Here is a 72,089-nt window from a genome sequence, read left to right on the forward strand (position 1 = left end):
TTGCTTCTGGATTTGGTTGTGTTTGCTTTTTTTAGCATCAACATTTCATATCACACTCTATGATCCATCATCAGGATGAGAGAATGCAAGAATGGAATAGTTCTAGATTTGATTGTGTTTGTTTTGTTTAGCATCAACGTTTCAGATCACACTCCGTGACCCATCATTAGGATGAGAGAATGCAAGAATGGATTGCATTCTCTCATCCTGATGATGGGTCACAGAGTGTGATCCGAAACGTTGATGCTAAACAAAACAAACACAATCAAATCCATAAGCAAAAATTATAAGTTTCTAGACATCAAACCCTAACCCTTGAGACTAACTAACTTTAAAATTCCATATAGAATAGGCCTGATACACTTTTGACACTTATTTTGGAAATTTTGGTCAACCCTACTTCAGAAGGCCATAATTTTTGAACCGTTGCTCTAATTGGCTATTATAACCACTTTTCATAATCCTTGGCTTAAGATTTGCAAGGCTTTACACACAGAAGGTCCAATTGACCCCATTTCAAAGCTCATCTAGTGTCTCCAAGGGCTTCAACAGTGAGCTTGAAGTTTTTATACCAAAATTACACACCAAAAATACCTAATAAATCCACAAATACTTATCATATGGCACTAAGCCTTAATTGATAGGCTGATATATCCAAGATGAACATCCACCTCTGAAATTAGGACATTTCGAGCTTGTATGACTAATTTACTAAGTAGAAAATCTCTAGAAACAACAACTCTGCAGTAAGACAACCCTTATTCAATAAATAGAAAGGAAATATTTTTGGGTGATGCAAGATTGGTCTTACACCCACGATGGTCCTCTGTCACAACCTTGTGTAATGGACCCAAGAAGTTTAAAATAATAGGATCTAGTGCCATTCACTTCTAACCTTTTGAATTTATCTTTATCAACATAGAATCTATCCAATTTGCAAAAGATTGTTTTATCCCCTAGTTAAAGATTTGACTCAGTATACAATATAGCTTTGTTGTTAGTCTTATTGCTATCCAAATTGCCAAAGAGCTTGTGTTTATTGATCTTTTTATACCAAAAGTATCTGTCTGCACTATTCTAGTCAAAATGACACCCTTTAACTTCATTTTAAGGGGGTTCAATCATATTAATGTCATTTCCAAAAATCCATGAATTGTTTCTTAGTTGGAAAATCCATTTCCACAACTCAGTTCTTTCTATGTGGTCATTTTCTGCATATACATTATAGGTGCCAATCTTTTCATGACTATATCTAAAAATGATCCAAATTATTTAGATTAATCTGTGACAAGGAGGACATTCCCAATTGGGAATATGTTTGCTCCACTTAGGGCCAACTAAAATGACAACCCCACTTTTCCTTTATGGCGAGATGTGGTGAAGTATTTGAGATCTTTTGAGATGCATTTTAGGGATACATCTTGATAAAAATCAACAACTTTAATTTCTTGGAGAAGGATAACATCTTTTCCTCTATTCATCATAAGAAATCTTTTAATAATATATTTCCTATTAGGGGAATCAAGGGCCATGACATTCCATGACATACATTTCAAGTCCATAGGCAACCTTAAAAATCAATATCCACGAGTGTTATAAAAGCTCTTATAGTAGCTTGGGAGTTGTTTCCTTGGTATTTATTCCCTTTATTGTTATTAAAGGAGTCCTTCAATCCCCCTCTCTTCTTCTTAATCACAACCTCTTAGGGGTCCAAGTATTGAGTAGGGGTTTCTAAAGTGTTTCTTAACCTTTTGATCCTTTCCCTCCCCTTCTTTTTTAGAGCATTAAAAATAAAAATGCTAGGTTCATCTTGAGTGGCATTGATGAGAACAATAATGATCTCATTAATATCTTCTTTACCTAATTTTAGTGCATGAAACATCTCTTAAGGAGCATCACTTGGCTCTACCTCTTGAATCTTAATGGTACCAGGGTTAGAAGAGACATAAAGGGGAAATGCAAAAATGAAATGCTTGCAAAGGGGAGGTGGGGGAGGAAGATTCAAGATGATCACAAGGGAGAAATTAGAGAGCTTTTTCTCTTTAGCATACATATTTTGAAGGGCTTCCAAGCCATCACAAGAAACTACAATATTAGTATCGCTGTTTAAATTCTTAACCCTACCCAAAATCCTAGATTCGTTCTTAGTCACCTTGTGGACACTTCCAACCTTGCTACCATTCTTATCTAGGACTAAGGGTGAAATGACATGTTTTTCCAAAGATGCCTAGTCGATGGAGGTAGGATTGTGGGGTGAGGAACCTTCACCTTTGGAGGATCTGTTACTAATAAACATAGGATCAAGGACCCTTGTGATTTTTTCAATAGAAATTTTTTCAACATTCTTAGTCCCGTGTTTAGGATGAGGATCATAGGGCTTCAAACCAAATTTTCAAGAGTTGGCCTTAAGTAGGTTTTGACCCCTAGGGAGAGTCTAGCTGGTGTACAAAGCGACAGGTTCACCTTTTTCGAGAAAGCAACTTTGAGGTGGTCAAGTTTTTTAGAAATGACCATAAAGTTTGATGGAAGATGTCTTAGAGGGGGTATGAGAAGCAAATTTAAAGGGCTATGTATTTGGAGTATTCTTGGCAAGATTATTAAGGTAAGAATTACCATTGCAAGTCTCTAATGATTTAGGGTTAGCAATAAGCTTCTTTTGATTAGTGGACAAGAGCTTCACATGCGTCTTGTCCTACACAAGAAGCACACATTGATTCCTCCAAGGAATGTAACAAAACAAGAAACCAATTGATCATCCAAATCATTTCCCCCCCCTTGGCGATATCTAGACTAGGGTTGAGAGATATAAGGACCCTTGCATTAGTATGAAGGAGAAGATAATTAGTTTTTATCAACCCTTATAACATTTATAATGAGTTAAAGAGCACGAGGTACAATATTGAACAAAAATGGAGGAACGTTTTCATTAGAGAGCCACCAAGGGCAGGATAGGGCAAAAATCTCCTCTTGTATAGGTTATGGAGACCATGAGATGACCCAAAAGTTATAGGCACCTATCCTCCAAAACTGTCTTAATACTTTTCTTTTCACTATTATTGTTTATTGAAAACCCCAAAACAATCCTTGCTGTAACATACGAAAGCATGAAAAGTGAAAAACTAATATTTTTCCGCACACTTTATGAAGCCACTCATTTTAAAAAGTTTGAGAAGGCAGATTAGTTAGTTCCTGGGTTGCTAGAAATACAATAGAGCTCTTTAATTTAGATTTTTCTACATCAATAGCCATGACCATTTGTTGGTTAGGTTTAAGCGTTGGTAGGTAGTTCCTTACACCCATTGAAGTCCTTGGTAGAGGTGGATGTGGTTGATCACTACTTGTAGAAGCATGCTCCATCTAGGATTGAGAGGGTTTCTTGTAATGCTTCCTTGAAAGACGCATGTTCGACCACCAACGATTTTTGGAGACATTGAACACTTTGATTATGGTTGGCCATCGGGAAATAAAGACCCTATAGAAAAAAAGGTTGGATAAGGAAATAAATGCTATTAATAGAAAATGACCTTCTACACACAAGGAAGGCCTACTTGAAGATCATACTCAACATACAACCAATAGATTTCTTATTTATATGTGAAACTATTTTTAAAACTAGTTATCAAAAATTAAATGAAAACAACTTCAAATTAATCTGAAAAGTATTGTAATATGTCTACCAATATTTATATAGTTATGTAAATTTGTAAAATTTATATAGTTATGTAGATTTGTAAAAGTATATGTTAAATAATTTAAAAAAAAAAATATTCCTTCCATCCAATTTAATTCTTTTCGGTCGCATAGGCAAGATTCAGTCCCCCAAAACCTAAAATTTATTTTCAGAGGTTTAAGCCGATGAAAAAATGCAGTGGCAGTCACAGAGTTTCTGAAGGAAGGTGCCGCCATTGTTAAAGCTGAAAGGATCAAGATTTCCGACAATGTTTAATATGAAGAAAAACCAGCAGCGCCATAAGAGCAATGTATCCAGAGGAGGAGGAAGAGGAGGACGAGGAGGAGGAAGTAACAGAAAAAGAAAAACTCCTGCAATTGGCAATGACCCAGTTTTCAACGATTAAACCTTTAAACGACAAAGAGGGAAGGGGGAGGAGATTCACAGCAGCGAAGAAGACGATGACGATTTTGTTGACAGAAATGGGGAGGAAGAAGATGAAGACGTCGCCTTGGAAGATACAGAGACTGCTGATGATAAGCGACTTAAGTTGGCCAAAGCTTATCTGGACAAAATTAGGGAAATAACAAAAGATCAGGATGAGGAAAACGAAGAAGATGAAGATGAAGAAGGGCGGAGGGGTAAACGGGATTCGCTTGTTGCCGAGATTCTTCAGCAGGAGCAGCTCGAAGAGAGCGGCCGTGTGCAGCGTCTTCTTGCTTCGAGGTATTTCCCTTCTTCATTTAAATTTATTTATCGGATTGATAAAATTCTCTTTTTGGCTAAGGTAATAATTGGGAGGATGATTTTGAAGGTATCACGTGCGAGAAAACTTTTTCTTGATAAGAACATTGAGCAATGGAGTTCATGAAATCACTTGATTTTTGTTTTGGTTAAGAGACAGTCCTAAAGGTAGAAATTGAGCACGACAGCGTTTTAAAGAAGCAAGATAGACATTGCAAGGAGCAACAGAACTAGTGTCAGTTTACATGGGCAATATTGTGTAGTTTTCTCTTTAGGGACATTTCTTATTTTTGCCCTAGAACAATAGTTCCTATTTAGGTTGAAAACTGTATTGTATCTTAAATATTAAAAAATGATGAAATTTAATTATCATTCAACTCAATAATTCTGAAAAGAAAACTCATCTGAGTTTTCTGCTGTGTCATTGCTGATTGCAGTTCTCTTCCTTAATATTGACTTGTCTTTCACTCCTTAATAGGTCCTCATATATAATCCAAATTGCTGATCTGCTTATTCGATTTCCATTCCAAAAATGTCTTGAATGCTCCCATCTACAAATGCATTTTGCTCACCCTTGTAGCTTCCAGAGTTGGGGGACTCACACCTTTCCATAATGGGGCACTGCTTTTTAATTAGAGAAATGGCTGAAAAGCTTCTGATCTACAGCCATGGGCTGGTTGTCTGTGCAGTACATAGGCTTTTGGGCGGGGATTTTCTCTCATCTGAGCATTGTTGTTGTGTGAATATGGATATTACGACAATGTTTGTTGCAGTCTTGAACAATGTTGGTGAAGCGAAGGATATGGTTGCATTGTGTACGAAGCTTTTCAAGAAAATTTCCTTGATGAATTAGACCATATGCAGGAGAACATTGATGAAAAGAAGATGATCGCTTTGCTAAAAGTCTACTATGTGATATGTCAATGAGGGAAGGAAGTGAAGAGATATCCCCTTTGCTGGGTGGATGGTTCTAGAATTGTGTAGCGGTGGATGGTGGCAAGATGCAATACCTTTCTAAAGAAATTGATGGACCTACTAAAGGAGTGTGGCCTGGTTGGTTGCAGAAGTAATTCGTTTTGGAAGGTCTTGCTAGGGATGAGGAGAGTGTTCAGGTCAAAGATATCAGTGTTGCCTCCTCTAGTGTGGAGCTACTTGTGAAAGAGGATTTGGCCATTCATTCTAAGTGTGGCCCTGGATGCCTAGTCAAGGTTTGTGCTGCCAAGGAAATGCCTGGATGGGTTGTTGTTTAGTAGGATTTATAGAAGATGTTCGGTTGAGGGGTAGATGAATTACAGATAGAAGTAATAATCAGGACATTTTGAATACAGTCTCTTGCCCAATGATGTGATTTTTTAGATATTACTACAAGGGTGCTGCCCCTAGCCGCTATTTAATGATAAAAAATATTCCAGTCAACCCTATTAAAAATTAAATTGCTTTATAATTTCTTCTAACTCTACTTTCCCTTTTAAAATAAATTTCTTCTGTTTAATTCTTGTAGATATGGTTGGCGGTGGCCTATTATAATGAATTGCCATTATATTTTATTGTATATCCTAGGTTTATTTATTAAGAACATGATCTCTAGCATGGGCATGATATATTGCAAACGTAAAGTTGTATCATATGGTTGGTTGTAGTAGTTGCCTAAATTCCTTCAGAAATATGGAAACTTTTTGTTCCTTTGAATCTGTCAAGATGAGTAATACATACAAGCATGCAATTATATAGTCATAGGCATGAAGAGTTTTCATAGTTCAAATCAAAACTGTATTCATTAAAAGGCAACTTTCAAACCTAAAACAATCCTCAAATATAGTCGCATATGATTCTATAGAGGAAAACATGCAGAAATCATACAAGAACTGTGAAATGAGGTAAAAGGGGGTAGATAAATAGTTACAGAAGTCTGTGATAGAAGTCAGCTGTAGTGCTTGATGTATAGGAGCATTGCTTGTGGAGGTAGACTTGGCCATGCTGTAGATGTCAATGTTTCACATCCAAAACATGTTGAGGCTCTCGTTAATACTAGTGGTGAGCTTTTAGCATGTGGGGAATATCTCAGCTGTGCTGTATAACACTTTTTGGTGATTTATATACGTGGGGAAATGGTAGTCATATGGGTTCTAGAAGAGCTAAATGGACATTTGGAAGGAATATCCTCATCTTCAATTTCTTGGGGACCACGACACACTGTTATAGTAATCTCTATAGGCTAGTTCTTTACATTTGGTGATGTAACATGTGTTTTGGGTTGTGGAGAGGGCCTCAAGAAATGAGCCCCCTTGCTCCATCTGATCTTGAACTTTTGGTAGAGGAATTGCCCACTTTTGGCCACACTTAAAGAACAATCCATGGTTCTTACACGAGACCAAATCAAATAGCTGGAAATGATATTTTACAAGAGTTTCGAGAGATTGCCAATTATCACATTCATAGATGTATCTATGCAAAGGGATTGACTTTCAACATTTTCTTCTCACCATGTTGGCAAAAAATGCTCAGATAAATTAATGAAGATTGAAAAGGGTACAAGTGCCTAGGTTTTGAGGTATGTGACAACTAATTGCAAAAGACGAACCTCGTAAGGGATCCATTGAAGCCCATAAGTAATTTGTGGGATGAGGTAGAGGTATCCATATCATGGATGGAATAATGGAAACCTTTAGTTGTTGATCAATCAAAGTCATTGAAGTGACTTGTAAAAGGAAAATGCATCTAATAATAGTGGATTTTAAGGGGGAGATGAAGATGGTGCATGTGTTGATTACATCTTTATCTTGACCATTATCATAATAGACAACACCAATAATTGTAGAGTAGTTGGCTTTTGGTTGAGGAGCATTATTTGTTGGTTTTCGCGAAGGATCGCTGCAAATGTACTAAGCGCTGCCAGATTGGTATTTGTGTTCCAAATGCCAGCAACCTCTAATTTATAATGAGCAAAGGCTATGAAGAGACGGGGATGCACTGGGGACTTGGGCTATGAAACTATAATTATTATGCACTATTATCATAGTAACATGGAGACACGTCCCTCCCCTTTTGCCCCACATCTTGAAGAAGGGGATGCACCAGGTACTTGGGGACTTTGTCCCCCTATCCCAAGCGACACCGTCAATTTTTGCCACCTTCACTGAGGATGGGGGGATGTCCAATGTTTACTATGTGCTGATTTGACTATTTATGTTCAATGTTCGATGTTCCAACTCAATGCAATGTTCAAGTATTGACACTTTTACATCTTTATATCTTCTATTGCAATACATCTTTTCATAACTAGCATTTTAAGTATCGTATGTATAGTATATACAACGCTCCGTCCCCTGCCACCGTCTCCCCGTTGTCCCCAAATTGAGGCCCCTCTGTAAGCCCGTCCTAGGAACTTGCCCCCCAATTCTGCCGTCCCCCCGTCCCCGAAGGCGGTGTAACTATGACTATTATAGATTGCCCTTTTACAAGAAGCAACAAACTCTTATAGTTTATAATTAATATTACAAAGTAGTTTCAAAATATTAATTGTTATTGTCTATTAATAAATATTAATAGCATAGAAGCAAAAAATGACAAAAAATCACGATTATGTGTGATTAATCATTAGTTGGCATGTGCAGTGATTCATTCTCCCAAAAATAAAGGATTTTTGGTCAACGACTTTCAACTTTTTTTGCAATTTATTAGATGATTAATTGGCAAAAAGTGACAATTTGATAAGCAAAATAATTACGGGAAACTAGCAAAAACTCTAATAGCAATTGTGATGGGAAAAACTTGCAAAAATATGACGTGTTTCTCTACGAAATTGATGCGTGGCGTTCAAGATGCAATTGGGAAAGTGGGGTTGAAAGTTTTGCGTAGTCGCGAAGTATTGTAGATTCGGGAAGTGGCATGAGAGATAGGCAATTACAAAGAAATTTTTCCTCTCTGCATTGAATATATTGTATAACTTGATTGATAATATTTCTTTTCTAACATTGATTTTGTTTATGTGAATTTCAAATATTTAAATTGTTGCAATATGAAGCAAAAGAAGATCATAACAAAGCTTCCTTATTTGTTGCAATATATCTAAAAGAGCAGGGTAACATTGTTTTTCACTATCTATTTTAGAGAAAACAAAGAACCCGTCGAGAATTATATAAATCACTTTAGGCTTGTCAATTATGACATATAAGTTCTTATGATTTATGAAATTGCTCAATATTTATAACTTAAATTAAATTTATAATTCACGCAGCTCAGTCTTTATGTTCAACATATATAGAATTGTTTTGTTATATACACGTGTATGTATCACTTCACATATGTGTATGTCATGCCAACTTTGTATACAATTGTTTGTTGAGTGTATATAATTAAAGGAACTTGAGAGAGTTCTAAATAATGAATTTTCCTTCTTATCAATTGATGAGATTAAGGGGCTTCCTAATGAATGCTTCATAAGGCACAATACTTGTTAAAGGTTTTGCAAACAGGGTTTCAAGCAAAGTAGCCTTAACCTTGGACGAAACTCCATGGTTAAGCATGTCTAAGCTATAATACTAGGATGAATGACCTCTCGAGAAGTCCTAATGCTTCACCTCTACGAGCTTCACCTAGATGCAACGAGTGGTTAGTGCTCCATTCATTTTCATGAGGGATGGGCTCTTGTGAACCACTACTCACAAAACATGGGTCAACGAGTTTAACTCAAAAATTATTAGCAATATCAAAATTTAACTTATGGAAAATATCTCCAACTTATCATTTGATGAGCTTAAGGGGCTTTATAATGAATGTTTCATAGGGCAGAACACTTGCTGAAGGTTTTGTGAATGGGGTTGCAAACAAAGTGGGCCTAACCTTGGAGGCAACTTTGTGGTTAAGTGCACTTTGAGTTGGAATAGTACTAGGATGGGTGATGTTTTGGAAAGTCCCGATGCTTCACCTCTGCTCATCACCTAGATTCAATGAGTGTTAAGTGTTCCATTCATTCTCATGAGAGATGGATTCTTGAGAACCATTACTCAAGAAACTTGGATCAATGAGTTTGACTCAAAAATTACACTGATGAATTTTGATAGAGATGTCATAGTTTGACTTGTTGTGGAAAATATGGCCTACTTATTATTTGATTTGTATAAGGGGCTTTCCAATAAATGGTTCATAAGGCACAACACATATTGAAGGTTATGTAAATGGGGTTGCAAGCCAAGTGGGATTAACTTTGGAGGAAACTTCATTGTTAAACACACTTGAGCTAGACCGCTATTAGGATGGGTGACAACTTGGGAAGTCTTGGTGCTTCACTCTTTATCACTTAGATGCAATGAATGCTAATTGTTCCATTCAATCTCATAAGAGATGGGTTCTTGCGAACCACTAATGAAACTTAGGTCAATGAGTTTGACTAAAAAACTACATAGATGAATCCTGATAGTAAATATAACGATTAGATTTTCTGTGGAAAACATCTCCCACTTATCAATTGATGAGTTTAAGAGGCTTTCTAAAGAATGATTCTTAAGGTACAATCATGGTTAATTGCACTTATGCTTGGAGTAGTACTGGGATGAGTGACCTTTTGGGAAGTCCTAGTGGTTCACGTTTGTGAGCACCACTTGGATGTAATGAGTGCATAGTGTTCCATTCATTCTTATGTGAGATGGAATATTGTAAACTACTACTCATGAAACTTGGGTCAATGAGTTTGACTCAAAAACTACACAGACGAATCTTGATAGCAATATCACAAATGAATTCTACTTAAATGAATATGAAGATTTTCGTAGCTTCATTCTGATTTTGAAAAATAAGAAAGGCCACATCATATTTTGTTGTTCAAATCATAGCTTGATTGAATTCTAAACAAACAATATCACGGTTAAAACTTTGAGTACTCCAAGTTTAAAATATATCAGGAGGTTGTGCAAGTGCTTTGAATCATTATGTATGTCCCTTTTCATCCATTCTATGGAAATGTCCTTTAATTAAAAAAGAAGCGCAGTTCTTGACTGCTTTTCTTGAGTTTTTCACATTTTTTTGTCTATATCTGATTTTTGTCGATTTTTTCCAAAATTCCACTCCTCTGGTTTGCGGATTTAAAAATCCCACTCCTCTGGTTTGTGGATTTACTCCCCAAACGATTTATGATTTTATGGGGCTCTAAACCATGATATACTCTGCTTTGGTTATCAGTAAGTTTATACATTGCAAGTTGAAGTTATGATTTTATAGTACCTAAATTTTTGTTATAGTACTTCGCATTTTTGCAGTACTATACATTTTTTATTTTAGCTATGGCCTTAGTGGAACTTAAATTTAGGGACATTGCAGAAATTATCTTTTTGGGACAAGTTCTGCACGTTTTTCTTTTGGGTGTGGATCCAACTCTAAATGATGCTTAAGCTTTTGCACCAGAAATAAGTCACAGTTGACTGTATGCCGTCAAATTACAATGATCTTTTAGTTATTTTTATTGGTGTCTGGAGTTCTCAACTGTATATTGGTTTAGTTGTGTATTATTGTTGATGCGACAAATAAGAGCAACTTGATGGCCTGGAGATTCAAACCTCTTGTGTTTAAATTTTTTATTATAAGAACTTTTTTTCTTGAGGTGATTCTTTGTGTTTATTTAGACCAGGGCTTTTATTTTAAAGTTTTTGAGTTTCATTCACCAGAGAATGGTTCAAACACTTAAAATTAGTAGTTATGATAATCTGAAATATTAACAGAAGATTGTTAATCTAAAAATACTTGCTTGTTTACTTGATTGTCAATGAAATATTAACAAAATACAATTTAAAGATAATTTTTTCGTAGATGTTATGATAGCTTGCTGGTGCATTTATCTTTTCTCTACTTCCAGAAAAGGCATTGTATTCAACTGAACTGCCTAGTCGTTTGATTCTGTTACATGTGTGCATACTTCATTCAAGGAACAAGTCTATGCGCATGAATGTTTATAGCTGTTTTAGTTTCTTTTTTTGATGTTTATATCATGAATTTTGAATAGCTATCCAGCCTATTGGTAATATTTTTTTTTTGCTAAAGAAATGTTGATAGTGTGGTTGGTGCTGAGTTTTGTAAAAGAGTTCAATGCATAGCCTCGTATGATGGTTTGAAGTAGTAAGTAATTGAGTGGACAATTATTCCAAATTCCAAATTTCTCTAATAAGTGCCACAGGAAATTATTGATTAGCCCTTCAGAATTTTGAAAAGAATTCATTTAGTAAATGGAAATTCAAGACAATATGTTGTGGTATGTTAGTTTGGTTCCGTATAATAAATGAATGCTAAAGGTCAATTCTCAACAGGGTTGTGAAGCCTTCCAATCAGGTAGAGTGGCGAGTTGTTAAAAGACACAAGCAGTCTGTAACAGCTGTAGCTCTAAGAGAAGATGATTCAAAGGGTTTCTTATCATCAAAAGATGGTACTATTTTTCATTGGGATGTTGAAACAGGTGCAAGTGAGAAATATGACTGGCCCAGCAAGGAAGCCTCTACAAAAAGTTTAAATAGGAAGCAGCGCAGCAAACATATTCTATCAATGGCTATCAGTTCTGATGGCCGGTACATGGCTACTGGAGGATTAGATCATTTTGTTCATCTATGGGATACCCGCACACGGGAACATATTCAAGTACAAATTTCATAACCTCTAGTGCTTATCCATTATTAATCTGGGCAGAGCAATCATTCAATTTTTAATCTTCTCTATTTACTGCAGGCCTTTCCAGGTCACAGGGGAGCTGTGTCTTGTTTAGCTTTTCGGCAAGGTACACAGCAACTCATATCTGGATCATTTGATCGCACAATCAAATTGTGGAGTGCAGAAGACAGATTGTACATGGATACTCTCTACGGTCATCAAAGTGAAATCCTAATGGTAGATTGCTTGCGAAGAGAACGAGTTCTTTCTGTTGGACGTGATCACACATTGCGTTTATGGAAGGTATCTTTTAATGTATTGGTGGAAGGATTTAGGCACTTAGAGATATCCTTTTTCATAGATAATTTTTTATATAGCAGCTCAAGTTTACATTAAAAAATAACGTCACTTCTTTTGAGGTGTTTGATGATAGTATTCTGAAATTTTTGCTATCAGTATGTGTTGTGTGTCATGAAGCAAATACCAAGATCTGCTGTAATTTGCTTTGAAACTTCTTGTCTAGAAAATCTGAATGATCTTATGGTGTAGGTGCTTAGCTCATCATATCATTCTCCCAATCTAGTGTCTATATTATGGAGCATTCCCGTGGTTGTGAAAAGTTTGTTTTATCTTTCACAATATTTTACCCCTTTTTTCTAGCTTCCCTGTATAGTTTTAGTATTTTATTTGCTGACATTATATAAAATGATGGATCATTTATTGCTAATGATGTTCAAGGCAGATAAACTAGAAATTCCCATCACCATCCATTCAATGGCTTCAACTTTTATGATGAAATCTATTTATGGCCTTTTTTCTTTAGAGTGCTTGTGTGATGGTTATGGTTTACTGATTATTTAATAGATTCTCCCCAATGACTAACTTTGGTGTGCAGATTCCTGAGGAGACACAGTTAGTGTTTAGAGGACCTTCAGCATCTTTACAATGTTGTTTTTTTGTCAACAATGAAGAGTTTATATCAAGTTTTGATGATGGAAGCATAGAACTTTGGAGCATGATGCGGAAAAAACCGGTTTTTATTGCAAAAGGTGCACATGGGCATGCGGGTATTCAACATCTCTCAGAGAATCATGGTGCTGGGGAAAAGCCAGAAGAAATGACATCATCACAAGTTAATGATGGCAATGATATTGGTAAGCAATTTGTAAATGATAATTGGAAATTTGGGTTTAATGTCATGCCACTGTTTGATTAAAATGCCAACATTGAACAAAAATAATTGATCTATTGAGAAAGGTTAAAAAAGACAACATTGAACAAATCAATTAATTTGCATAGGAAGGTGCAATTGGCAATTATGCTAGGCAAAATAAGTGTCACAACTGCAGCTCTTCAAACTTGAAGTCTCTCTCTCTCTCTCTCTCTCTCTATACTATTCTGGAATCTCTATGGTAGATATTTTTTTAAAAATCAAGGATGAGTGGACTGTAGAGACAACCCCTGTAACTAGCCAAATTTGTTGTACTTTTGTTTTTGTCTGATAACTTGTCAAACTGTTCGACCACGTGTAGAACATAACAAGTCTGTGATTCATAGATCTATGTATTTCCAGTCCGTGTTGTTATTTTTTGCATGCGAGTGGATGTTTTAGTCATAATAATGCTAGTTTCATATGCAATAATTTGCTGAATGTACTAATTGTGTTTCCATTATTAAAGTCATCAACTCCAATGATACATGGCAGAACAACAATTCATCCATGAATTGTTGTTCTGCCATGTATCATTGGAGTTGATGACTTTAATAATGGAAACACAATTAGTACATTCAGCAAATTATTGCATATGAAACTAGCATTATTATGACTAAAACATCCACTCGCATGCAAAAAATAACAACACGGACTGGAAATACATAGATCTATGAATCACAGACTTGTTATGTTCTACACGTGGTCAAACAGTTTGACAAGTTATCAGACAAAAACAAAAGTACAAAAAATTTGGCTAGTTACAGGGGTTGTCTCTACAGTCCACTCATCCTTGATTTTTAATAAAATATCTACCATAGAGATTCCGGAATAGTATAGAGAGAGAGAGAGACTTCAAGTTTGAAAAGCTGCAGTTGTCACACTTATTTTGCCTAGCATAATTGCTAATTGCACCTTCCTATGCAAATTAATTGATTTTGTTCAATGTTGTCTTTTTTAACCTTTCTCAATAGATCAATTATTTTTGTTCAATGTTGGCATTTTAATCAAACAGTGGCATGACATTAAACCCAAATTTCCAATTATCATTTACAAATTGCTTACCAATATCATTGCCATCATTAACTTGTGATGATGTCATTTCTTCTAGCTTTTCCCCAGCGCCATGATTCTCTGAGAGATGTTGAATACCCGCATGCCCATATGCACCTTTTGCAATAAAAACCGGTTTTTTCCGCATCATGCTCCAAAGTTCTATGCTTCCATCATCAGAACCTGATATAAACTCTTCATTGTTGACAAAACAACAACATTCTAAAGATGCTGCAGGTCCTCTAAACACTAACTGTGTCTCCTCAGGAATCTGCACACCAAAGTTAGTCATTGGGGAGAATCTATTAAATAATCAGTAAACCATACCCATCACACAAGCACTCTAAAGAAAAAAGGCCATAAATAGATTTCATCATAAAAGTTGAAGCCACTGAATGGATGGTGATGGGAATTTCTAGTTTATCTCCCTTGAACATCATTAGTAATAAATGATCCATCATTTTATATAATGTCAGCAAATAAAATACTAAAACTATACAGGGAAGCTAGAAAAAAGGGGTAAAATATTGTGAAAGATAAAACAAACTTTTCACAACCACGGGAATGCTCCATAATATAGACACTAGATTGGGAGAATGATATGATGAGCTAAGCACCTACACCATAAGATCATTCAGATTTTCTAGACAAGAAGTTTCAAAGAAAATTACAGCAGATCTTGGTATTTGCTTCATGACACACAACACATACTGATAGCAAAAATTTCAGAATACTATCATCAAACACCTCAAAAGAAGTGACGTTATTTTTTAATGTAAACTTGAGCTGCTATATAAAAAATTATATATGAAACAGGATATCTCTAAGTGCCTAAATCCTTCCACCAATACATTAAAAGATACCTTCCATAAACGCAATGTGTGATCACGTCCAACAGAAAGAACTCGTTCTTTTCGCAAGCAATCTACCATTAGGATTTCACTTTGATGACCGTAGAGAGTATCCATGTACAATCTGTCCTCTGCACTCCACAATTTGATTGTGCAATCAAATGATCCAGATATGAGTTGCTGTTTACCTTGCCGAAAAGCTAAACAAGACACAGCTCCCCTGTGACCTGGAAAGGCCTGCAGTAAATAGAGAAGATTAAAAATTGAATGATTGCTCTGCCCAGATTAATAATGGATAAGCACTAGAGGTTATGAAATTTGTACTTGAATATGTTCCCGTGTGCGGGTATCCCATAGATGAACAAAACGATCTAATCCTCCAGTAGCCATGTACCAGTCATCAGAACTGATAGCCATTGATAGAATATGTTTGCTGCCCTGCTTCCTATTTAAACTTTTTGTAGAGGCTTCCTTGCTGGGCCAGTCATATTTCTCACTTGCACCTGTTTCAACATCCCAATGAAAAATAGTACCATCTTTTGATGCTGAGAAACCCTTTGAATCATCTTCTCTTAGAGCTACAGCAAAGATGATGATTTCTACTTTTATTGATCTTGTTGGTTCTCGTCTTCAGCAGAGATGCTATTTGATATTTGTCTTATGTTCTTTGTTCATACTTTGAGAGTATGTATTCGATCGAAGATCAAGTGATGTCCTTCCTTACCGTCACTGCCAAGTATTATGGATATCATATGCAAATTTTGTTCAAGATTAAAGAGAGGCTCTTTTCTGTTACACAAAATAATCTTTATAATTACCTTCATTCAGTTCTGCAGTATTTTTCACATACTTTGGTAACCGTCACCACCCATCATTCATATTTCGTGAGGAGTCTGTTGGGCTTCTTGTTTTCAGCTCACTTGACATAAGGCATCGCTGGAGTTTCTAATCAACACTCTTTTGTAACTGCTGATGATTCAATTTTAGTAACGGCATGTTTCTGTTCATTTATCAAGCAAAAGGCCTTTATTATGTTGTTCAATTGGATAGAAGTTGGGTTGAGAGAGAGTATTGGGTGTTTGATCGTTTTTCTGCATAGATATTGCCAAGTCTGAAATATGAGTACATCTTCTGTATCAAGTTCATCTTATGATATTGTATTTGTATGTATGTGATCTTTGAAAAAACAGATTTGAGTGAGTGAGTTATGCTCATTATTGTTTGTATCTATGAGATACTTGAAGAACTTTTATATTCTGTATCTGCATAGCTGAAGTGATTGAACTTCATATACTGCTGATTGATTGACTGTTTGGTATCCATAATCAGAAGTCAAAGTTCTGTGTATTTGTTTTAACTTTCTATAAAAGGGTCTATATTTTTTCAGGTTGGGTTTTTCACGCTTGAGTAGGAGGGTTTTCCTAGGACAACTTGGTGTCATTTGTTATTGTGTTTCTGCTTTTTTGCCTATATTCTGATTCAAAAACATTAGCATGGCATCAGAGCCAGGTTTAAGAATGATGCACAATCAGAATAGGAAAATTGAGAATTTAAGAGATGCAAGAAATAAGGGATGCTTATGAGAACATGTGACTGAAGAGCCTTGGAGGGTAGAATCTTTGAAGAAGCTTCCATCTTTTATTGATATCAATGGGGAGTATGGTGTAATGCTTGTCTATGCTTATATGGTTGGCATTCATGTCTACAAGAATAGCAGATGTGCTGGTGTTCGAATTCTTCACTTTTTTTGTGCACTATAATTCTGTGAGTAAATTTAGGCAATAAAGAGTTATGCATTTGAATATTGATTATGAATTTTATGTAGTTAATATTAATTCATCTTAGAACACTAGGAATAGTGTATGCTTTTAGCATTGATCTGTATATTTCTCTTTAGGATAGTTTGATTCTTTGAACTTCTACTAATCTCTCTAAATATGCTTCTAGGATTGTTTGAGATGTTAAAACTAGAGCTCAGAAATCCATAAAGATAACCAGCAATAAGAAAGAGAGAAAACTGAAAAAAGAACACCAGAATTATCTTGGGAAAACCTAGCCACATAACACAAATATATCTTTATTGATAATGAAATGTTCAAGTGTACAATATCCTTTGCTTGAGACGAATATATAACAATAGGAGAGACTCTTCACATTATAATCAAAGGTCTCTTGAGATTCTCACAACTCCTATAATTAATTATATCTCTTTGAATATTCATGCCTCAATGCATGTGAATGACACGTCATTTACATTTAATATTACAAATTAAACTTAAGTGCCCTTTCCAGCTGAAGATGACAATAACGGTAATAACGTCTAGATTTCGAGAGATAAAGATCTCTATTGCAGCAACAAAATTCAACATGAGAAGGAACAAGATGAGAGATTATATTCAAGCTCTTGTAGGTTGTAGAAACGAACATGGGGAATGCTTGCAGCCATGGAACTGAATTGGTGACACATCCTTTTAGAGAAGAACCTATTGAGTTTGTCATTGTGATTTGTTTCTTTGAAGAGTAAGAAATGAGATTTAAAGGGAGCTTGTGCAATAGAGGGAGAGTGCCAAGTCCTTTGCAGAGATCAGCAAGCTCATGTAGTAGTGCGAGTACAAAAGATCCTTGGCTGGTCAAACGCTGGAATCAACGCTTTTATTATGATAATTAAAGCAGCGAGAATGCTGCCCTTGTTCAGATGGAGTCTTTGTTGAGAGAGAGTCTCAACTTTAGTGATTCTTATGCATGTTGTTAATGAGTTTTTAATGAGTTTTTCTCCACGAGGGGAAAGTTTGAGGTGCACTCTTTTGTTAATGAGTTCTTCTACGTGAGGGAGAAGTTCGAGGTGCAATCCCTCATTAATGAGCTCTTGTGAGGGAGAAGTTTGAGGTGCAATCCTTTGTTAATGAGTTCTTTTTCGTGAAGGAGAAGTTCGAGGTGCAATTCTGAGTTCTTTTTCGTGAAGGAGAAGTTCGAGGTGCAATTCTTAGTTAATGCATGCTTCTTTATGAGAGAAGTTTGAGGTGAAAATCCTTGTTCCATCCTCTGGGAGTAGCCATGGTAGAAGCCATGTGCATATCTTTCACCCTTTGGGAGTAGCCATGGTGAATGTCATGCTGAGATGACAATATTATGTTGAGGAAATCTGTGATGAGAATTTTTAATTGACACTTATTGGTAGCAGCTTCTTATACTAGTCTTGTTAAGAGATGGCAAGACACCTGAATCATCACTCACTTGCTAAGAAGAAGTGAGTGTTTTGTAGCTGTGTAAGAGATCATTCTCACATGTGTGATCAGCTAAGATTTCTTAGAGTATTTTCACTTGCTGTACTGAAGTCGTCTTCTCTTGGTTTGATCACATGTGTTGATGATTTCTACAACTTCTTGTTCTTTGTTGGTTCTTGTCTTCAACATAGATGATATCTGATATTTGTGCTGTGTTCTTTGTTCATACTTTGAGAGTATGTATTCAACAGAAGATGAAGTGATGTCCTTCCTTACTATCACTGCCCAGTATTAAGGATATCATTTGCAAAGTTTGTTTGACATTAAAGAGTCTTTTCTCTTACACAAAATAATATTTATATTACCTTCATTCAGTTCTGCAACCTGTACCACTTCCTCCTCCACTCTTGAACATACACCTCCCGACTCTTCTTTGATGAGCTTTTCTTTGCGGTGCTGGAGCTCTCTTGGTTGGCTATGGAAGTTCGTATGTTGTCTTTCCTCTTTCTTCCTATGTGTAGTCTTACTTTGATTTTTTTGCATACTCCTATTCTCCATACGCTACCTTGTTCCCTCCTTATACCAACTCCACTTTGTACATCTCTCTGTATCCTTTTATTCCCTTGTTTCTCACGTGCGCTTCCTGTCTCACTTACTCCTCTTCATGCTTGTCTTCCGTGTACACTTCCTATTCCTCTTTTGTGTATGTCTGTTGTTTCTTCACTACGTACGCCATTCTTTTCATTCCTTATTGCTCCCATGCTGCCACCTCCTCTTATCCTTCCTACGTGGGTGATTGGCTTCCCTTCTCAGATGCAATCTGCTTCCTTTCTGTGTACGTGAGCCTCTTGATGTATTCTTCGTACGCAAGCATCCTTCCCTACGTGTGCTTCCCCATGCTATGACAATTCCCTCCAATCTACTAACCCTTCTGCATATGACAATTCTTACTTGAAAGTCACCCCTCCATCTTTTATGTAAAGGGGAAATATTAGGTTTCCTTTTCCTCTCTGAATTGATTATTTGCACTTTAGTCCTCTCTTATGTTTTTATTATGTCTCCTTTTATTACCTCCCCCTAGCTTTCTTTTATGTCTATGGAGTAAGTAGGCAATTCCCCTTTCCGTTCTTTATAAAGTTTCAATTTACATCTTGCTTATTCTTCTTCAGATTCTATTGCTTGTACCTGCAACATATTACAATCTGGCTGAAATACCTCATGTTCCCCCATGGTCAGCATAGTGTTGTTGTCCTTCCTTGCTTTTTCTTCCTTCATTGGTCCTCCTTAGTACTGGTTTTGTGGGTTATTGCCACCTTCAATTGTGGTAGGGTTTTTAACATATCTCTAATCTTTACTGGTACAGTGGCCTCAAGGACTTGCTTCATGATTATGTTTTCCAAAAATGATTCAGTGAAAGCAGATTTGGAAGTATTTCCTTTTTCCTCCTCCATGAAGTCTCAGATCTCCTTCCTCACCTCTTCTAATCTCTTCTTATCTGTACTCATGTAAGGATATGAAAATTTTCTCGCCCACATCCAGGTGATAGCCAATACTTCCCCATTTGGCCTTGCCACCTCAAGCATGTTCACACTTTTCTATTTGGTGCAGTTGGCATCCTTGTGGTTGCTTGGTCTGCACCACTTACAAAGCATCCCTCCACTCTATCCACCACCACTTTGACAGTCATGTACACAGTGTCCCCATTCATTACACCTCCTACATTGTATCATAGGCCGCCCCCTAGAGCCGTACCGGACTCTGCTCCTTGGTGTGTTATTAGTATTGTTGTTGTTGCTAGACCTGCTGTTGTATCCTCTAGATGATGCTTCCATATTTTTGTTGTGTGGAGGAGTAGAAGGAAGGTGTGGATGGTTCTCCTTGAGTAAAAAATATCGGAGCATTGCGTGCCTCTAAATTGCAAGGACAATCCTTGGAGTGGCCCAATACCTGACATATGTCATAGAATGCCTTTTAGGGACAAGTGTTCTTTATGTGTCCTTCCTTCTCACAATGTGTGCACCATAATTCTTCTCCTTCTCCTTTCTCCTCCTTGCTTCCAGTTAGTTCCTTCATCATCCTCATCGTGTCTTTTCGTAATGCTTGTATGGTTTTAGACTCGTTCCCACTTTCTTTGGAACTCTCGCTTCCACTCCCATGCCTCCTTCCTTTAGCCGTTTTACTTTCGCTTTCTATATCCATTGCCCGAGTACATGTGTAAGCAAATGATGATGGTGGGACAATTTTCATTTTACCCCTTAGAAAGGGAGTTAACCCTTCAATAAACCACCTTTTCTTTAGCTCATTTGCAGGTTTGTAATCTAGTTTCCCTATCAACTCCTTCAGCCTCCTGCTATTTGCTCTTACCAATATATTTTTCCCTTGTCTCGTGTTGTATATCTCTATTACAATCTTATCATCATCCCTTAGGAGTTTGAATTCTTCCTCGAAAGCTATGCGAAGATCCTTCCATGTGGCCTTCTTCCCAACCTCCAAGTCTGCATACCAATCAATAGCCATACCTCTTAGGGTGGCAAGAAATGCCTTTAACCATTTATCGATGTCATTCTCCCCATTCGCTTGCCATATGGTAATACAAATTCTACAATGCCATGTCGGATCCTCGGTTCCTTCTGCCGTAAATTTAGGGAGTTTTTGCTTTCTTGTAGCCATTCTATCTCTTCCGCTATTTGTTTTCTGGGTTATTGGTGTTTGTCAAGATCCTCCTAGTGCGTTGGCGTACTCGTACTTCAAACTCTGCATATGACAGATTCTTCGTACGTCAGCGTACATGACAGATTTCTCATAGAAGACAGATTTTTTGTACAGGAGAGATTTTGTATACATGATAGATTTCTAGTACTCTTACTAGTTCTCGTACTCATACCTCTTGTTCTTGTACTCTGATACATCATTGCTTATGAAGTTCCCACTCGTACCAAGTCTCCAAGTCTCTAGCCTTTGGGTTGTTTTCCCACATAGTTGTACAAGGCTGGCGGTACTCAAAAGCTCATTCTATACCATGTTTTGAGCAACTGCTTCCTGCTGATTCCCTCTTGCATGTATTGACAACCAAGACTTCCCTCGTTTCTACCAACCCTCGTCACCTAGTCCTTCTATTCCTTCCTTGTGGCTATTTACGACTTGTACTTGTGCTAGTAATGGCCTGCCAATTATTCCATCTGCCTATAGTAGGACCTCCAGGTTCAAACTTAGGCAACGATGCCAAAATGTAGAGGGGTTTTAGTACAGGATAGATCAAACATGTATTGGATGTTACCAATACCAATCTGTAGGCAATTATTACCAATGGCAACTGTACCTGATATTCACGAGGGAAATAGTATTCGTTATTTATTACCAAGAACCAACAGTGCATCATTCATGTTCCAATGTTCTTAAATAGTGCTCGGTTGGTTAAGGAGACCAACAGATGCAACCCCTTGCTTCCTAACTACCCCAAACCCACTACTGGTTATCTTTAATCTCATTATTGCTTTATTATGCCCTACATACTTTGGTAACTGTCACCACCCATCATTCATATTCCATGCAGAGTTTGTTGGGCTTCTTGTTTTCAGCTCACCTGGAATAAGGAATCGCTGGAGTTTCCAATCAACACTCTTTTTTAATTGCTGATGATTCAACATTTGTAATGGCAATGTTTTTGTTCTTTTATCAAGACAAAGGCCTTTATTATACTGTTCAGTTGGAGAGAAATTGGGTTGAGAGGGAGTATTGGGTGTTTGATCATTTTGCTGCATAGATATTTACCGTTCTGAAATATGAGTAAATCTTCTGTATCAAGTGCATCTTATGATATTGTATTTGTATGTATGTGATCTGTGATAAACCAGATTTGAGTGAGTTAGTTAATCTCATTATTGTCTGTATCTATGAGATACTTGAAGAAATTTTATATTCTGTATCTGCATAGTTGAAGTGATTGAACTTCGTATACTACTGACTGATCGATTGTTTGGTATTGATAATCAGAAGTTTAAGAGTCCTGTGTATTTGTTTTAGCTTTCTATTAAAGGGTCTATATTTTGTGGGGCTGGATTTTCCACCCCTGAGTAGGAGGGTTTTCTCAGGATAACTTATTGTGTCATTTGTTATCGCATTCCTGTATTCTGGTTCGAAAACATTAACAACCAGAAGTTGTAAATAACATGTGAAAGTACTAATGACTCCTTTAAACCATCTAAGCTCATTGGCAAATTATTCCTCTGATCAGGCTGACACTAACCTGCAAAGCCAACACCAATTGCATTGTAAAAAAAACCCAAAATGGAGACATTACACAACCTGCAAGCTTGGACCTTGTTACTGCTTTTTGGATGTCTATGTTTTTAACACGCTTTTGTTTTGGTTCATTTGTTTCTCTTTCTTTTCTTCTCTAGTTTATGTGTTTAAAACATTGTGTTGAATTTTTTGCTTGGATGCAGGAAATGGTAACGTAACACATAAAATGGGAAGTAGCTCTTCTATAGAGTCCTAGGTTGGAGCTCTTGCAGTGTGTAGAGGGAGTGATCTTGCTGCATCAGGGGCTGGTGATGGAATTGTGCGATTGTGGGCTATTGAGAACAGCAGTAAAAGCCTTAAAGTTGTGCATGATATACCTTTGGTAAGAAATGAGATCACCTTTTTCTGTTCTGAAGTCAATGTCAGATGAGAAAAGGCCTAATTAAAATTTAAATAGCACCAGTGAGCATATTTTTAGTGGGAAGTTCATATTGCTGAAGTTAATTGAAGATAAATGCTAAGGTTATCTAATTAGACTCATTAAAAGATGATTGTCTTGCACTATTGCATATTGCAAATATATGTTACATTAAGGGCTTGCTTTTCTGCCTTTTTAACTTCTGATGTAAAACTTTCCTTGTATTTGAGTGCATATTGTTAAGATTATAGCTATAGTTGGATTGATTTAATCATAAGATACAATGTCGATATAATAAAGATTATATATGTATAGTGCATAGAGGATTATCAAACAACAAAAATGAAAGGTATCTGCAGGCAAAACAAACTTCATCTCAGCTATGGGAATGAAAGAAGATAAGGTATCACAAATAACCTACTACCACGTATACTCGAGTCAATGGAATATAAGGATTGACTCATCAAACAAGACTTACATTGATACCTATTATTGAGCATCCACACTATGGAAGAGAATCAGGTCTACTATCATTTGAAGACTTGTTCTACAGACCATATTTTAAATACACAGTGCAGAAACTAGAATTGAACAAATTCTCTTCACACAAAAACCTACCATTGCTGAACTATAAAGGAAGATGAATATTAATAGAAGTTATCTCAGAGATTCATTCGAATGCTCCAGCAATATTCTCTATTGGCAGTGTTGGTACTATAAGCATCAATGATTAGACTCAATTCAGACATCAATATATATTATCCAGTTTTCTATAGCTTAGGATGACACCTCAATCAATGAATAAAAATGATTGATAGAAATAATCAAGAAGGAAGGAATCACATAAGTCAGGTCCAGTCGGAATCAGCGACCAGTATAGAACCTCACAATTATATATCATAAAAAATCTCAGTTTCTCTTTCAGCTATCATACAGAAATTCAACTCTAGGGTAAATTCATTAGTCCCAGATGACTATGATGGAAAAAGAGGGATTGCAATTTATAAATCGAATAATATTTAATATGATTGGAATATAATCAGACAATGAATATCCAACCAGGGAATACACATGGAAGAATGCATAGTCAATGGTACAAATGAAGATTCAGACTTTGTGTCTATTCAGCATATGTCAGAAACTACTGATGATCATTATATACAAATAACATGCTAACAAAGCATAAGTATCGACCCAAGGAATAATATTAAATCAACTATTTTGGGTATTTGCTGAAAGGTGAAGACACAGAAGAATTTTGTGATGCTTATTATTGATATAATCACCGAATTGGAGAAAAGGGAATCGATTCATCACTTAGAACATACGGTCAGTATTTTTGCCACATATAAACAAACAATGATGGGGGTCTCATAGGAAGTCGGTCCATTTCTTACTTAGTTGAGGAGTTTAATGAAAAATCCAAACTGATCCAAATTAACACAAGGCACTATTAAAGACTGCAATTGTATCATCCCAATCTATGATAAGTCAATAACCAAGATCGAACTAGACAGCAATCATATTTGAGGACATTGATTATTGTGAAGAAAATGGTTTGGAAATGTCATCATAACAAAAATATGGTCTCCAGTTGTATAAGAAATTGATAGCATAATTTTAGTGATAAGGAAGTATGAAATGGGAATGTTGATTCAATGAGTAAGAGTGTAAGAGTGTAACGTCTATTGTCAAAATAAGATAATTATATTATCACCCTAAACAAATTGAGAGAAAACTTACCAAAAGGAAGGGGTCATCACAGCGGTAGCTGAGATAGGAAATACGTGATCCAGTTGAACAATGTTTTGTTAATAGGGATGGTAACAATCATGTTCATCTTCAGAAGAGACAAATATCATTAAACACTTCTAGAATATATCTAACATAAAGTCAAATTTGGAAAAATCTGCATATTTGGAACAATGTTCACTATCGCACCATATGATAGAGGGGCTACATCAATATTATGGGGGGGATATGACCATTCACCATAATACTTGTATCATGCATGGAGGCTTATGATGGATTTGGGGATGTTTTCAATAGCAGTTACACATTTTCTAGACCTATCAATCTGAAATGACTTGAACACCTCATAGTGTTACTAGAACTTTTCATGTGATACAGAGTCTCAATCCATTAATGTACCTTGCAATTTTTTCAACATCATCATCCACATGTCCAGATCTGATGTCCAATCTATAGAATTCCTCGGTATATTCTTTCACAGTCATGTCCCTTTGTTTCAAATTTTGCATCTTTCTCAATAAGCTAACTTGGTAATCAGCAGAAAGGGATTTGTTCTTTACCTTGTTCACCATCTTTGGCCAAGTTCTTATCTTCTCCTTTCCTCTCCTTTGTCTATTAGTTTGCAAGTGCTCCCACCATAATGATGCATGACCTTTCAGCCTAGTGACTGCAATCTTCACCTTTCTGTTATCAGGAGTGTTTTCATACCAAAAGAACTTCTCCATATCAGAGATCCAATCTAGCACAGTATTTGTATCCAATTTCCCATCATAAGGGACAACTTCTACAGCAGGCTTTGAATTTGCCCTAGACAATAATCGCAACAATCTTTCCTCATCTCGATCTTCTTCAGGTTCTGGATTATGGTCTGGTGTTGCTGCTTCATCATCACTTACATCTTCAAGATGCGCTCCTCTCTTCCGAGCTGTCTCCACATCATCTAATCTGGGTGCAATTTGTTTTAACTGATCCAATATAGCGTTATCAACATTATTTCCTCTACCACGAACCATCTTTACAAATTAGGTTCCTGCAAGATCGTAACCCTCTGCAAGTTATAGGTCAAATCCACAGATCTGCCACCCTACAACCAGATCCAAATCAGGGTTCTACACGATCCAATCTCCACAAGGATGAACTTTGGGCTCTGATACCAACTGATGCAGGAAAGGGATGAATAACTAGGGCTAAAGGCACACCTAGCTATCAAAACCACCCTACAAGAGTTAACACAACGGAAGCAAACACGAGGAACAGCACCAAGGAGAGGGAGAACAAGGATATATTTATTGATTCATCAAATATTCAGCATACATGCCCAGCTGTAAGGCCTTTTGGGTTACGACCAATTACAAATGTACAACTTCCAGATCTTCAAATCAGCTTTTTAAATCCACATATCTCTTTTCTATTGAACTCTCCCCAAAAGTCTACCTTAACCCTAAACCTAAACACCCTACTTATACTTGCCAAAATGGCTTACGGATAATTCTAGAACATGGAGAAACCACAAGTCGGCCCTCATCAAATATAATTTGACTATACCAAAATTAAATGTGAGCGAAGTCGGCCCAATTGGAACTAGGCAGAATGAACTAATGTACAGGATTATAAAGAAACCCAGGATGCTCCTACATCACAAGTTCTCTACAATTGTATTTTTCCACCTCTCCCACTCTATTTCACTTGTTTAGGTTTGTAACTTTATCCTATTTTTCTTATGCTTTCTTATTTTCATCTTGATGATGGATAATTGAGTGTGATTTGGAACATTGATGCAAAATTATTCGACACAATTTAATCCAGAAACTCTTATAGGTAATGTTAAACTATTTTGATAATTTTGTGGATATATTACTTCAAAATAATTAAATTTATATAAGGCGATTGTAATGTTGATTTTGTTTTTTCAAATTTGTACCCTTGCATAATCTTAGTTTTATTATTACAAACCCAAAGTAGAACCTTGTGACTTAGCGTCAGCTCGTTGTTATTCCATATTGGAATTGAAATTTGGATCTTTGAGCCACATATTTTCTAATTCAAACGGGCATTGATCTAGGTTTTGATCTTCTTTGTGTAGTAGCTAAATTGAGAAGTGGTCAGATCCAAGAATAACAAGCATACTTTATGCACAAGTGGGAAAGATTTCCAGTTGCTACTGATCTAGTATCTTTAGTTATATTAAAAAAACTCAAATGACGATTTATCCAAGTTAAGGGTGCGTCTTTTAGTTTAGTGTTTGGTAAACTTGCTCCATTTACAAAAAATATAAAGTCCAGTTATGATTGCTTCACCTTCTTAACAACCGCTAAATTATCTCATTAATAATATATTTTTGTTGAATTCTAATGTCCCCTTTTTGAAATAGGACCTAATAATAAGTAATAATAAAATAAAATTATAAGAGAACAAAAAATAATTTATATATAAAAATTTAATAATATTAAAATATAACAATACAAAATTAAGTCAATAAAGGTTCAAAAGGCATTAAATGAAAAGTTGTGACTCCTTCAAACATGACATATATAAATAGAGAAGAGAACTTCATTAGAAAGGGGAGAGAAAGGAGTAAAAAGGGAAAGGTATGAAGAAAGGAAGAATTAATAGAAGAAAAAAAAGGAAATTAAAAGATAAGGATGTGACTCCTTCAAAGGGCAAAAGTTTTGAAGGGTTGGGACTCTTTGAAAAGGTACTAATTACGAAGGCTTGTGACTCTTTCAAAGAGGCCAATTATGAAGGGTTGTGACTCTTTTAAAGGGCATAAATGATGAAGGGTTGTTATATTAATTGATAGGCTAATGTTCTCTGCAACTTGTGGTGATCTATGATAGGGACATTACAAGATGGATCTAGTCTTGATTGAATATTCTTGCCTCTTGTGGGTTAAAAACTTAAATGATAAATTAATTACCCTAAGGGATGGATTTGGTTCTGGTTGGGCGTCCTTGCCTCCTGTGGGCCAAATGATGAATTGATTACCCCAAGGGATGGTTTTGGTCCCGATTTTATGTTATTGCCTCATGTGGCCTAAGTGGTGAATTGATTACCCTAAGAGATGGTTCTGGTCTTGGTTGGACTTTCCTACCTATTTTGTGGACCAAGTTAACTTTGGCTACATTATATTCATGTGTTCCCTCCATTTTTTTTATGTGTATGTTTTGTGTTTTAATGTTATGCTTTGTGTTTCGATATATTCACTTGTTTTCTTTGTGAATGCTCCATGTTTTCACGCATTCATGTGTATGCATCATGTTTTCAAGTGTACGATCCATGCTTTGCTTTATGTTTTTAGTTGATCTAGAAGAAGAGAATAACTAAGAGTGAACAAAAAGATATGAATTTGTGGTATGCTATCATGCGAACATTGGCATTTGCAAATTCAATTGACACCATTATGAGATGGGCTTGATCTTTTTTCTAGAAGAAGAGAGAAAAAATTCTCTCAAGCTTTGTCAAGTTTCTACTATTGATCATAATTCACTTTCAAAATAAGGGAGAGAACACATATGATAATAATTGTGCAGTGGAAGGTGGATATGGATGAGATTCCATGATCATTTAATCATTGCTTGAGGATGAGCAAATTTGGGAAGGGCATGTAATGTCCCCTTTTTGAAATAGGATTTAACATAATTAAATCAAAATATAAAAGGATAAAAATAAAATATAAAGTAATAAAATAAATATTAATATATAATATAATTAATTTTAGTTAAGTTGGTGAAGGGTCAAAAGGCATGAAATGAAAAGGTGCAACTCGATCAAACATGTGATATATAGTGGGAGGAGAACTTCATTTGAAAGGGGGAGAGAGTATAAAATGGAAGGTGTGAAGCAAGGAAGATTAATTGAAGAGGATAAATAGAAATGAGAAGAAAATAAGGAAGTGATTCCTTCAAGTGTCAAAAGTCTTGAAGGGTTGTGACTCTTTGAAAACGTGGTGATTTTGGAGGTTTGTTACTCTTTGAAAGAGGGCCAATTTTCAAGGGTTGTGACTCTTTCCAAAGGCATAATTATTAAGGGTTGTCTCATCCAAAGAGGGGTAAACCTTTGCAAAGGGAGCCACGATGAAGAGGTGTGGTTCAAGCTCACATTGCAAGATATGAAGGGGCAAGTGTTTCATTTGAGGACATTTAGGGAGAGCAATTTGGGGAATATTATATTATTCTCAAAGGCAGCATTGATAAGTGTTGACTCAATTCTAATGAAATGTGGTGACCCTTTTACCAATAAAGTATACAAGAGTTATCATTCCAAGCCAAAATGGAGGAATAACAGTAAAAGAGTGTTATGCAGATTTTGAGAGTAGACTGAGTAGAAGAATAACATTTGATAAAGGAGATTGATTTAAGAGATCAAGCTGATATGAAAAATTGGACTTTCGATATTCATACAACTTATTTCATCTTATTTAAGTAAGAATTGCGACTCTAACTGCTAAGAATTACAACTCTAACTGCATTTTTGCTCTTGCTTCATTTTGGATTTGTGAATTCAGAGCAAACTATAAGTTATTCTGAAAAAGGACATCACGTGAATAGTATCAATAAATATGATAATTATTTTCTCGAATCCTTTTTTAATTGTGGAAAAATATTCGATTTGATATAATATTAGTTCTGAAAGGGGACATTACATGAATGGTATCAATAAAGATGATAATTTGTTCCCGAACTCTTTTTATTAGTGCATATAGTTGGGCCATATACATTTGATCAAGAAAAATATTCAATTTGAGCAAAGATATAGGTAATACTACTAATTTTACTCATCACTAGTGTCGTTCTTTCCAAGTGATTTCATGTTTGATAATTGAGGATCTCTTGTTGCACTTGTTCCTATTCTTCTCCTTGTATTGCATCCGCTTATCTTTCATTTGGAATTGGGTGGGCTGTTTGCTGATCGATTCCTTGTCCTTTTCTCATTTCTCCCTAGGGGTGAATATTCCCCTACTTTTTTTGCACCTCCAAAAAGATTCAAGGTGATATCAAAGGTAGATTGTCCTTATATATCCAAATATCCCCCTAACAAAGTATGATTTGTATGCAATATTATTTGCAAATCTCCATTTCTACCTAATTATTGCCAGGTTTTGGGGTTTGATTTTGTTTCTTATTTCTCGAGAGACTCGGTTCTTCCAAGGCTAGCAGTTGTTTTGAATTCTTTAGCAATTCTCTTTGATTTGACCACATTTTGAGCAGTTAGGGTAGAACTCTGACAACCCTTGACTTCATCCTTTTGTATTCAGCTCCTTTCTTAGGTCCGGATTCCAATTGAATATGGCATTGTGTGGTAGGCTTAGGAAGGCACAAATGTGCACATATAACCAAAATCATTTTATGATTTTATTTTATCAGCCATTATGAAAGTGTATAGGTAATTGTCTAGTCCTACCAGGAGCAAAGAGCTCCAGTTTTAGAGTTCGGTTATACATTCTAATCCACAATTGTGTATTCAAAACATTGTGGTTAGAAGGGTCAAAGTTTGGCTCCTAATCCTTGATGTAGAATCCAGCTCGATCCATTAGCCAAGGTGTCCCTTATTGATTTTTTTTGAATCTTTGATTCACACTCAACTTGGAAGAAGCCTTTTGCAGATTTTGGACTTTCACCTCTTGCCCTTCCTCTTCTTGCCTCCTGAGACTTTCCTTCAATTGATATATTATTCTGCATTATTGCTCCATTTTTTTGTGCTCCCAATCTTTTTGTCATTTCTCTGCATTTTTCCGCTCCATCGTCTTTTTATCTCTCTCTCTCTCTCTCTCTCTCTCTCTCTCTCTCTCTCTCTCTCTCTCTCTCTCTCTCTCTCTCTCTCTCTCTCTCTCTCTCTCTCTCTCTCAGATTGATATTTAATTATATTCTTATTTTAAATTTTTGGGTCTTCAGGCTGGTACACAATCACGATTCCATTAGTATTATGTTTTATGCTATATTTCTTGTTTTGTGCATTTCATATGCTCTGAGGCTATACTTTATTTTGTTTCAAATATTAAGCCTATGTTCATGTTATGTCAGTTATCTGAATAGATGCCTTGTTGTGCTATGTGGAAAACAGACCGGATTTGTTAATTCACTTACGTTTGCACAGTCTGGACGATTTCTTATTGCTGGAGTTGGGCAGGTACGCTTTTTATTTTTATACGCAATCTGAGTTCAGTATGATTCAAAACCATTGTATTTTTTATTTTCAGCTTATATTGAAGGTTTTTATTTGTTGTTTCTATGGTGGGCAACAACAGCTCAAGGTTGAATTCTTGTCTGTTTTTGTTCTAACTTCTAATATTCAACAATCTAGAAGAATGCCAAAATTTCTAACATACATGCATTGACATTGCATTTTTTTGGTAGGAGCATTCTTCTTTAATGATAAACGTGGTCTTGCATTTATGTGGTTGCACCTAATACTTCCTATTCTCCTACTGCTGAAACATTGATTTATAAGGGGTAGTCTATTTGTTTAATTGCTAGATTAAATGTGCATCATGCCTCTATCTCCCTAGCTCAAGGTTTCTTTTCTGATAAAGATTCACGTACCCATATACCTTTTATCTTGATTTACCATTTCATTAAGCTCAAGTATTGGATGACCGTGAATGATAAATAACCTTTTTTGTGAACACAAATTCATAATTGTTTGCACAACTTGTTATTTGGTATTTTTATGAACCTTTCTCAATTGATTAAAATTTTGAATGCAATGTTGGACCATTTTTATACCTTTCTTGAGCAACAACAACACTAGATATCTTATGGACATGCAGATATCCAAGGTAAATGCAAGTCGACCTACACGTTTAGGTGAACATGTGATGTCTGTCCCTTTTGGGATTTACTTGGATTAAGCCCAAAAATAAAAAATCAACTTCAAGATGAGAATGCATAATGCTCAGTGACATAAACTTGTAATAAAGTTGACCACTCTAAAGATCCTAATTGGAATTATTTTTGGTTTAGGATCTGCACTTGTCAATAGTCACTAGAAACTTATATTACTACAATAAATATTAATAATCCATAATAGCTTTTTAATTACATAAATCCATATTAATATCTAATTCCACATCAATTTCATTTTGAGCAATTATATTCCAATATTTAATCATATTAGGAATGTATTAGGAATAGCTTGCATACTGCAATCCCAAGGATAATTGTTTTTGTATTCTGAGAGCATGCGCGCAGCTCACATCCATCCATCCCAGGTGGCCTACTTGATAAGACTCTCAAGCCCAAGGGCACTCAATGCCCTTGGTCCATATGTATGACAAGCGTAAGGTCTCCTCCATCCCTCAGTCCACCCTGGAGGTTGCTGTCCTTGTTCTGACTTAGGGGCATGCAACTCGCCTCAACCCATGAGAATGGCTCCAACCATCTTAGAGTGGCATACTTGATGGGGCCTCAAACTTAGGGGCACTTAATGCCTCTGGCCTACAAGCATAACAGTCATCTTGGTGGGCATGCTTGGGTCTCATGAACTTCAAAATATGTTCCTAAAGGAAATTTCTTTATCATTGCCAGCAAAATATCTCTTGATGAATTAATAGATTTATTCTCAAACAGATGTAACAAGTACACACACACACACTCACACACCCCTATGCACGCACACACACACACAAGTTGCTGCTCTCTATTTGTATTTCCAAATTGATGTCTATGATGATTGATTGAATGAATTCCTTTGATTTGTTGATTTGAGGTATTGGTGGATGATGATCTAAGATTGTTGATTTAGTAAAGTGATGGTTGATTGCTGGATTGTTTTTATCTTATTCACAAGATGAAGTGATGATTGATGATGATTTGATTGACCTAACTGATTGTTTGTTTGCTTGATTTCTTTAGGGATTGTTGATTGATGGATGAATGGAGGATTTGTTTTGTTGGATTTTGGAGTGATGATTGAACATTGAATGCTCGAAATGATTTCTCATTTATACTTCATTGGTGAAAGAGTCACCTCCTTTCATAAGAATTGGGTCACAACCCTTCTTTGTGCCTTTTGATAATAGTACCAAAAGTATCTAATAGAAAACTGACCTAGCTATTTATCCAAGGTTAGAAGATTGTATTTGGGGCTTGGTAAGTGCACTCAACCCTACACCTGTTAACGATGCAATTCAAAAAGAACTTAATGTAGTCATCATGCTTACGAAGGACAAGAACTGTACAAAGACTCAAAATCTCCTAAGCCTTTTAGTTTTTATAAAGACAAATGAAAAAACCATTGATGCCTTACAAAGAAAGGAAAGAGTCTATGAAAAACAAATTGTGTTTTAAGTGCAAGGAAGAAAGGGAATAGGATATATTTGTAAAAGACAATGCGAAGACCAAAATTTGTATTTTAGCTACCAATAACAATTGATACTAGGCACGTGTGGAAAGGAAAGTCGAGCATGCTGTATGGAAGCATTATCTAGCAAAGTAGTATAGAAAGGAGGGAAAGAAAACCCTAGCAAATGAAGATGGGGTGAAGAAGGGAAGATCATGGGAACTTAGCCACCATCTCACAAGCCTCCAGATCTTGGGTAGTGGGGCATTCTACAACTTGATCAACAAAGACTTAGTTGCAAAATTGAAATTGGAGATTAAGGACTTCAATGGTTTTACAATGGGTCAATTTACCAAGATAATTCCCTGAGTAGAAATTACTCCAGGGAAACACCCTAGCGAAGAGGATTTCCATGTAACATTAGATGCCAGTGAGAGATTGGGTACTCGGATACGCTCCTTGGGATGCTTCATTTTTGACCTTCCAAATTTGGAGATATTTTTCCAACATAATGGAGTAGTAGTCACTTTGAGAGGGTTACTTGATAGATCACCAAAAGTAGTCTCATCTCAAATGAAGAACAGTGGTTTTTTAACCACTAGGGTTGTACCAAAAGGTCGACCTGCGAATACCCGATACAACCACTAGACTTATAGAAGACACATGAGTCAGTTAAACCATGTTGCGAATCCAGTGAGGGATGTTGGCCTATTGCTAACTTAGCCGATAGGCTATTTGTGGGAACTTTGTTCCCAGAAATTAAATTTTTGACGAAAAAGTTGTCAGTTTGGCCGAAAAATTGTAAATCTTTCCCATTAATTATTATCGACCAATTTTTATCTCACTCCACTTTTAACTCTTGTTTTGATATTTATTAGTTGTTATATCCACTTTTAAATATTGTTTTTCTTTTTCTATATATTTAAAAAAAAAAACTATTACTTGTGATCTCATATTAGTTCATGTTGTGATCTCTATTTATTTAATTTTTGATTCTCAAAATTGATTTTGGTTTTAGCTTTTAAATTATTTTATTTTGTTCTAATGATCGAACATTGAATGCTTGAAACAATTTCTCATTTATACTTCATTGGTGAAAGAGTCACCTCCTTTCATAAGAATTGGGTCACAACCCTTCTTTGTGCCTTTTGATAATAGTACCAAAAGTATCTCATAGAAGACTGACCTAGCTATTTGTCCAAAGTTAAAAGATTGTATTCGGAGCTTGGTAAGTGCAGTTAAGCCTACACCTGTTAACTATGCTATTCAAAAAGAACTTAATGTAGTCATCATGCTTACAAAGGACAAGAACCATACAAAGACTCAAAATCTCCTAAACCTTTTAGTTTTTATAAAGACAAATGGAAAAAACATTGATGCCTTACAAAGAAAGGAAAGAGTCTATGAAAAACAAATTGTGTTTTAAGTGCAAGGAAGAAAGGGAAGTAGGATACATTTGTAAAAGACAATGAGAAGATCAAAATTTGTGTTTAGCTACCAATAAGAATCGATACTAGGCACATGTGTGGAAAGGAAAGTCAAGCATGCTATATGGAAGCATTATCTGGCAAAGTAACATAGAAAGGAGGGAAAGAAGACCCTAGCAAATGAAGATGGGGTGAAGAAGGGAAGATCATGGGAACTTAGCCACCATCTCACAAGCCTCCAGATCTTGGATAGTGGGGCATTCTACAACCTGATCAATAAAGATTTAGTTGCAAAATTGAAATTGGAGATAAGGACTTCAATGATTTTACAATGGGTCAACTTACCAAGATAATTCCCTGACTAGAAATTACCCTAGGAAAACACCCCATCAAAGAGGATTTCCGTGTAACATTAGATGCCAATGACAGATTGGGTACTCGGATACACTCCTTGGGATGTTTCATTTTTGACCTTCCAAATTTGGAGATTTGTTTCCAACATAATGGAGTAGTAGTTACCAAAAGTAGTCTCATCTCAAAGGAAGAAGAGTGGTTTGTTAACCACTAGGGTTGTACCAAAAGATCGACCTATGTATACCTGATACAACCACTAGACTTATAAAAGACACATAAGTCAGTCAAACCATGTCGCGAATCCAGTGAGGGATGTTGGCCTATTGCTAATTTAGCTGATAGGCTATTTGTGGGAACTTTGTTCCCAGAAATTAAATTTTTGACTAAAAAGTTATCAGTTTAGCCGAAAAATTGTAGATATTTCCCGTTAATTATTTACCGATCAGTTTTTATCTCACTCCACTTTTTACTCTTGTTTAGATATCTATTAGTTGTTGTATCCACTTTTAAATATCATTTTTCTTTTTCTATATATTTAAAAAAAAAAATTACTTGTGATCTCACATTAGCTCATGTTGTGATCTCTATGTATTTAACTTTTGATTTTCAAAATTGATTTCGGTTTTAGCTTTTAAATTATTATTATTATTTTTTTATATTAGTTTATTTTTTTCTTTAAATATTATTTTTAAGTTTCTATAATTTATTTAGTCAATAAAATATTTGTTAGAGATGTTGCTATTTTTTCATATTATTTTTTTGTATTCCTTTTATTAATTTTTCATAATAGATTTTTTGAAGGGGTTTTTTTAAATGATTTTTTTTCATATTTGATAAATTGAATTTAAATAAATAATATTTATTAATCTATTTAAAAGATTTTTAATAAATATTATGTTATTTAAATTGAAAATTATTAATAATCTAATTTGTTCACAGAAGATTATATTTTAAATCTCCATTTTTAACTATTGTTTTTCTTTTCCTATTTATTTTAAAAATAATTACTTGTGATCTCCACATTAGCTCATGTTGTGATCTCTATTTATTTAGCTTTTGATTTTTAAAATTGATTTTGATTTTAGTTTTTAAATTATATTTATATTAGTGTAGTTTTTTTAGTTTCTATATTTTATTTAGTCAATAGAATATTTGTTAGAGATGTTAGTTTTTCATATTATTATTTTTTTATTTCTCTTATTAATTTTTCATAATAGATTTTTTTATTTTTTTTAATTTTAATTTTTTTTCATATTTGATTACAAAAAATTTATCGGTTAATTATTATTATTTGTGGTTAAAGATTTTTTATTATTAGTTAAGCTTGAGTAGATTTGAACCCAAAACCTCCCAATTAAGAGGCTCACAATTGACCGTTATGTTGTAGGCTCTTGCCTTCATATTTGATAAATTGAATTTAAATAAATAATAATTATTTATCTATTTAAAAGATTTTAGTAAAATGTTATGTTATTTAAATTAAAAATTATTAATAATCTAATTTGTTCACGTAAGATTGTGTTTTAAAAAATAATTTTATTATTGAGCACCTATCAAATTATCGTTGCAAGCACATGTATGCAATTGCTAGTAATCCCCCTCCCAACATTGCTCATTGCGACCTGCAAGGATTCAAACTTGTGACCAAGTTCTGATATCACTTGTTAACTGCTAGGGGTGCCGTTGCACCAAGTGATCAACTTGTCAATGCCTGATACAAACTACTAGACTTATTGAAGACACATGAGGTTGTTAAACCATGTCGCAAATCCAGTGAGGGACTATTAACATGGTTTGTGCAATGTATGACTATTAACAAGACTTTTTCCCAAGGGAAGATAGTTCACATTGATATCCAACCCATGTAAAAAGAACATAGGAAGGTATTTGGTGATATTCCTCTAGGACTACCCCCAAAGAGAAGATTTGAACCTTTTGCATCCATCCTGGTGCTAGTTGAGAAAGTCAATGGCACTATGAAGATGTGCATAAATAAAAGGGTGTTAAAACAAAAAGACAAGAAAAACTCCCCTACTTTATCCCAAGAATTAACAGATTAATTAATGAATTAAAAAAATCAAAATATTTTTCCAAGATCGATTTAAGGTCTAGGTACCATCAAATAAAAATGAGAAAAGAAGATATTCCCGAGACGACTTTTAGGTTGGACACTTGAATTTTTGGTCCTACCCTTTGGCTTGACCAATGCCCCTGCAACATTTGAATTGTGCACGAATAATATATTGAGGAAACAACTAAGGAGGTTTCTATTGATCTCCGATAATATCCTTCATTACAATAGGACATGCAAAGAACATATGATTTATACTATGTTCCCCTAAGTTTCCTGTACGGGGACGGTGTTCGATGGCAGGATGGGTTTTCAGGACGGCAAATTTTTATGGTGATTTTGGGGATGGGGGGGATGGCAAACGGGGACAGCTATATATATATATATATATATATATATAGAAAAAATTTAAAATATATGTTGAAATTTGCAAATATACACATCATTCATATGAGCATGTCATTTAAACATTATAGAACCATAACATACAACATTTGAATGCCATCTAGGAAATAATATCCGATTTTAGTACCCAATTGTCAAAATGCATAACAATATCAGTGAACACTGAACAATAAACATTAACAATTGTCAATATCAAAATGTCATAATGATAAACATGATAAATCTGAAAATCAAAATCAAAATATGCCCAAAGCTATAGGCCCAAAGGGTAGAGGGCTAACATAAAGTAATAAGTATCAATGTATCATAATCATGTTTTTTTTAAACTTAAAAAACAAAACATAGAAAAATGAAGCAACTTGGTGCTCCTATTTTGCCTCTATTGCCTTTTAGGGCATTTGGACGGGTGGGGCCAACCTAGCCGACCAAGTTGGAGGCTTTAAAATATTTTTTTATGTTAAAACTTTTTAAATTTTATGTAAACAAAAAAGGGGGATGGCCAGCCATACCCAGTACGGAAAGGGAATGTTTGGAAAGGGAACGTTTGGACGTTCCCTTTTCGTACTGGGTACAGCTGGCCGTCCCCCATTTTTTCCCTCTAGCGTCCCCAAGTTTTCGAGATGTCCCCTGCATTTTTTCACTTTTTGGGGACGGCTAGGGGACGTCCCCTACTTGTCCCCCTCGTCCCTAGGACGTTCCTGTCCTCGAAATGTCGGGTTTTAGGCCGGGTATGCATCCCCGGGGAACATAGGAATTATATTAAGCGAGTTCTAAGCATTTTGTGACAAGAACCACTATACACCAAGACTTGCAGATTTGAATATGGGCTAGAGGAGATTTTGTACCGTAGTCATCAAATCAATGCACGTGGAGTGAGTGTCGATGAGGATAAAATTAAAGCCATCAATAAATGGTCAACTAAGAACCCTAACACATTTATGGGGATTTATGGGAATATGCAATTATTATTGATGGTTTGTAAATGGATTTTTTGAACTGGCCACTCCACTCACAGGCTTAACTAAAAAGGGCGCTTTTGTATGGAATAAGTGACTCAATAGGCTTCTAAGAAATTAAAAGAGGTATAGGAGCTTATGCCCTGTCTTAGCCATCCTTAATTTTACGTTCTTTCATAGCCATCCTTGATTTTACGTTCTTTCAAATTGGTACTCCATCTATGACAAGAAGAAAGTCATCCAGTCATGTTCCTACAACCTTCATCCAATCCAAATGAAAAATGGGAATTATCTTTATGGAATTCATAATCTGGTTACTCAAGGTTGAAGGAAAGGATTGTATGTATGTAGTGGTGGATTGTCAAGCTCTGCAAATAGTTGAAACTTCTAACCGCACGAGCTTGCAAGTTATCAGTGGTAAAGATAGTTCCTGAGCCTATCTTGGTAAGTTCTCTTCCATTTAATAGGGACTAAACTTACACCCAATACAAGCTACCATCCCCAAATAGATGTACAAACAAAGATTGTAAACAAGTGATACAAGGATACTTGAGGAACTATGTCTCTAGACAAGAAAATGAATGGACAAGATGGTTGCACCTTGGTGATCATTGTTATAATACCTCCAACCACATGTCATTGTTCATCCAAGAAAGTTGAGTACCAAGGGCCAAGGACTTTGCACAGCAGAATATGGATATTGCGAAGACTCTCAAGGGCATCTAGCATCGTGCCTGGAACTAACAAAAGATCTATACCAATTGGAATTGCATTGAGAGAACGCTTGAAGTTGGAGGTTTGGCTTTCTTATGGTTACAACCTAAGTTATCGATTCAGATGAGGATATAGGATGTAGGATTTTTTTGGGTACGGATGTGTTTAAATTCTTTGCATATTAATAAATATGCAAAGAATTTAAGAAATTTATAAATACAAGAACTTAGAGTTAGAAACATAGAAATATACAAACATACATCATTTGATAGTATCGTATGATGCTTTACCATTGATCAAGATTCAAGATTATTTATATGTCAATTAAATAGTTCAAACTTCAAATTTAACTTCATAGCCACAATTATTCATTTTCTAGACTCCATGTCCAAACTACAAAATCAAAAACATAGTTCACGATTCAATGTTCACTAATCAGAATCATAAGGATTCTCAAAAAATTCTGGATCCTCCTCATCTCCAACATTTGCAAGCTCCGTATCATTTGAACCAAGAATGGTTCCACTTGCACTAGATGCACCCTGTGTCATAGACCTATCATCACCATCATCCACCATCTTAGTAAGATCATGAAGTGTTGCATCCAAGTTTGCACACTGAGGGAGTACATCCCAAATTTTGGCTGGCCCATCCAAGTATTCATCATCCTTATGTGACAAAAGATGCAAGCTGGTATGAATGTAGACCAAGTCCTCAGCTTTCTTTGACCCCAATTGGTTGCGCTTCACTGAATGGATATAAGAGTATGTAGCCCAATTCCTTTCAGCAGCATAAGAATTCACAACTCACATTGTGTTCACAAAATTAATTTTTAAACATACAAACGAAAAGCAAATGACAATATGATAGATGTTAAACACTAGATTGTAGAATACAAGTTGTATTCTAAAAACAAAAATCAAAACTTACTTGTGAGATGATTTTGATTGCAAGATGTTGTAGATGTTGGTATGGCTGATCATACATGTACCACCATGTGATTGCTCCCATTTCATTTTGGTCCTTAATTGGAAATGGAGTAAGTGTTGCTCCGAAAGCAAATGGTTAAACTCTAGCCTCACCTTTTCATGCATCTCATCATCTTGGAAGATTCTTGCAAAAGCTTTGGAGCACCCATTAGCAAACTCTTCATCACCATATGGTGCAATTCTATCTGGCATTGAAAGTATAGCCTCACTATAATACCTGAGAGATAAAGCATATGCAAGGGGGTGCAATGGGGTAGTCATCTTCTCCCAATGATGAAGAATTACTGCTTCTGCTTTAATGCATAAGGCTTGACATTCTGTAGGGTCACTCTCATGTGCTTGTATAGAATGTTTTACCATCTCAATCATGGTGTCCATGCCATTGTACACATCTGCCAAGCAAGGTGTATCTGTATCGGCAAAGTGAAGCATAGTCATGATGGGCTCGGTGATATCTAGTACGTATTGCACACGAGTCCACCAACAATCATCCAAGATCATACCCCTAATCTTTAGGGCTCTTTCTGTATTTGAAGCCTTCCACATACCCCATTGAGGACAAATGACCATTTGGCTCAAAGGGTCTTGCACCTTAAGAAGTCGTCTCATAACAATAGTATGAGATGCAAAACGGGTCTTAACAACCTAAGCAAGTGAACAATATGTCAATTGACAATAAAAGTGTAAATATTAACTAAATTGCAAATCCATGAAATTTAATAATTACAAAAAATTAATTTACCTTCAGCAACTCCAATTTTGAGTACGTTCTAAAAATGGATTGTGATTTTTTTCCAAACATTTGTGTGTCCTCTCCCTTTTTGTATATTTGCTTCACCTAATCTATTTGAGTGCCAATCTCTTGCATGATCAAGTTGAGGGAGTGTATAGTGCATGGTGTCCAAAAAATATGGTTATACCGACCCTCAACCAAAGCACCAACTCCCCTACAATTTTTGGCACTGTTTGTAACAACTTGGACCATATTCTCACTACCCACCATATCTATGGCCTTAATGAAAATATTAGAGATGAATTTTGAATCCTTCACCTCCATCTAACAATCAATTGCCTTTAGAAACATTTCTCGTTTGGGGGACACTGCAATCACATTAATTAATGACCTGTTTCTTGTATCTTCCCAACCATCAAACATAATTGTCACACCCAAAGTTTTCCAAGCACTTCTAATGGGTTGAAGTTCTTTCTCTATAGAAACTCTCTCCTTTTGCAAGAGTATGGTACACACCTTTTCATACCCAGGACTTGTGTAATCATTTGGTGCTTCTTTGATGACTCTTTCCATTTCCTTCCAATGTGGTGATCTTACCAGGTTGAACGGAAGGCCATTAGCATAGAGGCAACGTGCAATGGCTTCATTAGCGTGGTCTCTTTCCTTCATTTTAAATGTAGAGTGCGATGGGCCTCTTTTTTGGGCTGATGCACTATTTTCTACTTCTTCCTCCTCTCCCAGTACAAGTACTTGCATGAATGAATGTTTGGAGGATACAATTGGTTCCGGTTCAATGGGTGATTGCATTTTGTTCATTTTTGAGGAAGGAGGTTGATAATAACTTTTTTTTGATCTTTTAACCAAACGATCGACAACTTCTTGTTCTTTTATGAACGAAGCTATCTGTGCATCAAACAACCCCTTCCCCTCTGCACCTTTGCATATTCCAAAAGCTCTACCTACTGGGCCCATAAAATGAAGTTTTACTCGGGAATAAGAGCTATTAAAAGGCTTTCTTTTGTTACTTTGATAATAACTACAACTCCAACTATAGGAGCCACCACTTGAAACCTGTGATATTCTTGTTGCATGTCTTCATAGAGGAGACCCTAAATTAATTTTGAAATTATCCCCTCCTTCCCTTGCCATTGAACTCTGACCTTGCCCTCCCTCCCACTGAACTTTGACTACTAGTGGCCCTAACTACCGGTGGCAACCATTCTTGCACAATACAATGTAGTTTCTTTCTATAATAAGAAATTAAATAAATTTAAATAAATAAATAAACTATGAATATCAATTATCAAGCATACAAGTAAAAAACAATGATACAAAACCATTCGAATAGATACCTAAACTTGTTTCTAAATTTCTTTAGAAAAAATAAATTGAAACAAACATGGAAGATTTCTTCACAAACTTCCAAAGATTCATCAAAATCTCAAAAAATTTCATTGAGACACTCAAGAATAGGATAAAATGCTTACCTCTTTGTGTTTTAATGAACTTGTGGAAGTCAACTCTCGCCCTACGATCATTCCTCTTTGAAAATATAATTAAGTTGCCTTCAAAAGGCCAAAATGGAAGCCAAATGAGAAGAGCAAACCCAGCTGCAACAAAATGATAGTTGAATGGTTGAAAGGCCTCTATTAGGGCCGTTTTAGGGTTTGGCATATAAAATGTTATTAAAGTGCTAAAACGTACATGTTTTAATTTTCTTGTAAAAGTGAAAAGTCATTGTTTTTTTGTTTTTCTGGGCTGACTCACGTGGATGTGACTGGAATTTCCCGGATGCCACCCACAGGCATCCAAATGTGGACGGAAGCCTACAATGCCTACATTGGTATCCTAGGTTACAACCACAAATAATTTTCAATCAAGGCTAGTGGAGTGGAAGCTCGATTTTTCGGATAATACAAGATTATTAGAGAGATGTGATAGCTTTGGAATTGGAATTGTTTGGAAATATTAGAATCCACAATATATTTCATGTTTCCATCGAAGGCAAATTTATTTTTGAAACTTGAAATCTTCCTTGCTATGCGGGAGAAAAGATTATAGAATAAGACTTCCGAGCTATGGGGAAGAAAAGATAAAAGAATAAGACTCCCAAATTATTGGTTCAGTGGAGAAAGGCCTGCCTATAGAAGATGCTACATGGGAAAGAGAAGATCATCAATTGTCTGAATTTGAGATTGCTCGAGGATAAGCAATATTGGGAAGGGCAGACTGTCATGGCCCCGCAATAACCTAAAGTAAAAACAAATATTTAAATTGATAATGAAGATATATGTATTCCACCCAAAAAATTGTTACTCTCCTCCAGTGAAGGTGGTGATGGTAGTTCATCGTCTACAGCAGACCATGGATATTGATGATACATTTTTGTCAAGCAGCAGTACGCAATCGATTATGTATTAAGAATATTACTAGTTGTGTTGTGAATAGATGTTAGAGATAGTCATAGTTAAGAGCAACCACCTAATTAAGACAAGCGATCAAGGCCAACAATTAGTTGGAAACAGTCACAGTACATTCAGGAGAAGGTATACCATATGTTGGTTGACAGATTTATCCTTCAAAATGAATGATACAGAAAGACTCAGAATGCCCTAACAGAAGAACAAACTCAACCAACAGTTGGAAAGACTATCATGGAATTGCTAGCTTTCCTCTGAATTGAGAGCTACAGCTCCCTCCTAAAAGATATTCAACGAATTAGTTACTGATTATTTCTTTAACTAGAAGACACGAAGGCAACTGAGATTCATTCACCAATACGAAATGAATGTGATTACATGAAAGATTCAGAGAAAAATAAACAAATGATCAACAGATCACATATTCAATCTTCCCTATTACAGAGAAATCAAAAGGGAATTTAATATCTCTATCTGCAAAACATGTATACATAAACCAACAGATTCACATTGCAAACATCTACTTGACAAGATGATACAGGATAATATTAAAAAACATGAAAGAAACAACCAACTGATTTATTTCAATCAGAGAAGTAAATATCTGGACCAAAACATCTAGGATACAAACTTCTCTTTAATTTTCAATACACAACAAAAATGATCCCTGGATCACTTTAAACCCTGCCATTAAAATCTAGCTGCAGAAAACACAAATATAATTCCCCTTTCTCTCTGTTACAATCAGAACTTCGAAAACCATCTTCTCTTCCCTGTAGCCTACAGACTTTCGAGAAAGAAGCAACCTTTTCTGGCCCATCTTTTTCAATAAACAGATTCCCCTTGAAAACATTATTCAGTTTTGCAACTGAATCTTGAAAAGGTCCCTCTTCATTGGTTTCTCACTTTTCCCTATTTTAAAATATCTGACCCTTATGTTTACCTTTGCTGTAAGGAAATATCATTTTATTTTTACCAATTTCTTTACTATTGACAAAAAATCTGCACCCTTGCTTGAGGTATGACCCTCAAGCGACCTTGTGTAACATGGAAACAACCTTCAAATGTGCGACTTGCGCTCTGAGGCTGAATCTTCGGAGAAGGCTGGCTTCCTTACTATTATGCACCTAAACTAAAACTGGGAAGGAAAAGGGAGAAGGAGAACTGAAAGAGAATGTAGAAAGGGAAAGGGGGTGATGCACCGAGATAGAAGTGTGGTCACAGCTCTGCCTATGATTGCACTACACAACAATGAAAATCTAGAATACTCTAGTCTTGACTCTATTCTATGTCAAAGGAACCACATGCAGGTTTGGAACTGATTGAAGTGCTGAAAGGAAAGATATTTCACTATGCAACAATTACTAATAGACTTAACACAACATATGAATCAAGAAAACAGAAAGGAACTATTCACTACAAGGAAAATACATGCACTAGAGAGCAAAATGGTAAGAATAGGTAAGAAAATGACAAGTTTTATTAATGGAAGGCAAAGTTGCAGTTACAATAACAGTGCACAAGGCTGCTGTCATGAACCAGAGAAGAACAGAGAAGAACCCAGAAAATGTATTTACAACTTGTCTTTATAGAGCAGGCATAACTCGGATCTAAACTATGGAGTTCAAACCCCAACCTAAGTGGAGTTGAATTGTAGAGAGCAATAAATGAATATCAGAGTAAAATCTGATCTTAAAATCAGCTTGCTGTAGTGAAGTGACAAGAAGGGCAAAACAAATGCACCCAGCCATAAGAAATCAAATCCCATGAGATTTGATCATTACATTCAATAAAGAGGCATGGAGATGCAAAGGTGTTGTGCAAACAAGGCCTAAGAATGTAGTTCAGCATTAAAGAACAATCCTTGTAATGTGTCATGGCCGCAACAAATGAATTCACACCACTGTTAGAAAACGCGTGATGGGATAACATGCAATGTTAACCTGCAGCAAAATTGTAGAGTTAACCCGCGTGGAATAAATCTGATTTGCCCCAAAAAAGATGAATCCTCGATGTAGATCTTCATTCTGAAATAGACGGCCCAAATGCTGCAAGAAATCTCCTCAACAAGTGAATAAAACCCAACTATAGATCAAGATCTTCATAACAAATGGATGGCTGAGATGCATACATAAATTTTAAAAGATGCATCCAGATCTAAGGCAGCTATGCAAAAATACAAAAACCATTGGATCAAAAGCAACCCAACATAAGAAGAATTTGCCATGTGGCATGAATCAGTTGGTCAACACATTCCCAATTGCACGGTGAAGGAGGCAGCATGCGATTTCATGAAAGCAAAAGGGTAAGCCTTCCGAAATAGCAAATTTCGTTATTTCGGAAAGAGGAGCAAAGTCATTCTCTAAAATGGCGAAAATGGTTAACCCTGACAGAAAACGTGTGTTAACCTGCAACTTGACAAATGAGACGACCTAGTTCACTAGGTCAAAGAACACACTGAACTAGCTCGATTGATGAAGGAACCGAGTCAATTTGGTTCATGAAGAGACCGAGTTAACACAAAATGTTAACCCCAACCTAATTATGTGTTAACCCACAAAAAGAAAATAGCCCATTGAAGATATCCCTGATCGGTTATTGATGGTGGGTTGAATGGGAGGCAAAAATGGCTAACACTTACGTTAACTCTCCCGTGAACATAATTTTCACCTTTAATGAAAAGATTTAATCTCTTAATAGATATTAAAAATTGCTAATCTGGGTGAATATAGTTTCACTTGAGATCGCAAATATATATCCAGGTTTCCTGTCCAGTGAATTTCACCTTTCAGAACTTTGTGTAAATATTTTCAATTGAGTAGCAATACTCACTTGGCATATTGTTGGGCCTAGAGAGAACTATAATTTTTTAATTCTCAATACCATACTTCATGCAAAATGTTGCCTTTAATCCCCTTTACTTCTGGAAATGGATATAATTTTTAATTTTTTGATGTACCTTTGCCATTCAAGGGTAAATTTAGGAAAGTTGAACCCACTTTGTGTAAAGTTTCTGCTAATTCTTTGTTCTTTCGATCAAACTTTTAGTTCAGTCTTGAATTGTTGAGAATGGTCTTCTAAATATTATGAATATTCAAATTGTTGAGGAATTTAACACTTATCTTAAACGTAGATCCAATACTCTACAATCGATCTTGATTGAATTAGAATATCTCTGATTTAGAATTCGTTGGATGTAAAATGCTTAGAGGAGCAGACTGCTGTAATTGTGTGTCCTATAAATTGCATTTACAACCTACTATATATCCTTTCTAAAGGGTATGTCCCTTAGAGGGACATAACCCTTCCTAAATGAGCACTAATCAAACTCCTTCCTAGTCTGCGATTCATGAAGATATAATTAATAGCACTTAACAAACTAATTGTTAGTTTGGTTAAACATTATAATCTTGTTTCCTAAGAAGTCGCTGGCCCTTAGAGTCATATATAAAATGCTAATTTAGAGATATATTATACTTAGAAGAACATTTATGGTCTGTACTATCAAACCTGTAGGTTAACATTATTAACACTCCCTCTTAAACTGATAATCCTATAGAGAGATATTATATCTAGCAACACCAATACAGAAGAATTAATACTCTCTATCTGTTTGATTCTTCTTAGTATATGGTATCATAGAACACATGATACAAAGTCATATTACTAAACCTGTGGTATGACAAATCACTACTACTAGTGATATTATACAGGATAAATCTGAAGAGTAATCTCTTCGTTTATCCAAATTGTGATTTCATAGAAACTAGTATCACAACAATATCCAGAGTTTAAGATCTATCAAAAAATAGGATAACCTCAGAGAAGAAGAAAATTCTCCCTTTATCCAATTTGTGACTCATAAACATAGCAATGTCTACATCACAATATGATCTTGAACTCATCTAGATCTTACAGTAGAACTCTTATGTTTAACACATTATCTAAGAGATAGTCATCTCTCATAATGTTTTGTACAAGTGTCCATTATTTTTCAGAGATCGTCACCTCTTAAAATAATGAATACAAATGGTGGAGCCATAACAGTCGATAGCTTGACAAAAATAAAATTATTTTATTAATAATCAAAAGAGTACAAATGGATTACAACTCAACCATACCAAGTCTCCTCTCGAAATGTTCTATCTTTACTCTAGATAGAGGTTTGGTGAGTATGTTTGCTGTCTGATTTGCAGTACAAATGTATTCCAATTTTACAGAATTCCTGTCTATCATATCTCTTACATAATGGTAAGAAATTTCAATATGTTAAACCTGTCATGGAAAACTGGATTCACTAAGAGTTTGATGGAACTCTGATTATCACAATGAATAATCGTAGGATTCATGGCTTGCCCAAGTAAATTAATAATCCTACAAGTAACTTCCTCAGCCAGACTGCTTCATGAGAGGCCATTGCTGTTGCAAGGTATTCTACTTCTATGGAGCTCTGAGCAACTAAAGACTGCTTTCCGCATATCCAAGATATTAGAGTTGATCCTAAATTGAAACAGCATCTTGAAGTGCTTTTCCCGTCTTTAACACTTCCACTCCAATCTGAATCGGTGAATCCATGCAAATCTAAAGCAACTTTCTCATATTTGAGTCCAAAATTAAGGGTGCCTTGTAAGTATCTCATAGTGTGTTTAATCGCAACTAGGTGAATCTCCTTTGGTTCACACATAAACTGATTTAAGGCATTAACTGCATAGCAAATATCTGGTCTTGTATTTACGAAGTACATAAGTGATCCAATCATCTGTATGTAGAGAGTAGAATCTATGGAAGGTGATTCTGCTGCTGCTTCTTTAAGTTTATGTAAATTAGTCTCCATTGCAGAAGACATAGACTTGCAATTCCACATTCTAAATCTGTTCAAAATGTCTGATGTGTACTTGCCTTGATTAAGTATGATACTGTCAGAATACTGTCGTACTTCTAATCCTAGGAAGTAATGGAGAAGCCCCAAGTCTTTCATCTCGAATTCTCTAGTTAGATCTTTCTTGCATTGATCTATAAGATGATCATCACCTTGATTAATAAATCATCAACATACAATATCAGAATTACCATATCATTTTTATCTCTTTTATAATACAAGTTTGAATCGGCTTCATTCTTGGAGAATCCTAAGCCGGTGAGATATTTATCAATTATTTCATACCAGGCCCTGGGAGCTTGTTTAAGCCCATAAAGAGCTTTCTTGAGCTTGCAAACAAAAGCGTTAGGATCATGAGTTTCAAATCCTTCCGGTTGCTCTAGATAGACTTCTTCTTAAATCTTTCCATTTAGGAATGTTGTTTTTACATCCATCTGATGTACCTTCCATCCCTTTGATGTAGCAATTGCTAAGACTGCTCTTACGGAGGTATATTTGGCAATAGGAGCAAAGGTTTCTTCATAATCAATCCCTTCTTTCTGAGAAAATCCTCTGGCTACAAATATGACTTTATACTTCTCAATACTACTGTCAACAACATGCTTTATTCTAAATATCCACTTAGAAGAAACAACAGGTTTTCCTTTAGGTCTTGGAACAATTTCCAAACATCATTTTTTATGATAGATTGGTATTCTTCTGTCATAGCTTCTTTCCAAGCTATCTGTTTAATAGCATCAGAGGGATTGGTTGGCTTTGTTTTGGATAAGTCACTCATGTTAGCTGTATAACCAGAGAATCTTCTAGGTCTTTTGCTTTCTCTGACTGTTTCGGAAGGTGCAACAAAGTCTTGGGCTGCTTCAATTGTTTTAATGGCCCAAAGTGGTCTTTTCTTTGAATTTTCTTTAAGGTTCATATTTTGAATTTCATCTTTGATTTCTTCTAAGTTCTCCCTCTGGGACCCAAAGTCACTATTTCTTTCAAAAATAGATAAAGAAGAAGGTTCATCAGAACTTATGACTCTTTTGAATGCAAGATCTTCGTCAAAGATTACATCTCTGCTAAGTTCAATAGTTTTTTGTCCAGGTATGAAAATCCTATATGCTTTAGAAGTTTCACTATACCCTACAAAAATACCTTTCCTCCCAGAGGGTTCTAACTTGGTTCTATTTTCTTTTGGAATATGGATATATACAGGACGTCCAAAAATTCTAAGAGGACTTATATTGGGTTTTACTTTAGTAAATACTTTTTCAGGGATTTTATCTTAAAGATAGGAGTGAGGGCTTCTATTTTGCAGTACAAGAGGCTTCTGCCCAAAGATAGTATTCTAGATTTTGGTCAAAAATCATAGCCCTAGCAGCTTCTATAATTGTCCTATTCTTTCTTTCTGCTACCCTGTTTTGCTCTGGGTTATAAGGAACAATGTACTCCCTCTTAATTCCTGATTTGTTACAAAACTTTTAAACAAGTCTGAGGTATATTCTCCTCCGTTATCAGTTCTAAGGGTTTTAATTTTATGTCCTGAAATTTTTTTAGTTAATGCTTTGAATTCTTTAAATCTTTGTAGGATTTTTTCTAATTCCTTGCATTTTAAAAAGTAAATCCATGTTTTCCTAGAGAAGTCATATATGAACAAGATATAATACCAAAATTCTCCAAGAGAAGGAATAGACATAGGTCCATATAAATTGGAAAGAATTAATTCTAGTACATTATTTGTTTTTCTAGTACTATCATGAAAGGGACTTCTGGTGCTTTTACCCAGAGCACGCCCTTTGCAAATACTAGGATGGTCTTTATTTAATTTGGGTAATCCAGTAACCATCTTCTCCATAGTTGATAAGGTTTTAAAATTTAGATGCCCTAATCTTTTGTGCCATATTTCATTTGTATCTATAGCTTCATGGACTAGGGCTTGAGTGGATTGACTAGATTCTGTATTTAATTCATACAAATATTCTTTTCTTTGACCAATTAACTTTTCTTTTTTGATAGAAGAGTTATTAGCCCAAGTTAATACTTTGCCATCTATGAATTCAACATTATGTCCATCATCTTCAAGTGCTGTAATTGAGATTAGGTTTCTTTTAATCCCTGGTACATAGAGTACACCTTTAAGAAGAAGAGTATTTCTTGATTTTAGTTTCAAAGTACAATTTCCAATTCCTTCAACGGGGTGTGCTGAGTTATCACCAATGTTAGCTTCACTATTAACCTTCTCTGATAAAAAATCTAGAGTTTCTTTGTATCTCGTTATATGTCTAGAAGATCCACTATCAATTACCCATGCTTTATTTGAAATTTCATTTGATAGAGAGGAATACAAAACACGGTTCTCAGGATCATTAGTATCTTCTTCTTTAGTGACATATGTACAATTTGCCTGTTGTTTGGAATTTTTAAGACAATTAGATCTATAGTGTCCAAATTTTTCGCATTTGAAACTCTTTATTTTAGATAGATCTTTCTTGGGCTTCACATTTTTTTGATTTCCCTTTTTCTTCTTGAAATGCTTCTTCTTGCCCTTATAAGAGTTTGTATTAAGAACGTGAAGTTCTTCATCTTCTATTTTTGGTTTCCCTCTTTTCTTTAGTTTTCTAGATTCCTCTTGAAGACAACTTTTCTTGAGTTTGTTAAAGTCCAGAAGCTGATCTCTCGCACTTATTCTTTGTGCGAATGTCTCCCATGAATCTGGCAATCCATGTATAGCCATAAGTATTAATTTTGTGTCACTAATGATGGTTCCTATGCTTGATAGTTCATCTCTAATGCCGGAAACTCTTAGGAAATAAGAATTTATCGATTCTCCTTTCTTTATTTGAATGTGATTTAGTTGCCTTTTTAGTGCAAGAACCCTGGTTGCATTTTTTATTTCATATGCATTTTGTAATACGTTCATCATATCAAAGGCAGTTTGATGTTTTGTAAGCATAGGTACAATATCATTTTTAACTCCATCCAAGATGATTTGAATAGCTTTTCTATTTTCTTTTCGCCATATAGATTTGTGAGGTTCAACTGGGGGTTGTTTGGATGCTCCGTCAACGAATTGTTTAACATTGTTCTCTTCAAGAATCATCAAGATTCTGAATTTCCAGGCTTCAAAGTGTTCTTTTCCATCAAACTTGTCCTCAAGTCTGATTGTGTATGCCACTGAAGATAGGAGAAAGCTACTAAATATATATGAAGTTTGATAACTGAGTTTTGCAGAGCCCTAGAACCGATAACTTGGCTCTGATACCATGTAAAGTTTCTGCTAATTCTTTGTTCTTTGGATCAGACTATTAGTTCAGTCTTGAATTGCTGAAATGGTCTTCTAAATATTATGAATATTCAGATTGTTGAGGAATTTAACACTTATCCTAAATGCAGATCCAGTACTCTACAATCGATCTTGATTGAATTAGAATATCTCTGATTTAGAATACGCTGGATGTAAAATGCTTGGAGGAGCAGACTATTGTAACTGTGTGTCATATAAACTGCATTTACAACCTACTATATATCCTTTCTAAAGGGTATGTCCCTTAGAGGGACATAACCTTTCCTAAATGAGCACTAATCAAACTCCTTCCTAGTCGGCGATTCATGAAGATATAATTAATAGCACTTAACAAACTAATTGTTAGTTTGGTTAAACATTATAATCTTGTTTCCTAAGAAGTCTCTGGCCCTTAGAGTCCTATATAAAATGCTAATTTAGAGATATATTATATTGAGAAGAACATTTATGGTATGTACTATCAGACCTGTAGGTGATCAGGTTAACATTATTAACACTTCAGTTTGGAGTGTGATCATCTGGTGTGTGTGCACAAGACACATAAAGCCCCATGACTCTGGAAGCAGCTTGCACACTGCACTGGTTGCATTTGTGCAAACTATGCTCCCCTGTGAAAAGATCAGAAATGTGAAAGAAAATGGAAAAAGTTGAGCTTCTCTGCAATGACAGTCATTACAGAACTCTATTGAAGATCAAGACCAGATTGAGTATTGAGATTTCCAGTATTTAGCATGTTTTCAATAACTTTGATAATACTCCCAGAAGGAGCCTTATCCATTGCCTTCTTTTCCTTATTTATATCTTGAAGAACAAACTCAAAACTTGTATCCTGCATCTCCCGCAGAAGTTGCGCCCTAACCTTGAATAACCATTCATGGAGCTTCTCCTTTACCAACTGTGTCGATTCCTATAATGGCATTATGTTTGAGATAGTGTATCTTAACCTGCGCAATTCCTCAGCACAAATTTCAACTTGAAGTTTTAACTGGTCTGGAGTATGTAGAGAAGAGGCAAGGAATTCAGGACATGATAGATATCCAAAGATTTTTCTTGAAATTTAGTGATATTCTGCTGGCTGCAAAGTACCCTATAAACTTGACTCCCTTTTGTACTACATCTTTCTATAAGTTCCTGAGCCTTCTTCAAAGAAGAATATAGTTCTTCAAATACCCTGACAACTGATCCCGTCAAAGCTGTCTTTGAGTCCTTAACATCATCCAGCAGAGACTTCAAAAGCTTCAATCGTTCAACCAGACATTGGCAATTTGTATGATCTGCCCCAGTCTTTCCATTCAGCGTCAAACCATTTTTTTTTGTAGAATCTTTCGGAAGTTTTATGCTACACTGACAATTTTACCATAAAATTTGTAATTCTGAAAACACTGCGGTTGAGTTCAATATTTCCTGAGCTCTTTAATACGTGTCTACTAATTACACAGATGCTGAAATCAATACACATTAAGGTTGAGTTTATCCTGTTAAACATTTGTAAGTATTACTGTACAGAAGCTTCATTTTAACCAATGATAGAAATGCTTGCAATTGCCTTGTGCATCTGCACAAAGGTTCAATTAATGTTCTGCATTCAGCTACCGTGTCTGATTTTGAAGATAAGTTTCTATCAGATTAAAGGCTGGAAAGAATTGTTGCTGGCTTTTAACCAAGGTTGCTGACTGATTTGTGGGTCAATTCAATAGAAATAAAAATAAAATTTAATAACTAAATAAAGAAATACTAACACAGATCAATAAAATATTAAAAGTAACACTACAAGAAATTTGAAACGGCAAAGAGGTCAAAGGATTTCAGATCTAGAAATAAGGCCTAAAAACCACCCTTCCATTGACGGACATATACTCCTCTGTTACGCATTACTATTTTGTGTTTCAGTTTTACTGCACGAAACTTCTTCTTATGCTTAAATTGCTTTAATGTGTGCCATTCTTCCTGGCTGGTTACTGTTCACTAATTCATTGTCCTTAAGTTGTTGCACTGTTTCAAAAGGAGAGTTTAATCATGTCTTACAGACTCAAATAATAAGCTTAAAAAGGCGAACCTTGAGACATGCATTCATTCATGTTGTGACTTATGGCAAAGAGGATACATAATTCTCTGCGAAGTTCTACATACAATATATAAGTGTTTTTATTAGGGTTCTAGGTTACTTCCAATAGTTTCATGCTTCCCAATCACTTTATATGATTCTACCTTTATATGCTAATTTAACCGCATTTCTATTGGGACATCTTTCATTGCAACTTGTTTTTTGTAATTAGTGAAAGGGAGTAGCACTCATGGCTGTGCAAAGATTTGGGATGGAAGATTGTCACAAAGTGTTAAGTGAATGCCGCCTTTGTCAAGGCTCTTTAAGCAATGATGTTGGGGTGATATTAGAGTGGATGCAAAACTCCATTAATGGGTCTTAAATATATCTTTATATATGTATTACTGATACTTTAAGATGTATGTGGGCATGTTTTGGAACAGGGTAGCCAGCTCATCTCACATGTTAATTTTGTAGTAGAATTTATAGGTAGTCTAAGGCCATCACTCTATTATCAAATTTATATTCTGTTCTCCTTTTTTTCTTAATGTTGAGTATATTTTGTTGTTACAATACTTGGAGGATTCCACTCCAGTATTGCGTTTGGTCTATCATTTTGTACATTTTTTAGATATATCATATCTGTTTATCATTGAATATTTTGCTTAAATAGAAACTGTAAGATCGTAATTCCAATGCAGCATTCACCTGAGTTTTTGGTTCTGCAGCTTTTTGTCTCCATTCCTCTAAAATTGCCTACACCAGACCCTGCATGGAATTATCCGAACTCTGTACATTTCAAGCTTTGGCATTATCGGTGGTCACAAGCATAGTTATGACTAATTTTTTTGATTTATCTATGCTCATCGTACCTACTTAAATGCTTACCTTGTTATAAAAGACTGCATTGCACTATTGTTAATTAGTTCATGGCTTGATTTTTTTGGTGATACTACATCCAATACATTTAACAAGTTATTACATATCCAAACTAAATGTACTGGATATGGTGTTACATGTCTTTGGGAAAGGGAGGGCTCTGGTTTCAATAAATCCTATTTGCTCCTATACTTTTGCTTCCTTGCTTGTTGATTTATAGCTACAAACCAATGCTAAATGTACAATTTTTCACATTCATCTGCATATCTTTTCATTTTGAATTCTGTACGGATTCCTTCATATATTACAATTCAAGTTGTTTTATCAATCATTAAAATCAACAGTTAGAGCAAGCACTAATTATCTAATTGGAAATTTCTTAAACAGGAGCCTCGGTTAGGTAGATGGGGTCGCATTCAAGCTACTCGCAACGGTGTTGCTTTGTACCCTATAGATATTTCATGATGAGCATGAGGAGAAAATTGGAATTATCGTATCATATCTTTGTTGCTTCTCTCAGTGATATGCCTGGTATGTACATTAGTGTATAGGAGAACTTGGTGCATGTTTTGGGAAATCCTTTATAGCAACACATTCTCCTGATTTGTCAATGTTTGCTTTATGTCTAAGGTCGTCTGCTGCATTTCAAGTTTCAAGCACCAAGATCGTTCTGACCCCTAACTGTGGCCGACCAGAATATTTTATTCGAGAATATATCAAATGTATTTTTAGGAAGTTGGCTTGGCATGAGACGTAGTGCAGAGAGAATTTTCTAATTTTGTCCTCTCAATCTATGCATTCTTTTATTTGTTGTAAAGCCAATGTAATTTTGTAGTAGATATGAAAAAAATTGCTTAATGATTTAATCTTTTTAATACACCTCTAGAAGTTGCCTTCTTGAGGTCAATTTTGAGAAACCTGAATCTACATCAGGTGCCATGCAAATTCGCCAGATTTTATCAAATTTTAGGCTATATCTAAATGGGCCTCGCAAAATAATTTTACATAGAAGGTGAATTGTATGGCCTATTAGTGCATGTCTCATTATTTAGTGGAGTTGGATTCTACTGAACATTATGTATTTTGGCATTTCTCATATTTAACTTTTCTGTAATACAGAAAATGTGCTCGATCTTTACTTGTATCATAAAGAATTATGTCATCAAATTGTCAAACAAGGTGACTGACACATGAGGTTGGTAGTACAAAATTACATTAAAGTCGCAAAAAATTAAAGAATGGATTTCACAACATAAAAATGCAATGTGTTGTAACATATAACTCATGAAACCATAATCAGGAGCTGGTGATAAATTGAATGGCTATATGTTACTGCATGTGTGGCACCTTTTATGCTGAAATCAATCATTGTATTATTTTTGGCATTTTAATGTTATGGTGTTATATAATATGTAATGTAGATCAAAGTTAAATATGTAGTTCTTTGTCAGCTGAAGACCACATTGGACTGCACGGATGGCATCCTTTTCAAGTTTAAATCAATTGGTGTCAATTTTCATTGTAACTATATGTTTTATACTTTTTGCAATTTAGATTAATGTTAAATTTGGAGTTCAAGTGCAATAAAATAAGCAATGGGCACTGTATGGCACACATGCAAGGAGTTACAATTCACCGTGGCTATTAGAGAATACAATGAGTGCCAATCACGACAATAACCAATAGTATTCCACATTACACAAAGAAGCGAAGTTCCACTCAGTGGTAGAGAACTGCACATATCAGAATATTGCATGTGGGGTGAACTTTATGATTTTACATTTTGAGCTTATTTGCATGCTATTTCCATAGCTATACATTTGAAGATTGACAACATAAGTTGGCTTTTGATTTGCATGCTTTTATGCAAAGTCTTGTTGAGTCTATTGGTGCAAAAACAGTGACAATCACTTAAAATCATTGTTGTTGATGTGTAAGGGCATGACATAATTTGCTTCATCAAATTGTAAATGATGACATGCACACACAAAAACTAGGCAAGGTTAGTTTCTCCATTCATCAAACCTTGAGATGAATAGATTTAAAGGCCTGGAGCAAAGATGAAGGATGACAATAATCCAAATTTTTTGCCCTAGGATGATGAAATAATGTTAATATCATATTCTTGAATGATACAGAAAGTGAAAAATGAATTGATACTTTGCCAATTGTGGATGGTAGAGAACTTGTGCTCTTGTAAGAGGTCAAAAGTTCAAATCTGTAGTGGGGAGGGGTTGTACACCTTATATTAAAAGCATTAATATAAGCACAATAAGAATAGCAATCGACCAAAGAGTACTATCCTAGGGTGATGAAATAATGTTTTTGATTAACTAAAACAGGGTTTGAAGGGTGCTTGAAACCTTGTACAAGCCTAAAGTTTTCAATGAGTGCATAAACAAAAGGTACAATAAATAAATGTAGAACTAGTCACCCCCCAATCTAAGGGTAACCATGGTGACAAAAAGCCAGTCACCAGCCAAAAGAAAAGATCCAGCTAGGAGGCAGGGCCAGATATATCACGATTTGCCCTTTGATTTAGAGCCTCCCTTGCATGATCGAATATTCATTTTTAAGGAGCAGATGGCCTAGTTTTCTTTCTTTTTACTGCATTCCAACTATCCTCCACTTTAGTTGCTTCAGCAATCCGATCTCCAGAAGAAACAGAACAATGGAACCCAAGAGAATTCGAGAAAACAACAATCTCCCTAGAAGAACCCAAAGCCAATTGGCCCCCCACTGAAACAGGAGGAAAGTCTAGAACAAGGGCGGGGCCAAGAGAGGGAACAGGGTCCTGGCCCCCAATAGGACCACGAGGAACAACAAACTCCTCCACCGAAGAATCATCTGCAAGGGAGACATCCGTAGACAAGGGTAGAATAGAGGAGGTCTCCAAAGAAGGGGCCACAAGAGAGCCATTTGAGACAACAGTCGTGGCAGCCACCAAAGAGTCCTAAGGAGAGTCACCATCCCCAACAGAGGGGGCTTTGAGGATAGTGTAATGATCATTCGACACATTCTTCCACCAAGGAGACTTCTTCTGTCTAGGTTTTTCAGAGGAGCAGCAAGGTGACCGGTCTTGTGGCACTTCCTGCATCGAAAAGGGATACCTTCGTAATCAAGACACTGGATCCAAGATCCAATTAGAGAGGCCAAACAAATCTTCACTGAGAGACCTTTGGAGATGTTGACCTCAACTAGGATCCGAGCATAAGTGGTGCTATACACATTGGAAGAAGCATAAGTGATGAAATAATGTTAATATCATATTCTTTGAATGTTAAAAAAGGCTAAAACAATGATTCAATGCTCAACTTTAGATGGTGGGAAACTTGTGTTCTTGTAAGAGAGGTCACGAGTTAAAATGTATAGGAGATAGGGTTTGCACACCTTATATTAGAGGTGCAATAACATGTCTCCTAGATATTTAAGTATGAGGTAGTCTTGTATAATGGATTATAAATGACCTATGTGTTATGCCATTTCAATGTTCAAAATAAAATAAAGTTCATCCTTCATAAACATAGCATACAATTTAAATACTCCAACTCTAGATGGTGAGAAACTTGTGTTCTTGTAAGAGAAGTCACGAATTCAAATGTATGAGAGATAGGGTTTGTACAACTAATATTGGAAGTGCAATCAGATGTCTCCTACATATTGAAGTATGAGGTAGGCTTGTGCAATGGATTATAAATGACCTATGCTCTCTCATTTCAATGTTTAAAATAAAATAAATTTTTTCCTCCATAAATATAGCACACAATTTAAATATTCTCACAAGCCAATCAATTCGTGACTACCAAATAAGTTAATTAATATATATATATATTTTAACATAATTGATATTTTACATATAAATTTTAAAAAAGTACAAATAGAATCAAACCTAAATTAAATAATTTATTATTATCATTTAATAATAAAACACCAGACGCACATAAATCAATAAAGTAAAATAAGGATTGTAACATAACCATCAATATTTTTAAATATATTGATGTACATATATACCTGCTTTATGTTTTGTGCCTTACTCTTTTATTTAAGATTTGTACTCTTAGTAATTTCTCTAAAATCACGTTGAATATGGGCAAACTAATATTTCTCTTTTATACGCCTTTCAATTAATAAAGTCATCCACCTAAATAATTTGTATTCATTGGATTATTATTTTCCTCATCTCTATCTACGTCATAATGTCTTCCATTATTTGAACTTATCTATCCTTCTCGAGATATTTAGTTTTGAATAATTCTTCCATTCGAAGGAAGATTGGATTGCCTAATCTTAGAAAGGTACATATTAAGATCGATGTTGACATCCCACCGCCTTTAGTTCTTTAGTGGATCTCTTTACTATGGTTGGAGAATGGAAAGTTATCTTGCATTTATAGATATAAATTCTTATTTGTTTTATCAAGTATAATTAGTATCAAATTTGAATAATTTCTATAATGTAAGTATTAAAAACAATATGTAAAAAGATTGTTTCCTTAGGATGTTTTTATTTTAAAGTTTTTATAGAGCACATCAATATAATTATTCAAGTAATCTAACAATATCTTAAATTTACTATATGATCTGGATTTGTGTTGATATAGTATCTAAAGTCTTATGTGATCATTTCTTTTGAAAAGCTTGGGGAATACTTGATATTTAAAGATAACGCAAGGGACTCAACAATGGTGATGCTAATCGACCAAGGCTTGTATGAGTTTCTTGTTCACTTAATTTTTTGACATTCTCTTTTTGCTATATATCAATGGATCACTAATATCCAGAAGCTTATTTTGAAGGAAATCTTAGAAATTTATCCTTGTGTTAGTGGCTTCTCAATTGTGTATTGTGATCATATTGAGGACTGTAATGCAATTCTCCACAATCTAAAGGCATGGGAACAATATCTTTTGGTCAAACTGTGACCATTTTTTTGATCTTTCTGTAGAATCATTCTATATTCAATTTGGTTTGGGTTCAACATCTCCCACTACATTATTGTAGTGATTCTTGTTTTGAGGTGATTGGTGATGCATTAGGTTACATTTGGATATTGACAATTACTCCATATTTCATCCACAACATTTACACATATTTTGGTAGATTTAAACATATAAAAGGATCTACCACAAAATTAAAGCCCAGCGTGGATGACCAAATTAGGTTTCTCATGTACTAGCAAAGAACTACACGTTTGTTGTTGGTGATGTTACACCATTAGGCATGTGGTCATTGATTGCCCTAATCCCAAATCCAATGAAAAGTTTGTTGCAACTCGGTGTTAAGAGGTTGCCCCAAACCACTACACAGTTGACTATCCAATTGAGGTTACACACATTGCATCTAAGTTTGAGCAAGGACAACATTTCTCAGTTGAAAGTGAGTAATGATCTTAAGAGATCTAACATGGATGCTTGCACTTATCTTCATTGTGATTTTGTCATTTGTTGGTTGGTGATTCTTATTGTATGCTCAGACTTATAGGACTTAGAGATGACATACAATTTCTCAGGCAATGTGTTATGCTCATGTGTTGTGTTATTCTTCCAATAAATCTTGTTTATATGTAAGATTAATTATGATTGTTGATAGTAGTTATAATGTTGGATAATGTGTTCCTGACTTTATTTATGCGAACTAGGAAATAGAGCTATATCCTTTGATTACACCAAGGAAAGTGGACCCACTTGGTTCAAGCTCATATTTGATTGAAAAGGTTTTAGCAGAAGGTGAATTAGATACTACTTCATTGAGTTGAAAATGACAATTTAAAATGACTAAAATGGATCTCAAATTGTCTAATACATTAGGCACATTACTTTATGGTCTAGAATCAATATTTATAGGGTCAATTAAAGATTGGCCTTTATTAATTTCTACATCTTTGAGCTCATTCATCTCAAAATTGATATCCTCATGTGAATGAATTGTAACAAGGATTCTAGCTATAAACAAATTTGATTCTCTAACTGTGAAAGAATTGATCATCAACAAATTTCTTGTCTTTGTTCCTCTTAGTTCTTGGCTCTTTCTTCCTTGGAACATCTGGTCTAACTTCCCCAATCATTCTATGTATAACATCATCAATTTTGCGGTAACTTCCTTTGCTTCTCGATTGTGAAAATACTTATTCTTCTTTTAGCTTGCTCCAACATGTTACATATCTCATCGATAGTGATTAAATGGAGTATTATAGGTAGTGATGCTTCACTAATCTTCCAATTTTTGTCTAAAGCAATCGATCTCTCCTCCAATATACCATATCAATGCTCGAGTAATTGATCTTCAATTTCAACCAAGGTTCTACTAAAATTTATCAATTGATCAATAACTCATTTATCTAACTTTCTTTTATCCTCTTTATTAGACAATTGATTACACTTTAATAGGAACTAAGATACCATACTTAACTACTTTACCAAGTATTTTAAAAATTGTATTTTTATTCTTGCCCACATCAGTTTATCAATTGATAATACAATTGGCCCAAACACAAATTAGTATACTGAGAGGGGGAGGGGGGTGAATTAATATACTATACTAGTTTCAACTTTTTTGCTTATATCACACTTCACACCAGTCTACAGGTTTGTGCTTGCTACAACTTAACTAGTTAGAATTAAGTAAAAACAATGAACATGAACGTAGCAACACATAACACAATATTTATCTCATGGAAATCCGGCTAGGGTAAAAACTACAGTGTGTAAGTCGATCCTCACAAAGCTTGCACTCTCCTAAAGTGCGCCTGGTCAATCTTATCTGTGTTAAAAGATTACAAAGACATTGTTAAGGGATTTTGATGAGGCCTATAAAAATCTTGCCCTATTAGGAGCAACCCTGTCAAAGGACTTTGGAACACAAGTTAATGTGTCACCCTGTTAGGGAATTTGACGCAAGAACCCTGTTAGGGTCCACTCTCAATGAGATTTTCTGTTATAGAGATTAGTAAACAATAGGGATTGATCTAATAAAATAGCTACTACACTTAGCTTGGAAATAGATCCCTCTTCAGCCATTCTGACACATTTGGAACTATGCTCCATCTTCTCTTGGCTAAACAACTTCATACACGATCACTTGTGGACTTGGCTCTGCTCACTCTCGCACATGATCACACTTGTGTTGTTTTGGCTCACTACATTATCCTCAACACATTCTTAGGTGTAAGATCTTCCCTCACTTTGTCACTTTCTTCACACTTTTAGATTACACTTATCTTGACTCTTTGGCTAATCAATCAACAATCTCGTTGCAGTAGTGTGTCACTCTTGTTAGATGTAGTATGTTTGTATAGGAGTCATGGGTGTCTTGTGTCTTCGATGACTTTCTTTTGTTGGAAAGAATTCAAATTTGAATTCTTTCGACCGTTCCTTGATATGTCAACCCCATCACCATTAAGTGCAATGATGAGTGCAGTTCTACCCACTTGGTGACATCGCAGTCATTAGTATCTTGCTTCATGTTTTTCTTGCTAACTTGGCCAAGCCATCTTTCATAGTCACTAGTTGATTTGACATTCTTTCTGCTTGACATCCTTCAACAGATTCTCTCTTCACTTAGCATAATTCCATCTAAGTGGATCTCTTTTGTCATTGCCTCTACTAGGCTTGTACTTCATCTTTCTCTGATCACCCCTGTGAACTAGAGTCACACCTATAAGATTAATGTGCCTTTTTGGCCATTACTTCCTACTAGTCTTGGTTCCTTCTTGTGCCTTGACATCAATGAAAACATCTTCATAACATCATCATTACTTCCTACCAATCTTGGTTCCTTCTTATGCCTTGACATCAATGAAAACATCTTCATAACATCATCATTACTTCCTACCAGTCTTGGTTCCTTCTTGTTCTTGATCCTTTGTGGGTTTACTTAGACTTAAGGGTAAAAGCACAAACATGTGTCACCCTTTTATAAAGGAAAATGATATCAAAATTTAAACTGTTCAAATTTAATGACAGAAAAGGGACATTTGTGTTTAAAATTTGAAGATGATGTAAACTAATGAAATGTGTAAAATTGGATGAAGTTTATGCCTATAATTTTTTATTTTTTAATTGAGTGAAATTTTTATCATTTTAAAAAATTTTTAAGTCTATTTTTAAATTATTTTAAAATGTTGAAAATATACAGTTTCGTTCGCACCAAACAAATATATGCAAATGATCATATGTTGGTCTAATTTAAACTATGTTATAGTGGACTTGTATACCTAGAGGACAAAAAAAGATTTTAAACTTATATGTTTCAAGTTATAAGTGTTCAAAGTCGAACTTGTCAGAAATTGACAGTTTTTTTTCCCGCCAAACTTTTTCTATCAAATATACACATTTAAAAAAAAAAAATTACATATTCTTGAAGATGACTCTCTCCTGGAGAGGTACACATAAAGTTTTTATTTTTTGAACATGATTTACTATTTTTTTTCTTTTTTTGAACAAACATTTTGTTGAATTTTAAAAGACCTACTCGTAATATTTTATAAATATAACATACTTAAAATAATCAAAATACCACAAAATTTATATGAACATAATCTTGACCCCAAGCTCGTCAAAAGGGTATTTTTAGTTTTTAGAAAAACTTCATTTTGTATGGAGAAATTAGTATTGAAAGTGAAAAGTTTCGAGAAATTGCATCTTTTGTTTGTGTGGCTGCCACTTAGGATGACACATAGACAGTTATGACCAAACCCCTTTCGACCGCAACTCTTTTGGCTGTAACGGTTTCGGCCGTAACCCTTATCGGCCCCAAAAAATCGCTACTGGTTACATTGGTGGTTTCATATAAAATAATTTTCTTTTAATTTCAATTTATAATAACTGCACAATAAATTGCAAAATTTAAAGGAGCATTTTCAAAAATAAATATTTTTTTGAAGCCGTGTTTATCAATTGTTTCGTGGAGTTTAATGACAATTACAAAGGATCGTCAATAAGGTATTTTTTTTCACCTAGTTATTTTTATGTACTCTATATTGAAGTATTGAAATATATTTCTAGTGGAATCTAAATTAAAGGATCGTCAAAGTATTGAATAGGTAATAAAAAGGCTAGATCAAGGAAATACGACAGAATAAGAGATGACAAAATGAAGGGTCATACAAAATGTAATCAAAACCAACCTATCGAAGTTAATGAAGAAGATGAGATTCATGAAGAGGACAAGATTCATGAAGATGAACAAATTGATAGTTTTAATGATAGAAACATATTATTAGGTGTAGGAAATTTGATGGATATGGATGAGGACCTATTTTATAGTCGAATTCCATCTACAAAAATGGCAAAAGAGAACACTATTAAAAAGCATTGTCAAAACATGTGGGATGAATATTTCAAAAACAAAAGTATATTTGGAAAGACACAATTATTTGTCAAGTTATTTAGGAGAAAATATATAAGGCCTGTTTTGGAGTTGTTGGGTGTTGATAACAGGAAAAACCATGCACATAATGTTAATAAAATAATAGTTAAAAATTTGCAAACTGCTTATAACAAAATTGACAACACAACTCAAGGAGGTGATTTGAGTGCTACATATAGAGCGTTGATGACTATTATATCTAGTAGAAAGTTAACACATAGAAAACAAGTACGTGAAATTTTTGATTTACTACATATATCTAGAACTATTCAAAGATACATTAGGAGGAGAAATATGTTAGATGAAAACATTGAGAATATTTGGGTGAATATTTGCAGAGCTCCTCGAAAAGACAGAATTTTTGAAGATATAAAAAAATATAGATTATTGAATTTGGGACCACATCGTCTCGTGTTTCTTCCAATAGACATGATACTCTACAAATTAAAGATCAAGAGACAGGGGTAAAAATTGAACATCCAAAACATTTTATAGATATAACACAAAGTGAATTATTTCAAATATTCAAGCAAAAATTTTCAAATGTGAAAATATGTTAGAGAATGTTTGAGAGCCTACATCCTTCCTTTGTATGCATAAATAAGAAACGTAAAACTTGGTGTTGTCAAAACCATATTGAATTTGGTCTACACTTGTAATCATAAAAAAAGGTTATGGCAGTACTTGATCCAAATTTGGTCATCCTTAGCAGTACATCACAATTTGTGAAGTCTATGTTTCGTGATATACTAGAAGATTTAGATGAGTTCAAAGTACAGTGCATCATAAATCAATGTCCAGATTATGGAGATTTATCTAAATTTCCATCGCAAATTGAGAATATTGATGAATCAACAACAGTTTCATGCATGAGATATGAATATGAGACATACCAAAATAAGACAGGAGTTGAATCCAAAAAAAATGTATTGAAGGAGAGTGGAATGCGGTATGATGAGTTTGCGAACAACTTTCGTCCATTGATATATCTACATATCCAACATTGTCATGGTGCACGATGGCAAGCTAGACAATTTTGTGATTCAAAAAATTGTTTTCCACTTGGTTGTATTCTAGTTGTAGATTTCTCTGAGAACTATACATTTTCACCTCAAACAGAGCTTCAAGGAAAATATTTTCATTTTGAACAAGTTGCAATATTTGTGCAAGTGGTTTATAGACATGCAAAATTTGAGGTGGATGAGATAGAAAGTTCGGAGAAAAATGAACACATTATCATCAAGGAGGTTCATTTCTATATTAGTGATGATAGAGTTCATGATAGGAGCTATGTTGCTCATTTTTTGCAATGATCTCTCAAGATCTTAAAAATTGTCGAATAAATTTTTCAGAGCAATGGATCTGGTCTGGTGGTTGTGTAGGTTAGTGTATGTATGTGTACATTTTTATTTAACTTTAAATTCGAAACTTAAATTGATTTGTACACATATTTCAATTTGATTTCTATATATTTTTATTTTTAATAATCTCATTTCATGAACTCACAAGACAACTTAAATCTGCAAAAGGATTTAATTGGTTAGCCATGCAACTTGCTAGAAGAAATGTTAGTTTTTTGTGGAACTGCTTTGAAAGTGGACATGGAAAAGGGGAGCACGATGGAGCAAGAGCATGTATAAAGTGCGCACTTAAACAACATGAATTTGTAGGTACATATGTACATACATTTAGTGTGTTCTTGATCTACTTATAGAATATATACATGTATAAATTATGTCTAGAGAGACACACGTGCGCGCGCACACACACACACCCACACACACAGATTTAATTTTTTTAAAATTATATATACATGCATGTTACACATGTAGAAGTTATGAAAACCAACTTCATAGATCACGAAAAACACCTCCATGCAAATAACCTGTACTGAAGAGAAGCCACAAAAGGAAAAAATAGAGTTTGGAAAATCTCAATGGTGTGAGAGCAAAATTGTATTCCAAGTTATGAAAACAAAAAGTACAAAAGTTCAACCTTAATGGTGAACGAAACCCTAAAGGGAAAGAAAACTAGGTTTGCACATTATAATTAATATAAAATATTAATTATATGCACCTAAGAGAAAGCTTAAGTAACTAGAGTAATAAAGAACTTGATTAATTAAATCAACATGATCTATAAATTAATAAGAGAAACAAATAATTACTCTAACACCCTACCTTAAGTAAAGCTCAGGAGGAAGCTAACCTAGCATGCCGTCTTTTATAACAAGGTAAGCATTTAAGTAGGTATGATGAGCATAGATAAATCATAAAAATCAGTCATAGTTATGCTTGTGACCACCGATAATGCCAAAGCTTCAATTGTACAGAGTTCGGATAATTCCATGCAGGGTTTGGTGCAGGCAATTTGAGAGGAATGGAGATAAAAAGCTGCAGAACCAAAAACTTAGGTGAATGCTGCATTGGAATTACGATCTTACAGTTTATATTTAGGCAAAATATTCAATGATAAACAGATATGATATATCTAAAAAATGTACAAAATGATAGACCAAACACAATACTGGAGTGGAATCCTCCAAGTATTGTAACAACAAAATATACCCAACATTAAGAAAAAAAGCAGAACATAATATAAATTTGATAATAGAGTGATGGCCTTAGACTACCTATAAATTCTACTACAAAATTAACATGTGAGATGAGTTGGCTGCCCTCTTCCAAAACATGCCCACATACATCTTAGAGTATTAGTAATACATATATAAAGATATATTTAAGACCCATTAATGGAGTTTTGCATCCACTCTAATATCACCCCAACATCATTGCTTAAAGAGCCTTGACAAAGGCGGCATTCACTTAACACTTTGTGACAATCTTCCATCCCAAATCTTTGCACAACCATGAGTATTACTTAAATTAATTGTATTTTAAGTATTTTAGTAATTAAATTAATTGTTTTTAAAGTGTTTTAGTAATCAAATTAATTATTTTAAAGTGTTTTAGTAATCAAATTAATATTATTTTAAGTGTTTTAGTAGTTGATTATTTAGATTAGTTAATTTTTTTAATATAGTTAGATCATATGTTAGATAAAGAGCTATATAGTATTTTTTAATTAAGTATTTACTTAATTTCATAAATGTAGATTTTACATCAAACATAGAAAACTCAAGTTGAGACCTAGATAACTAAATTAATTACATTTGAGAAAAAATTAACATAGTAGAAACCTATATAGATAAAGTTAACATGCAGTGAAACATTAGGTAGAACTAAACTATAATAACTTAGATAGTTGTTCAAACTTGAAAACTTAAAATTTAACCAATTTCAAATTTAGAAAACTTGGAAACTATAATTCAACATACATGTACATGAAACTTAAAAAACTTGTTCAGACCTCAAGATAGCTAAAAATTAGTTACATTTTAGAAAGCATTAACATAGTAAACCTATGTACTTTAACATGTAGTCAAAAATTAGGTAGAAGAAAGTTGACTTAATTTCAAATTAGTTTTTTATCACACATGCACATGTGCATATTTTTTGTTCACATATATGAGCTAGACACATCAAGTTGATATATATTTATAAAAGTGTGTTAAATAAAACGATGATCTATATTTTTTAGTTACATTCAACTTTATACACGTTTTGAATTAAATTAAATTTTCAATTTTATATTTACTTACATATATCTTAACTCTGCATTTATCGGCATAGATCTTCTTTGCATATCATTATGACATCTGGTACTAGTGGTGCACCTACATCCTCAGAGGAGGCTAGTGTTCAGGGAGGGGGTCATAGTGTTGAGTCAGGTACAACATGTAGACCTACATCATCCTCTAAGGAGAGACAACATTTATTTAGAGACACAGTTGCTAGATTATCTCATGCTGTAGAGTTTCTTGATTCTACACTTTTGGCTTCTACCACTCTCCCTAACAGGGAGAAAATTGTTTCTATGAGAGATGAGTTATGCCATATGATTTAGACGATAGAGGCATACAACCCATATGATGAAATCAGTATTGAGACTTTTTACTCTTCTCTTTCTCATAGTGTCACTGGCACTGTGAAGTATACACAGATTGTTAGAGAGGTCTCCATCGCTATGGTGAAGAGTATGTTTCCCTTTTATACAAATAGGTCTAGGCTTGGAGGTTATTTGGCTTTGAAGTGTATGGATTAGCTTGTTGCACCATTTATATATCCTCGTTGGTTAGTTACTCATCACAGGTGGCTATAGATGGATGAGTTTCCTCTTTATTTATGCAAACAATTGTTTGCAAAATTTTATTTACATCATGATGTAGATTATACAAATTTTTCAAGTCATGTTGGACAGGGCCTTGATAGATTATCAGAGAGATTTAGACTTGCAGACACCCCTACACCCGTTAGTAAACGAGCAATGATGGGTCCAAACCTTTTGGTCATGCTAAGAGCTCCACAGATGGTTGTTGTAGGTATGACTATTCTAGATGATACAATCCAACTCAAATCTATTCTAGCATTGCCACAGTTACTACACAGTTACAGGAGATGTCTTCAGATCGATGTGGTAGATATATGTTATGATCTCGTGGTACCATTCTGAGAGCTACACCCTCTAGCACAGGAGTTGATGATGTGTATGTGATAGCAGATATAACATCTCCACTGAAGGTTTCTGCTATATTAGATGTGGATGAATTGTGTTGTATGGCATCCTATTTAGCATCTGATCTTCTTGGTTTATATCACTCTTAGTGACATTGGTGGACACATCAGCCATATTCTCTCATGCATAGCAAGATCACTGGGTTCACAGAGACAGGAGGATATCCTTGCACCTTCTACAACACCTGCTCCTATACGGGGCCCTACAGCACCCACCCCCCACCTACTGCTCAGGATCTTGTACCACCTCCTAAAGCACCCCCCCATAATCAGGCCCCCACAGTACAACGAAGTTTATTTACCACTATGCTTTCAGATGAGGTAGTCAACTTGGACCAAGCTACTTTATCACTTTATGATTCAGATATCAATCAGATTGGCAAAGCATTACATGATGCTATGGTAAATATAAATTTATATATGTTTAAATTTACTTGTTACTATAATTTACACTTATAAGTTTAACGTGTACTTGAGCTTTTATACATGTACTTAAAGACATACATATATTCAAGTGATTCAATCTGACTTGTGTACATACATTTGTTCTATAGGGTCTTAGTGATAGTGCGTTGGATTTTTGAGATCTTCAGACCCCAATAGATCTTGCACAACATGAGTCACAGGTATGTTGCATTTTTTAATATATATTTGATTCATATATATATATATATATATATATATATATATCTATATATATATATATATATATATATATATATATATATATATATATATATATATATATATGCACGTACATAATTTTATATAATATAACAAATTTTGTTCATTTGACACAGGGTTCAGACCCAAATCATAGTGCCTCTTGGGATCATGGATTAGAGGGGAATGTGGTTAATCTCATTCTAGATGTCTATTTCATTGATTTGTTGGGACATTATATATATATATACATGTTATTTCAGATACTTTGATTTGGAGACCTTGATGTTGTTTATATGTTATTTGGATACATTTGATGTGCCATTTTAGAGACAATTGATGTGGTATTTTGGATACATTTTACATGGGTCCATTATTTCATAGATGTGCTATTTTGTAGATGTACATGTTATGTTCATGTTGAATGTATTTATGTTTTCAATATTGATATTTTTATTTCATAGATCATGTGTTATTTTGTACATGTGTTACAACATTTAATCAATAAATTGTATACATATTTAAGAACATAAAGCTCACTAGTAAAGAATACATGTGTTACAAGATTTAACCAATAAATTTAATACATATTTAAGAACATAAAGAGTATTAGTAAAGAATACATGTGTTACAACATTTAATCAATAAATTGTACACATATTTAAGAACATAAAGAGTACTAGTAAAGATTACATGTGTTACAACATTTAATCAATAAATTATATACATATTAAAGAACATAAAGCTCACTAGTAAAGAATACATGTGTTACAACATTTAATCAATAAATTTAATATATATTTAAGAACATAAAGAGTACTAGTAAAGAAAACATGTGTTACAACATTTAATCACTAAATTGTATACATATAAGAACACAAATAATAAATACAAACGTAAAGAATGTAATACATGAGCTATAGAATCTAATAAGAGTGTGTTTAATTAGTAAAGGGGTTTTCCTAATTGGATGTCTTAAGGGGAAGTCTTAAGGGGAGGTCCTAAGGGGAAAGTTCTTAGAATGGGATGTCTTAAGTCGTTGTCTTAAGGGGAAGTCTTATGGGAGGGTCTTAAGGGGAAGTCTTATGGGGAGGTCATAAGGGGAAGTCCTAATGGGATGTCTTAAGGGGTTGTCTTAAGGGGAAGTCTTAAGGGGAGATCCTAAGGGGAAGTCGTAATGGAATGTCTTAAGGAGATGTCCTAAGGGGAAGTCCTAATGGAATATCTTAAGGGGTTGTCTTAAGGGGAAGTCTTAAGAGGAGGTCCTAAGGGGAAGTCCTAATGAGATGTCTTAAGGGGTTGTCTTAAGGGGAAGTCTTAAGGGGAGGTCCAAAGAGGAAGTCCTAATGGGATGTATACATATATATACATCAAACCATACACAAGATATAAATAACAATACATGTAACTTATAATTTGTACCATATATCCAAGATCCATGATCAAATGTATATAAATTTATAAAACATATATCCAAAATGATGTGTATGTAGTAAATATGTAAGTATGAGAGTTGTATATAGAAAATAAGTACAAATAGCTGAACTAGAGCTCCACAAACATTTTATTGTTAGGATCCTCTCTATTTTTAATTATCTCTAGAATATTATCATGTTCTTCAATAGACAGTTTCCACTTTTGATTTCCATGATGTCCTCTTCTTGGTATTGTGTCAAATTGCAACTTTGTCGCTATAACTTGGTTACTGTATTGTAAAAAAAATTGTCCAAGCATGTATTCAATAAATTCAATACCACTATTGGTTATCCTATTTTGTTGATAATATGTTCCTTCAACAAAAATTGATCCAATTGGATATGACTGTCCATCAACATCTATAGTTCCTTCTAGTAACTTGTGTTTTGCTTTTGTGCATCTTAGAAGATAATAGTCTACATTTTCTACATTATCTGCTAAGGCTTGGACAGCAAAAATATCTCCTACATTTACATAAAAATAGACATGTTTATAAAGTGAAAACTTTAATATATATATATATATATATAAGTTTTCTTTAATGAGCATACATGTGTGTGTGTGTGTGTGTGTGTGTGTGTGTGTGTGTGTGTGTGTGTAATACATGCCACAAACCTGCCATAACTGAATTAGAAACACACTCATAATCAACTAAATATATAGGATCATGAATGTCAATGTCAATGTCAGCATCTTCAAAAGGAGGCTTTCTGACTATGTGCTTCAAATCCCAATGTGAAACATATCCATTCGTAATATTTTCAAATAAACTCATTGGATTGTCCTTCATGTAGTCATCACAAAAATATGATTTCTCTCATACTTTAATCACTGGAGGCTTGTGGTGTCCTATAGTCACCACTTGATGTAAACTTCTAATACTAGAAATCATTTGGCAATTGTAATGATTAGATTGATCTATATCTAAACATACAAATACAGATAATTTAATTTAAAACTTGAATTATAAAAATATACATATGTAAATATTATATCAAATAAATAATGTATATATAATATTTTCCTTTCACTTCCCAAAAATAGCAATTATTGTGTTCAATATCTCGAGTAGCAAAATGATCTTTGCACCATTCAACAATTTCATTCACACTCTTTATCCTATTACTTAAATGTGTTGTTAGAGTAATTATTTATTTTGCTTATTAATTAGATCGTATTGATTTAATTAATCAAGTTCTTTATTACTCTAGTTACTTAAGCTTTCTCTTAGATGCATATAATTAATATTTTATATTAATTATAATGCACAAATCTAATTTTATTTGCCTTTAGGGTTTTGTTCACCTTTAAGGTTGAACTTTTGTACCTTTTATTTTCATAACATGGAATACAATTTTTCTCTCACACCATTGAGATTTTCCAAGCTCTGCTTTTTCCTTTTTTTATTTCTCTTCAGTACAGGTTATTTGCATGCATGTGTTCTTGGCGATTTATGAAGTTGGTTTTGACAACTTTTACATGGTATCAGAGCGTCCTTACTGCTTCCTGGTTTACAGAGTTTGAAGCCATGATTAGGAGTCAAAAATCCTAGCTTTTTCGAGGTTTTTTCCTTCAATCAAGAGGACATTTTTTTGGCTCACTTTGGGCCCAAATAGATGTTGCCATTACAGTCAGAATCCATATAAAAGTTTTGTTTTTCGACTACTATAGCGTTAGGAAAATTTTTTTTGCCTCCTGGAAGGTCCTACAAATGAATTTAT

The 72,089-nt window shown here is 34.8% G+C and overlaps 1 pseudogene; it reads left to right on the forward strand.

The window, feature by feature from the left end:
- The first annotated feature begins 3,810 nt into the window (after positions 1 to 3,810).
- LOC149558779 (U3 snoRNP-associated protein-like EMB2271) lies at positions 3,811 to 54,929 on the forward strand (annotated as a pseudogene).
- Positions 54,930 to 72,089: the final 17,160 nt, after the last annotated feature.

The sequence above is a fragment of the Cupressus sempervirens genome, chromosome 5, assembly GCF_028749045.1.
Source record: "Cupressus sempervirens isolate cs-2001-9-10 chromosome 5, ASM2874904v1, whole genome shotgun sequence".
Taxonomy (NCBI): domain Eukaryota; kingdom Viridiplantae; phylum Streptophyta; class Pinopsida; order Cupressales; family Cupressaceae; genus Cupressus; species Cupressus sempervirens.